This window comes from Camelus dromedarius, unplaced genomic scaffold, assembly GCF_036321535.1.
Source record: "Camelus dromedarius isolate mCamDro1 unplaced genomic scaffold, mCamDro1.pat HAP1_SCAFFOLD_31, whole genome shotgun sequence".
NCBI lineage: Eukaryota > Metazoa > Chordata > Mammalia > Artiodactyla > Camelidae > Camelus > Camelus dromedarius.
Window position 1 is genome coordinate 102408 of NW_026989830.1, and position 72089 is coordinate 174496.

Below are 72089 nucleotides of genomic sequence, written 5' to 3' on the forward strand. Positions count from 1 at the left end.
ACATATATATTTGTAGGTAGAAGCTCCAACTCGGTTTTACAGTGAAAACTGCAGGAACTTCAAACCGGCACTAGGAAACAGACTGAGAAAGCAGAGAAAAAGTGTCTCCTGCAACCCGTTCCCTTGGTGCTAGATGAACGAACGTCTCTCCACTTGCTCAGTTCTGAGAGATAAGTGTGTGTGAAAGCCGTCCTTCACCTAGCTTGTTGGGAACACAAAGTTTCTTTTCAGTTGCAAACTCCATTCCATACATATATATGGGGAGGTACAAGCTCCAACTCGGTTTTACAGTGAAAACTGCAGGAACTTCAAACCGGCACTAGGAAACAGACTGAGAAAGCAGAGAAAAAGTGTCTCCTGCAACCCGTTCCCTTGGTGCTAGATGAACGAACGTCTCTCCACTTGCTCAGTTCTGAGAGATAAGTGTGTGTGAAAGCCGTCCTTCACCTAGCTTGTTGGGAACACAAAGTTTCTTTTCAGTTGCAAACTCCATTCCATACATATATATGGGGAGGTAGAAGCTCCAACTCTGTTTTACAGTGAAAACTGCAGGAACTTCTAACCGGCACTAGGAAACAGACTGAGAAAGCAGAGATAAAGTTTCTCCTGCAACCCGTTCCCTTGGTGCTAGATGAACGAACGTCTCTCCACTTGCTCAGTTCTGAGAGATAAGTGTGTGTGAAAGCCGTCCTTCACCTAGCTTGTTGGGAACACAAAGTTTCTTTTCAGTTGCAAACTCCATTCCATACATATATATGGGGAGGTACAAGCTCCAACTCGGTTTTACAGTGAAAACTGCAGGAACTTCAAACCGGCACTAGGAAACAGACTGAGAAAGCTGAGAAAAAGTGTCTCCTGCAACCCGTTCCCTTGGTGCTAGATGAACGAACGTCTCTCCACTTGCTCAGTTCTGAGAGATAAGTGTGTGTGAAAGCCGTCCTTCACCTAGCTTTTTGGGAACACAAAGTTTCTTTTCAGTTGCAAACTCCATTCCATACATATATATGGGGAGGTACTAGCTCCAACTCGGTTTGACAGTGAAAACTGCAGGAACTTCAAACCGGCACTAGGAAACAGACTGAGAAAGCAGAGAAAAAGTGTCTCCTGCAACCCGTTCCCTTGGTGCTAGATGAACGAACGTCTCTCCACTTGCTCAGTTCTGAGAGATAAGTGTGTGTGAAAGCCGCCCTTCACCTAGCTTTTTGGGAACACAAAGTTTCTTTTCAGTTGCAAACTCCATTCCATACATATATATTTGGAGGTAGAAGCTCCAACTCGGTTTTACAGTGAAAACTGCAGGAACTTCAAACCGGCACTAGGAAACAGACTGAGAAAGAAGAGAAAAAGTGTCTCCTGCAACCCGTTCCCTTGGTGCTAAATGAACGAACGTCTCACCACTTGCTAAGTTCTGAGAGATAAGTGTGTGTGAAAGCCGTCCTTCACCTAGCTTTTTGGGAACACAAAGTTTCTTTTCAGTTGCAAACTCCATTCCATACATATATATTTCGAGGTAGAAGCTCCAACTCGGTTTTACAGTGAAAACTGCAGGAACTTCAAAACGGCACTAGGAAACAGACTGAGAAAGCAGTGAAAAAGTGTCTCCTGCAACCCGTTCCCTTGGTGCTAGATGAACGAACGTCTCTCCACTTGCTCAGTTCTGAGAGATAAGTGTGTGTGAAAGCCGTCCTTCACCTAGCTTGTTGGGAACACAAAGTTTCTTTTCAGTTGCAAACTCCATTCCATACATATATATGGGGAGGTAAAAGCCCCAACTCGGTTTTACAGTGAAAACTGCAGGAACTTCAAACCGGCACTAGGAAACAGACTGAGAAAGCAGAGAAAAAGTGTCTCCTGCAACCCGTTCCCTTGGTGCTAGATGAACGAACGTCTCTCCACTTGCTCAGTTCTGAGAGATAAGTGTGTGTGAAAGCCGTCCTTCACCTAGCTTGTTGGGAACACAAAGTTTCTTTTCAGTTGCAAACTCCATTCCATACATATATATGGGGAGGTAGAAGCTCCAACTCGGTTTTACAGTGAAAACTGCAGGAACTTCAAAACGGCACTAGGAAACAGACTGAGAAAGCAGTGAAAAAGTGTCTCCTGCAACCCGTTCCCTTGGTGCTAGATGAACGAACGTCTCTCCACTTGCTCAGTTCTGAGAGATAAGTGTGTGTGAAAGCCGTCCTTTACCTAGCTTGTTGGGAACACAAAGTTTCTTTTCAGTTGCAAACTCCATTCCATACATATATATGGGGAGGTAAAAGCCCCAACTCGGTTTTACAGTGAAAACTGCAGGAACTTCAAACCGGCACTAGGAAACAGACTGAGAAAGCAGAGAAAAAGTGTCTCCTGCAACCCGTTCCCTTGGTGCTAGATGAACGAACGTCTCTCCACTTGCTCAGTTCTGAGAGATAAGTGTGTGTGAAAGCCGTCCTTCACCTAGCTTGTTGGGAACACAAAGTTTCTTTTCAGTTGCAAACTCCATTCCATACATATATATGGGGAGGTAGAAGCTCCAACTCGGTTTTACAGTGAAAACTGCAGGAACTTCAAACCGGCACTAGGAAACAGACTGAGAAAGCACAGAAAAAGTTTCTCTTGCAACCCGTTCCCTTGGTGCTAGATGAACGAACGTCTCTCCACTTGCTCAGTTCTGAGAGATAAGTGTGTGTGAAAGCCGTCCTTCACCTAGCTTGTTGGGAACACAAAGTTTCTTTTCAGTTGCAAACTCCATTCCATACATATATATGGGGAGGTACAAGCTCCAACTCGGTTTTACAGTGAAAACTGCAGGAACTTCAAACCGGCACTAGGAAACAGACTGAGAAAGCAGAGAAATAGTGTCTCCTGCAACCCGTTACCTTGGTGCTAGATGAACGAACTTCTCTCCACTTGCTCAGTTCTGAGAGATAAGTGTGTGTGAAAGCCGTCCTTCACCTAGCTTGTTGGGAACACAAAGTTTCTTTTCAGTTGCAAACTCCATTCCATACATATATATTTGGAGGTAGAAGCTCCAACTCGGTTTTACAGTGAAAACTGCAGGAACTTCAAACCGGCACTAGGAAACAGACTGAGAAAGCAGAGAAAAAGTGTCTCCTGCAACCCGTTCCCTTGGTGCTAGATGAACGAACGTCTCTCCACTTGCTCAGTTCTGAGAGATAATTGTGTGTGAAAGCCGTCCTTCACCTAGCTTTTTGGGAACACAAAGTTTCTTTTCAGTTGCAAACTCCATTCCATACATATATATTTGGAGGTAGAAGCTCCAAATCGGTTTTACAGTGAAAACTGCAGGAACTTCAAACCGGCACTAGGAAACAGACTGAGAAAGCAGAGAAAAAGTGTCTCCTGCAACCCGTTCCCTTGGTGCTAGATGAACGAACGTCTCTCCACTTGCTCAGTTCTGAGAGATAAGTGTGTGTGAAAGCCGTCCTTCACCTAGCTTGTTGGGAACACAAAGTTTCTTTTCAGTTGCAAACTCCATTCCATACATATATATTTGGAGGTAGAAGCTCCAACTCGGTTTTACAGTGAAAACTGCAGGAACTTCAAACCGGCACTAGGAAACAGACTGAGAAAGCAGAGAAATAGTGTCTCCTGCAACCCGTTCCCTTGGTGCTAGATGAACGAACTTCTCTCCACTTGCTCAGTTCTGAGAGATAAGTGTGTGTGAAAGCCGTCCTTCACCTAGCTTGTTGGGAACACAAAGTTTCTTTTCAGTTGCAAACTCCATTCCATACATATATATTTGGAGGTAGAAGCTCCAACTCGGTTTTACAGTGAAAACTGCAGGAACTTCAAACCGGCACTAGGAAACAGACTGAGAAAGCAGAGAAAAAGTGTCTCCTGCAACCCGTTCCCTTGGTGCTAGATGAACGAACGTCTCTCCTCTTGCTCAGTTCTGAGAGATAATTGTGTGTGAAAGCCGTCCTTCACCTAGCTTTTTGGGAACACAAAGTTTCTTTTCAGTTGCAAACTCCATTCCATACATATATATTTGGAGGTAGAAGCTCCAAATCGGTTTTACAGTGAAAACTGCAGGAACTTCAAACCGGCACTAGGAAACAGACTGAGAAAGCAGAGAAAAAGTGTCTCCTGCAACCCGTTCCCTTGGTGCTAGATGAACGAACGTCTCTCCACTTGCTCAGTTCTGAGAGATAAGTGTGTGTGAAAGCCGTCCTTCACCTAGCTTGTTGGGAACACAAAGTTTCTTTTCAGTTGCAAACTCCATTCCATACATATATATTTGGAGGTAGAAGCTCCAAATCGGTTTTACAGTGAAAACTGCAGGAACTTCAAACCGGCACTAGGAAACAGACTGAGAAAGCAGAGAAAAAGTGTCTCCTGCAACCCGTTCCCTTGGTGCTAGATGAACGAACGTCTCTCCACTTGCTCAGTTCTGAGAGATAAGTGTGTGTGAAAGCCGTCCTTCACCTAGCTTGTTGGGAACACAAAGTTTCTTTTCAGTTGCAAACTCCATTCCATACATATATATTTGGAGGTAGAAGCTCCAAATCGGTTTTACAGTGAAAACTGCAGGAACTTCAAACCGGCACTAGGAAACAGACTGAGAAAGCAGAGAAATAGTGTCTCCTGCAACCCGTTCCCTTGGTGCTAGATGAACGAACGTCTCTCCACTTGCTCAGTTCTGAGAGATAATTGTGTGTGAAAGCCGTCCTTCACCTAGCTTGTTGGGAACACAAAGTTTCTTTTCAGTTGCAAACTCCATTCCATACATATATATGGGGAGGTACAAGCTCCAACTCGGTTTTACAGTGAAAACTGCAGGAACTTCAAACCGGCACTAGGAAACAGACTGAGAAAGCAGAGAAAAAGTGTCTCCTGCAACCCGTTCCCTTGGTGCTAGATGAACGAACGTCTCTCCACTTGCTCAGTTCTGAGAGATAAGTGTGTGTGAAAGCCGTCCTTCACCTAGCTTGTTGGGAACACAAAGTTTCTTTTCAGTTGCAAACTCCATTCCATACATATATATGGGGAGGTAGAAGCTCCAACTCGGTTTTACAGTGAAAACTGCAGGAACTTCAAACCGGCACTAGGAAACAGACTGAGAAAGCAGAGAAAAAGTTTCTCCTGCAACCCGTTCCCTTGGTGCTAGATGAACGAACGTCTCTCCACTTGCTCAGTTCTGAGAGATAAGTGTGTGTGAAAGCCGTCCTTCACCTAGCTTGTTGGGAACACAAAGTTTCTTTTCAGTTGCAAACTCCATTCCATACATATATATGGGGAGGTACAAGCTCCAACTCGGTTTTACAGTGAAAACTGCAGGAACTTCAAACCGGCACTAGGAAACAGACTGAGAAAGCTGAGAAAAAGTGTCTCCTGCAACCCGTTCCCTTGGTGCTAGATGAACGAACGTCTCTCCACTTGCTCAGTTCTGAGAGATAAGTGTGTGTGAAAGCCGTCCTTCACCTAGCTTTTTGGGAACACAAAGTTTCTTTTCAGTTGCAAACTCCATTCCATACATATATATGGGGAGGTACTAGCTCCAACTCGGTTTGACAGTGAAAACTGCAGGAACTTCAAACCGGCACTAGGAAACAGACTGAGAAAGTAGAGAAAAAGTGTCTCCTGCAACCCGTTCCCTTGGTGCTAGATGAACGAACGTCTCTCCACTTGCTCAGTTCTGAGAGATAAGTGTGTGTGAAAGCCGCCCTTCACCTAGCTTTTTGGGAACACAAAGTTTCTTTTCAGTTGCAAACTCCATTCCATACATATATATTTGGAGGTAGAAGCTCCAACTCGGTTTTACAGTGAAAACTGCAGGAACTTCAAACCGGCACTAGGAAACAGACTGAGAAAGCAGAGAAAAAGTTTCTCCTGCAACCCGTTCCCTTGGTGCTAGATGAACGAACGTCTCTCCACTTGCTCAGTTCTGAGAGATAAGTGTGTGTGAAAGCCGTCCTTCACCTAGCTTGTTGGGAACACAAAGTTTCTTTTCAGTTGCAAACTCCATTCCATACATATATATGGGGAGGTACAAGCTCCAACTCGGTTTTACAGTGAAAACTGCAGGAACTTCAAACCGGCACTAGGAAACAGACTGAGAAAGCAGAGAAATAGTGTCTCCTGCAACCCGTTCCCTTGGTGCTAGATGAACGAACTTCTCTCCACTTGCTCAGTTCTGAGAGATAAGTGTGTGTGAAAGCCGTCCTTCACCTAGCTTGTTGGGAACACAAAGTTTCTTTTCAGTTGCAAACTCCATTCCATACATATATATGGGGAGGTACAAGCTCCAACTCGGTTTTACAGTGAAAACTGCAGGAACTTCAAACCGGCACTAGGAAACAGACTGAGAAAGCAGAGAAAAAGTGTCTCCTGCAACCCGTTCCCTTGGTGCTAGATGAACGAACGTCTCTCCACTTGCTCAGTTCTGAGAGATAAGTGTGTGTGAAAGCCGCCCTTCACCTAGCTTTTTGGGAACACAAAGTTTCTTTTCAGTTGCAAACTCCATTCCATACATATATATTTGGAGGTAGAAGCTCCAACTCGGTTTTACAGTGAAAACTGCAGGAACTTCAAACCGGCACTAGGAAACAGACTGAGAAAGCAGAGAAATAGTGTCTCCTGCAACCCGTTCCCTTGGTGCTAGATGAACGAACTTCTCTCCACTTGCTCAGTTCTGAGAGATAAGTGTGTGTGAAAGCCGTCCTTCAACTAGCTTGTTGGGAACACAAAGTTTCTTTTCAGTTGCAAACTCCATTCCATACATATATATGGGGAGGTACAAGCTCCAACTCGGTTTTACAGTGAAAACTGCAGGAACTTCAAACCGGCACTAGGAAACAGACTGAGAAAGCAGAGAAAAAGTGTCTCCTGCAACCCGTTCCCTTGGTGCTAGATGAACGAACGTCTCTCCACTTGCTCAGTTCTGAGAGATAAGTGTGTGTGAAAGCCGTCCTTCACCTAGCTTGTTGGGAACACAAAGTTTCTTTTCAGTTGCAAACTCCATTCCATACATATATATGGGGAGGTACAAGCTCCAACTCGGTTTTACAGTGAAAACTGCAGGAACTTCAAACCGGCACTAGGAAACAGACTGAGAAAGCAGAGAAAAAGTTTCTCCTGCAACCCGTTCCCTTGGTGCTAGATGAACGAACGTCTCTCCACTTGCTCAGTTCTGAGAGATAAGTGTGTGTGAAAGCCGTCCTTCACCTAGCTTGTTGGGAACACAAAGTTTCTTTTCAGTTGCAAACTCCATTCCATACATATATATGGGGAGGTACAAGCTCCAACTCGGTTTTACAGTGAAAACTGCAGGAACTTCAAACCGGCACTAGGAAACAGACTGAGAAAGCTGAGAAAAAGTGTCTCCTGCAACCCGTTCCCTTGGTGCTAGATGAACGAACGTCTCTCCACTTGCTCAGTTCTGAGAGATAAGTGTGTGTGAAAGCCGTCCTTCACCTAGCTTTTTGGGAACACAAAGTTTCTTTTCAGTTGCAAACTCCATTCCATACATATATATGGGGAGGTACTAGCTCCAACTCGGTTTGACAGTGAAAACTGCAGGAACTTCAAACCGGCACTAGGAAACAGACTGAGAAAGCAGAGAAAAAGTGTCTCCTGCAACCCGTTCCCTTGGTGCTAGATGAACGAACGTCTCTCCACTTGCTCAGTTCTGAGAGATAAGTGTGTGTGAAAGCCGCCCTTCACCTAACTTTTTGGGAACACAAAGTTTCTTTTCAGTTGCAAACTCCATTCCATACATATATATTTGGAGGTAGAAGCTCCAACTCGGTTTTACAGTGAAAACTGCAGGAACTTCAAACCGGCACTAGGAAACAGACTGAGAAAGCAGAGAAAAAGTGTCTCCTGCAACCCGTTCCCTTGGTGCTAAATGAACGAACGTCTCACCACTTGCTAAGTTCTGAGAGATAAGTGTGTGTGAAAGCCGTCCTTCACCTAGCTTTTTGGGAACACAAAGTTTCTTTTCAGTTGCAAACTCCATTCCATACATATATATTTGGAGGTAGAAGCTCCAACACGGTTTTACAGTGAAAACTGCAGGAACTTCAAACCGGCACTAGGAAACAGACTGAGAAAGCAGAGAAAAAGTTTCTCCTGCAACCCGTTCCCTTGGTGCTAGATGAACGAACGTCTCTCCACTTGCTCAGTTCTGAGAGATAAGTGTGTGTGAAAGCCGTCCTTCACCTAGCTTTTTGGGAACACAAAGTTTCTTTTCAGTTGCAAACTCCATTCCATACATATATATTTGGAGGTAGAAGCTCCAACTCGGTTTTACAGTGAAAACTGCAGGAACTTCAAACCGGCACTAGGAAACAGACTGAGAAAGCTGAGAAAAAGTGTCACCTGCAACCCGTTGCCTTGGTGCTAGATGAACGAACGTCTCTCCACTTGCTCAGTTCTGAGAGATAAGTGTGTGTGAAAGCCGTCCTTCACCTAGCTTGTTGGGAACACAAAGTTTCTTTTCAGTTGCAAACTCCATTCCATACATATATATGGGGAGGTAGAAGCTCCAACTCGGTTTTACAGTGAAAACTGCAGGAACTTCAAACCGGCACTAGGAAACAGACTGAGAAAGCAGAGAAAAAGTTTCTCCTGCAACCCGTTCCCTTGGTGCTAGATGAACGAACGTCTCTCCACTTGCTCAGTTCTGAGAGATAAGTGTGTGTGAAAGCCGTCCTTCACATAGCTTGTTGGGAACACAAAGTTTCTTTTCAGTTGCAAACTCCATTCCATACATATATATGGGGAGGTACAAGCTCCAACTCGGTTTTACAGTGAAAACTGCAGGAACTTCAAACCGGCACTAGGAAACAGACTGAGAAAGCAGAGAAATAGTGTCTCCTGCAACCCGTTCCCTTGGTGCTAGATGAACGAACTTCTCTCCACTTGCTCAGTTCTGAGAGATAAGTGTGTGTGAAAGCCGTCCTTCACCTAGCTTGTTGGGAACACAAAGTTTCTTTTCAGTTGCAAACTCCATTCCATACATATATATGGGGAGGTACAAGCTCCAACTCGGTTTTACAGTGAAAACTGCAGGAACTTCAAACCGGCACTAGGAAACAGACTGAGAAAGCTGAGAAAAAGTGTCTCCTGCAACCCGTTCCCTTGGTGCTAGATGAACGAACGTCTCTCCACTTGCTCAGTTCTGAGAGATAAGTGTGTGTGAAAGCCGTCCTTCACCTAGCTTTTTGGGAACACAAAGTTTCTTTTCAGTTGCAAACTCCATTCCATACATATATATGGGGAGGTACTAGCTCCAACTCGGTTTGACAGTGAAAACTGCAGGAACTTCAAACCGGCACTAGGAAACAGACTGAGAAAGCAGAGAAAAAGTGTCTCCTGCAACCCGTTCCCTTGGTGCTAGATGAACGAACGTCTCTCCACTTGCTCAGTTCTGAGAGATAAGTGTGTGTGAAAGCCGCCCTTCACCTAACTTTTTGGGAACACAAAGTTTCTTTTCAGTTGCAAACTCCATTCCATACATATATATTTGGAGGTAGAAGCTCCAACTCGGTTTTACAGTGAAAACTGCAGGAACTTCAAACCGGCACTAGGAAACAGACTGAGAAAGCAGAGAAAAAGTGTCTCCTGCAACCCGTTCCCTTGGTGCTAAATGAACGAACGTCTCACCACTTGCTAAGTTCTGAGAGATAAGTGTGTGTGAAAGCCGTCCTTCACCTAGCTTTTTGGGAACACAAAGTTTCTTTTCAGTTGCAAACTCCATTCCATACATATATATTTGGAGGTAGAAGCTCCAACTCGGTTTTACAGTGAAAACTGCAGGAACTTCAAACCGGCACTAGGAAACAGACTGAGAAAGCAGAGAAAAAGTTTCTCCTGCAACCCGTTCCCTTGGTGCTAGATGAACGAACGTCTCTCCACTTGCTCAGTTCTGAGAGATAAGTGTGTGTGAAAGCCGTCCTTCACCTAGCTTTTTGGGAACACAAAGTTTCTTTTCAGTTGCAAACTCCATTCCATACATATATATTTGGAGGTAGAAGCTCCAACTCGGTTTTACAGTGAAAACTGCAGGAACTTCAAACCGGCACTAGGAAACAGACTGAGAAAGCTGAGAAAAAGTGTCACCTGCAACCCGTTGCCTTGGTGCTAGATGAACGAACGTCTCTCCACTTGCTCAGTTCTGAGAGATAAGTGTGTGTGAAAGCCGTCCTTCACCTAGCTTGTTGGGAACACAAAGTTTCTTTTCAGTTGCAAACTCCATTCCATACATATATATGGGGAGGTAGATGCTCCAACTCGGTTTTACAGTGAAAACTGCAGGAACTTCAAACCGGCACTAGGAAACAGACTGAGAAAGCAGAGAAAAAGTTTCTCCTGCAACCCGTTCCCTTGGTGCTAGATGAACGAACGTCTCTCCACTTGCTCAGTTCTGAGAGATAAGTGTGTGTGAAAGCCGTCCTTCACCTAGCTTGTTGGGAACACAAAGTTTCTTTTCAGTTGCAAACTCCATTCCATACATATATATGGGGAGGTACAAGCTCCAACTCGGTTTTACAGTGAAAACTGCAGGAACTTCAAACCGGCACTAGGAAACAGACTGAGAAAGCAGAGAAATAGTGTCTCCTGCAACCCGTTCCCTTGGTGCTAGATGAACGAACTTCTCTCCACTTGCTCAGTTCTGAGAGATAAGTGTGTGTGAAAGCCGTCCTTCACCTAGCTTGTTGGGAACACAAAGTTTCTTTTCAGTTGCAAACTCCATTCCATACATATATATGGGGAGGTACAAGCTCCAACTCGGTTTTACAGTGAAAACTGCAGGAACTTCAAACCGGCACTAGGAAACAGACTGAGAAAGCAGAGAAAAAGTGTCTCCTGCAACCCGTTCCCTTGGTGCTAGATGAACGAACGTCTCTCCACTTGCTCAGTTCTGAGAGATAAGTGTGTGTGAAAGCCGTCCTTCACCTAGCTTGTTGGGAACACAAAGTTTCTTTTCAGTTGCAAACTCCATTCCATACATATATATGGGGAGGTAGAAGCTCCAACTCGGTTTTACAGTGAAAACTGCAGGAACTTCAAACCGGCACTAGGAAACAGACTGAGAAAACAGAGAAAAAGTTTCTCCTGCAACCCGTTCCCTTGGTGCTAGATGAACGAACGTCTCTCCACTTGCTCAGTTCTGAGAGATAAGTGTGTGTGAAAGCCGTCCTTCACCTAGCTTGTTGGGAACACAAAGTTTCTTTTCAGTTGCAAACTCCATTCCATACATATATATGGGGAGGTACAAGCTCCAACTCGGTTTTACAGTGAAAACTGCAGGAACTTCAAACCGGCACTAGGAAACAGACTGAGAAAGCTGAGAAAAAGTGTCTCCTGCAACCCGTTCCCTTGGTGCTAGATGAACGAACGTCTCTCCACTTGCTCAGTTCTGAGAGATAAGTGTGTGTGAAAGCCGTCCTTCACCTAGCTTTTTGGGAACACAAAGTTTCTTTTCAGTTGCAAACTCCATTCCATACATATATATGGGGAGGTACTAGCTCCAACTCGGTTTGACAGTGAAAACTGCAGGAACTTCAAACCGGCACTAGGAAACAGACTGAGAAAGCAGAGAAAAAGTGTCTCCTGCAACCCGTTCCCTTGGTGCTAGATGAACGAACGTCTCTCCACTTGCTCAGTTCTGAGAGATAAGTGTGTGTGAAAGCCGCCCTTCACCTAGCTGTTTGGGAACACAAAGTTTCTTTTCAGTTGCAAACTCCATTCCATACATATATATTTGGAGGTAGAAGCTCCAACTCGGTTTTACAGTGAAAACTGCAGGAACTTCAAACCGGCACTAGGAAACAGACTGAGAAAGCAGAGAAAAAGTGTCTCCTGCAACCCGTTCCCTTGGTGCTAAATGAACGAACGTCTCTCCACTTGCTAAGTTCTGAGAGATAAGTGTGTGTGAAAGCCGTCCTTCACCTAGCTTTTTGGGAACACAAAGTTTCTTTTCAGTTGCAAACTCCATTCCATACATATATATTTGGAGGTAGAAGCTCCAACTCGGTTTTACAGTGAAAACTGCAGGAACTTCAAAACGGCACTAGGAAACATACTGAGAAAGCAGTGAAAAAGTGTCTCCTGCAACCCGTTCCCTTGGTGCTAGATGAACGAACGTCTCTCCACTTGCTCAGTTCTGAGAGATAAGTGTGTGTGAAAGCCGTCCTTCACCTAGCTTGTTGGGAACACAAAGTTTCTTTTCAGTTGCAAACTCCATTCCATACATATATATGGGGAGGTAAAAGCTCCAACTCGGTTTTACAGTGAAAACTGCAGGAACTTCAAACCGGCACTAGGAAACAGACTGAGAAAGCAGAGAAAAAGTGTCTCCTGCAACCCGTTCCCTTGGTGCTAGATGAACGAACGTCTCTCCACTTGCTCAGTTCTGAGAGATAAGTGTGTGTGAAAGCCGTCCTTCACCTAGCTTGTTGGGAACACAAAGTTTCTTTTCAGTTGCAAACTCCATTCCATACATATATATGGGGAGGTACAAGCTCCAACTCGGTTTTACAGTGAAAACTGCAGGAACTTCAAACCGGCACTAGGAAACAGACTGAGAAAGCTGAGAAAAAGTGTCTCCTGCAACCCGTTCCCTTGGTGCTAGATGAACGAACGTCTCTCCACTTGCTCAGTTCTGAGAGATAATTGTGTGTGAAAGCCGTCCTTCACCTAGCGTTTTGGGAACACAAAGTTTCTTTTCAGTTGCAAACTCCATTCCATACATATATATGGGGAGGTACTAGCTCCAACTCGGTTTGACAGTGAAAACTGCAGGAACTTCAAACCGGCACTAGGAAACAGACTGAGAAAGCAGAGAAAAAGTGTCTCCTGCAACCCGTTCCCTTGGTGCTAGATGAACGAACGTCTCTCCACTTGCTCAGTTCTGAGAGATAAGTGTGTGTGAAAGCCGCCCTTCACCTAGCTTTTTGGGAACACAAAGTTTCTTTTCAGTTGCAAACTCCATTCCATACATATATATTTGGAGGTAGAAGCTCCAACTCGGTTTTACAGTGAAAACTGCAGGAACTTCAAACCGGCACTAGGAAACAGACTGAGAAAGCAGAGAAAAAGTGTCTCCTGCAACCCGTTCCCTTGGTGCTAAATGAACGAACGTCTCACCACTTGCTAAGTTCTGAGAGATAAGTGTGTGTGAAAGCCGTCCTTCACCTAGCTTTTTGGGAACACAAAGTTTCTTTTCAGTTGCAAACTCCATTCCATACATATATATGGGGAGGTAGAAGCTCCAACTCGGTTTTACAGTGAAAACTGCAGGAACTTCAAACCGGCACTAGGAAACAGACTGAGAAAGCAGAGAAAAAGTTTCTCCTGCAACCCGTTCCCTTGGTGCTAGATGAACGAACGTCTCTCCACTTGCTCAGTTCTGAGAGATAAGTGTGTGTGAAAGCCGTCCTTCACCTAGCTTGTTGGGAACACAAAGTTTCTTTTCAGTTGCAAACTCCATTCCATACATATATATGGGGAGGTACAAGCTCCAACTCGGTTTTACAGTGAAAACTGCAGGAACTTCAAACCGGCACTAGGAAACAGACTGAGAAAGCAGAGAAATAGTGTCTCCTGCAACCCGTTCCCTTCGTGCTAGATGAACGATCTTCTCTCCACTTGCTCAGTTCTGAGAGATAAGTGTGTGTGAAAGCCGTCCTTCACCTAGCTTGTTGGGAACACAAAGTTTCTTTTCAGTTGCAAACTCCATTCCATACATATATATGGGGAGGTACAAGCTCCAAATCGGTTTTACAGTGAAAACTGCAGGAACTTCAAACCGGCACTAGGAAACAGACTGAGAAAGCAGAGAAAAAGTGTCTCCTGCAACCCGTTCCCTTGGTGCTAGATGAACGAACGTCTCTCCACTTGCTCAGTTCTGAGAGATAATTGTGTGTGAAAGCCGTCCTTCACCTAGCTTTTTGGGAACACAAAGTTTCTTTTCAGTTGCAAACTCCATTCCATACATATATATTTGGAGGTAGAAGCTCCAAATCGGTTTTACAGTGAAAACTGCAGGAACTTCAAACCGGCACTAGGAAACAGACTGAGAAAGCTGAGAAAAAGTGTCTCCTGCAACCCGTTCCCTTGGTGCTAGATGAACGAACGTCTCTCCACTTGCTCAGTTCTGAGAGATAAGTGTGTGTGAAAGCCGTACTTCACCTAGCTTGTTGGGAACACAAAGTTTCTTTTCAGTTGCAAACTCCATTCCATACATTTATATGGGGAGGTACAAGCTCCAACTCGATTTTACAGTGAAAACTGCAGGAACTTCAAACCGGCACTAGGAAACAGACTGAGAAAGCAGAGAAAAAGTGTCTCCTGCAACCCGTTCCCTTGGTGCTAGATGAACGAACGTCTCTCCACTTGCTCAGTTCTGAGAGATAAGTGTGTGTGAAAGCCGTCCTTCACCTAGCTTGTTGGGAACACAAAGTTTCTTTTCAGTTGCAAACTCCATTCCATACATATATATGGGGAGGTACAAGCTCCAACTCGGTTTTACAGTGAAAACTGCAGGAACTTCAAACCGGCACTAGGAAACAGACTGAGAAAGCATAGAAAAAGTGTCTCCTGCAACCCGTTCCCTTGGTGCTAGATGAACGAACGTCTCTCCACTTGCTCAGTTCTGAGAGATAAGTGTGTGTGAAAGCCGTCCTTCACCTAGCTTTTTGGGAACACAAAGTTTCTTTTCAGTTGCAAACTCCATTCCATACATATATATGGGGAGGTACAAGCTCCAACTCGGTTTTACAGTGAAAACTGCAGGAACTTCAAACCGGCACTAGGAAACAGACTGAGAAAGCAGAGAAAAAGTGTCTCCTGCAACCCGTTCCCTTGGTGCTAAATGAACGAACGTCTCACCACTTGCTAAGTTCTGAGAGATAAGTGTGTGTGAAAGCCGTCCTTCACCTAGCTTTTTGGGAACACAAAGTTTCTTTTCAGTTGCAAACTCCATTCCATACATATATATTTGGAGGTAGAAGCTCCAACTCGGTTTTACAGTGAAAACTGCAGGAACTTCAAAACGGCACTAGGAAACAGACTGAGAAAGCAGTGAAAAAGTGTCTCCTGCAACCTGTTCCCTTGGTGCTAGATGAACGAACGTCTCTCCACTTGCTCAGTTCTGAGAGATAAGTGTGTGTGAAAGCCGTCCTTCACCTAGCTTGTTGGGAACACAAAGTTTCTTTTCAGTTGCAAACTCCATTCCATACATATATATGGGGAGGTAGAAGCTCCAACTCGGTTTTACAGTGAAAACTGCAGGAACTTCAAACCGGCACTAGGAAACAGACTGAGAAAGCAGAGAAAAAGTTTCTCCTGCAACCCGTTCCCTTGGTGCTAGATGAACGAACGTCTCTCCACTTGCTCAGTTCTGAGAGATAAGTGTGTGTGAAAGCCGTCCTTCACCTAGCTTGTTGGGAACACAAAGTTTCTTTTCAGTTGCAAACTCCATTCCATACATATATATGGGGAGGTACAAGCTCCAACTCGGTTTTACAGTGAAAACTGCAGGAACTTCAAACCGGCACTAGGAAACAGACTGAGAAAGCAGAGAAATAGTGTCTCCTGCAACCCGTTCCTTTCGTGCTAGATGAACGAACTTCTCTCCACTTGCTCAGTTCTGAGAGATAAGTGTGTGTGAAAGCCGTCCTTCACCTAGCTTGTTGGGAACACAAAGTTTCTTTTCAGTTGCAAACTCCATTCCATACATATATATGGGGAGGTACAAGCTCCAACTCGGTTTTACAGTGAAAACTGCAGGAACTTCAAACCGGCACTAGGAAACAGACTGAGAAAGCAGAGAAATAGTGTCTCCTGCAACCCGTTCCCTTGGTGCTAGATGAACGAACTTCTCTCCACTTGCTCAGTTCTGAGAGATAAGTGTGTGTGAAAGCCGTCCTTCACCTAGCTTGTTGGGAACACAAAGTTTCTTTTCAGTTGCAAACTCCATTCCATACATATATATGGGGAGGTACAAGCTCCAACTCGGTTTTACAGTGAAAACTGCAGGAACTTCAAACCGGCACTAGGAAACAGACTGAGAAAGCAGAGAAAAAGTGTCTCCTGCAACCCGTTCCCTTGGTGCTAGATGAACGAACGTCTCTCCACTTGCTCAGTTCTGAGAGATAAGTGTGTGTGAAAGCCGTCCTTCACCTAGCTTGTTGGGAACACAAAGTTTCTTTTCAGTTGCAAACTCCATTCCATACATATATATGGGGAGGTAGAAGCTCCAACTCGGTTTTACAGTGAAAACTGCAGGAACTTCAAACCGGCACTAGGAAACAGACTGAGAAAACAGAGAAAAAGTTTCTCCTGCAACCCGTTCCCTTGGTGCTAGATGAACGAACGTCTCTCCACTTGCTCAGTTCTGAGAGATAAGTGTGTGTGAAAGCCGTCCTTCACCTAGCTTGTTGGGAACACAAAGTTTCTTTTCAGTTGCAAACTCCATTCCATACATATATATGGGGAGGTAGAAGCTCCAACTCGGTTTTACAGTGAAAACTGCAGGAACTTCAAACCGGCACTAGGAAACAGACTGAGAAAGCTGAGAAATAGTGTCTCCTGCAACCCGTTCCCTTGGTGCTAGATGAACGAACGTCTCTCCACTTGCTCAGTTCTGAGAGATAAGTGTGTGTGAAAGCCGTCCTTCACCTAGCTTTTTGGGAACACAAAGTTTCTTTTCAGTTGCAAACTCCATTCCATACATATATATGGGGAGGTACTAGCTCCAACTCGGTTTGACAGTGAAAACTGCAGGAACTTCAAACCGGCACTAGGAAACAGACTGAGAAAGCAGAGAAAAAGTGTCTCCTGCAACCCGTTCCCTTGGTGCTAGATGAACGAACGTCTCTCCACTTGCTCAGTTCTGAGAGATAAGTGTGTGTGAAAGCCGCCCTTCACCTAGCTGTTTGGGAACACAAAGTTTCTTTTCAGTTGCAAACTCCATTCCATACATATATATTTGGAGGTAGAAGCTCCAACTCGGTTTTACAGTGAAAACTGCAGGAACTTCAAACCGGCACTAGGAAACAGACTGAGAAAGCAGAGAAAAAGTGTCTCCTGCAACCCGTTCCCTTGGTGCTAAATGAACGAACGTCTCTCCACTTGCTAAGTTCTGAGAGATAAGTGTGTGTGAAAGCCGTCCTTCACCTAGCTTGTTGGGAACACAAAGTTTCTTTTCAGTTGCAAACTCCATTCCATACATATATATGGGGAGGTACAAGCTCCAACACGGTTTTACAGTGAAAACTGCAGGAACTTCAAACCGGCACTAGGAAACAGACTGAGAAAGCAGAGAAAAAGTGTCTCCTGCAACCCGTTCCCTTGGTGCTAAATGAACGAACGTCTCACCACTTGCTAAGTTCTGAGAGATAAGTGTGTGTGAAAGCCGTCCTTCACCTAGCTTTTTGGGAACACAAAGTTTCTTTTCAGTTGCAAACTCCATTCCATACATATATATTTGGAGGTAGAAGCTCCAACTCGGTTTTACAGTGAAAACTGCAGGAACTTCAAAACGGCACTAGGAAACAGACTGAGAAAGCAGTGAAAAAGTGTCTCCTGCAACCTGTTCCCTTGGTGCTAGATGAACGAACGTCTCACCACTTGCTAAGTTCTGAGAGATAAGTGTGTGTGAAAGCCGTCCTTCACCTAGCTTTTTGGGAACACAAAGTTTCTTTTCAGTTGCAAACTCCATTCCATACATATATATTTGGAGGTAGAAGCTCCAACTCGGTTTTACAGTGAAAACTGCAGGAACTTCAAACCGGCACTAGGAAACAGACTGAGAAAGCAGAGAAATAGTGTCCCTGCAACCCGTTCCTTTCGTGCTAGATGAACGAACTTCTCTCCACTTGCTCAGTTCTGAGAGATAAGTGTGTGTGAAAGCCGTCCTTCACCTAGCTTGTTGGGAACACAAAGTTTCTTTTCAGTTGCAAACTCCATTCCATACATATATATGGGGAGGTACAAGCTCCAACTCGGTTTTACAGTGAAAACTGCAGGAACTTCAAACCGGCACTAGGAAACAGACTGAGAAAGCTGAGAAATAGTGTCTCCTGCAACCCGTTCCCTTGGTGCTAGATGAACGAACTTCTCTCCACTTGCTCAGTTCTGAGAGATAAGTGTGTGTGAAAGCCGTCCTTCACCTAGCTTGTTGGGAACACAAAGTTTCTTTTCAGTTGCAAACTCCATTCCATACATATATATGGGGAGGTACAAGCTCCAACTCGGTTTTACAGTGAAAACTGCAGGAACTTCAAACCGGCACTAGGAAACAGACTGAGAAAGCAGAGAAAAAGTGTCTCCTGCAACCCGTTCCCTTGGTGCTAGATGAACGAACGTCTCTCCACTTGCTCAGTTCTGAGAGATAAGTGTGTGTGAAAGCCGTCCTTCACCTAGCTTGTTGGGAACACAAAGTTTCTTTTCAGTTGCAAACTCCATTCCATACATATATATGGGGAGGTAGAAGCTCCAACTCTGTTTTACAGTGAAAACTGCAGGAACTTCAAACCGGCACTAGGAAACAGACTGAGAAAACAGAGAAAAAGTTTCTCCTGCAACCCGTTCCCTTGGTGCTAGATGAACGAACGTCTCTCCACTTGCTCAGTTCTGAGAGATAAGTGTGTGTGAAAGCCGTCCTTCACCTAGCTTGTTGGGAACACAAAGTTTCTTTTCAGTTGCAAACTCCATTCCATACATATATATGGGGAGGTACAAGCTCCAACTCGGTTTTACAGTGAAAACTGCAGGAACTTCAAACCGGCACTAGGAAACAGACTGAGAAAGCTGAGAAAAAGTGTCTCCTGCAACCCGTTCCCTTGGTGCTAGATGAACGAACGTCTCTCCACTTGCTCAGTTCTGAGAGATAAGTGTGTGTGAAAGCCGTCCTTCACCTAGCTTTTTGGGAACACAAAGTTTCTTTTCAGTTGCAAACTCCATTCCATACATATATATGGGGAGGTACTAGCTCCAACTCGGTTTGACAGTGAAAACTGCAGGAACTTCAAACCGGCACTAGGAAACAGACTGAGAAAGCAGAGAAAAAGTGTCTCCTGCAACCCGTTCCCTTGGTGCTAGATGAACGAACGTCTCTCCACTTGCTCAGTTCTGAGAGATAAGTGTGTGTGAAAGCCGCCCTTCACCTAGCTGTTTGGGAACACAAAGTTTCTTTTCAGTTGCAAACTCCATTCCATACATATATATTTGGAGGTAGAAGCTCCAACTCGGTTTTACAGTGAAAACTGCAGGAACTTCAAACCGGCACTAGGAAACAGACTGAGAAAGCAGAGAAAAAGTGTCTCCTGCAACCCGTTCCCTTGGTGCTAAATGAACGAACGTCTCTCCACTTGCTAAGTTCTGAGAGATAAGTGTGTGTGAAAGCCGTCCTTCACCTAGCTTTTTGGGAACACAAAGTTTCTTTTCAGTTGCAAACTCCATTCCATACATATATATTTGGAGGTAGAAGCTCCAACTCGGTTTTACAGTGAAAACTGCAGGAACTTCAAAACGGCACTAGGAAACATACTGAGAAAGCAGTGAAAAAGTGTCTCCTGCAACCCGTTCCCTTGGTGCTAGATGAACGAACGTCTCTCCACTTGCTCAGTTCTGAGAGATAAGTGTGTGTGAAAGCCGTCCTTCACCTAGCTTGTTGGGAACACAAAGTTTCTTTTCAGTTGCAAACTCCATTCCATACATATATATGGGGAGGTAAAAGCTCCAACTCGGTTTTACAGTGAAAACTGCAGGAACTTCAAACCGGCACTAGGAAACAGACTGAGAAAGCAGAGAAAAAGTGTCTCCTGCAACCCGTTCCCTTGGTGCTAGATGAACGAACGTCTCTCCACTTGCTCAGTTCTGAGAGATAAGTGTGTGTGAAAGCCGTCCTTCACCTAGCTTGTTGGGAACACAAAGTTTCTTTTCAGTTGCAAACTCCATTCCATACATATATATGGGGAGGTACAAGCTCCAACTCGGTTTTACAGTGAAAACTGCAGGAACTTCAAACCGGCACTAGGAAACAGACTGAGAAAGCAGAGAAAAAGTGTCTCCTGCAACCCGTTCCCTTGGTGCTAGATGAACGAACGTCTCTCCACTTGCTCAGTTCTGAGAGATAAGTGTGTGTGAAAGCCGTACTTCACCTAGCGTTTTGGGAACACAAAGTTTCTTTTCAGTTGCAAACTCCATTCCATACATATATATGGGGAGGTACTAGCTCCAACTCGGTTTGACAGTGAAAACTGCAGGAACTTCAAACCGGCACTAGGAAACAGACTGAGAAAGCAGAGAAAAAGTGTCTCCTGCAACCCGTTCCCTTGGTGCTAAATGAACGAACGTCTCACCACTTGCTAAGTTCTGAGAGATAAGTGTGTGTGAAAGCCGTCCTTCACCTAGCTTTTTGGGAACACAAAGTTTCTTTTCAGTTGCAAATCCATTCCATACATATATATGGGGAGGTAGAAGCTCCAACTCGGTTTTACAGTGAAAACTGCAGGAACTTCAAACCGGCACTAGGAAACAGACTGAGAAAGCAGAGAAAAAGTTTCTCCTGCAACCCGTTCCCTTGGTGCTAGATGAACGAACGTCTCTCCACTTGCTCAGTTCTGAGAGATAAGTGTGTGTGAAAGCCGTCCTTCACCTAGCTTGTTGGGAACACAAAGTTTCTTTTCAGTTGCAAACTCCATTCCATACATATATATGGGGAGGTACAAGCTCCAACTCGGTTTTACAGTGAAAACTGCAGGAACTTCAAACCGGCACTAGGAAACAGACTGAGAAAGCAGAGAAATAGTGTCTCCTGCAACCCGTTCCCTTCGTGCTAGATGAACGATCTTCTCTCCACTTGCTCAGTTCTGAGAGATAAGTGTGTGTGAAAGCCGTCCTTCACCTAGCTTGTTGGGAACACAAAGTTTCTTTTCAGTTGCAAACTCCATTCCATACATTTATATGGGGAGGTACAAGCTCCAACTCGGTTTTACAGTGAAAACTGCAGGAACTTCAAACCGGCACTAGGAAACAGACTGAGAAAGCAGAGAAAAAGTGTCTCCTGCAACCCGTTCCCTTGGTGCTAGATGAACGAACGTCTCTCCACTTGCTCAGTTCTGAGAGATAAGTGTGTGTGAAAGCCGTCCTTCACCTAGCTTGTTGGGAACACAAAGTTTCTTTTCAGTTGCAAACTCCATTCCATACATATATATGGGGAGGTACAAGCTCCAACTCGGTTTTACAGTGAAAACTGCAGGAACTTCAAACCGGCACTAGGAAACAGACTGAGAAAGCAGAGAAAAAGTGTCTCCTGCAACCCGTTCCCTTGGTGCTAGATGAACGAACGTCTCTCCACTTGCTCAGTTCTGAGAGATAAGTGTGTGTGAAAGCCGTCCTTCACCTAGCTTGTTGGGAACACAAAGTTTCTTTTCAGTTGCAAACTCCATTCCATACATATATATGGGGAGGTACAAGCTCCAACTCGGTTTTACAGTGAAAACTGCAGGAACTTCAAACCGGCACTAGGAAACAGACTGAGAAAGCAGAGAAAAAGTGTCTCCTGCAACCCGTTCCCTTGGTGCTAAATGAACGAACGTCTCACCACTTGCTAAGTTCTGAGAGATAAGTGTGTGTGAAAGCCGTCCTTCACCTAGCTTTTTGGGAACACAAAGTTTCTTTTCAGTTGCAAACTCCATTCCATACATATATATTTGGAGGTAGAAGCTCCAACTCGGTTTTACAGTGAAAACTGCAGGAACTTCAAAACGGCACTAGGAAACAGACTGAGAAAGCAGTGAAAAAGTGTCTCCTGCAACCTGTTCCCTTGGTGCTAGATGAACGAACGTCTCTCCACTTGCTCAGTTCTGAGAGATAAGTGTGTGTGAAAGCCGTCCTTCACCTAGCTTGTTGGGAACACAAAGTTTCTTTTCAGTTGCAAACTCCATTCCATACATATATATGGGGAGGTAGAAGCTCCAACTCGGCTTTACAGTGAAAACTGCAGGAACTTCAAACCGGCACTAGGAAACAGACTGAGAAAGCAGAGAAAAAGTTTCTCCTGCAACCCGTTCCCTTGGTGCTAGATGAACGAACGTCTCTCCACTTGCTCAGTTCTGAGAGATAAGTGTGTGTGAAAGCCGTCCTTCACCTAGCTTGTTGGGAACACAAAGTTTCTTTTCAGTTGCAAACTCCATTCCATACATATATATGGGGAGGTACAAGCTCCAACTCGGTTTTACAGTGAAAACTGCAGGAACTTCAAACCGGCACTAGGAAACAGACTGAGAAAGCAGAGAAATATTGTCTCCTGCAACCCGTTCCTTTCGTGCTAGATGAACGAACTTCTCTCCACTTGCTCAGTTCTGAGAGATAAGTGTGTGTGAAAGCCGTCCTTCACCTAGCTTGTTGGGAACACAAAGTTTCTTTTCAGTTGCAAACTCCATTCCATACATATATATGGGGAGGTACAAGCTCCAACTCGGTTTTACAGTGAAAACTGCAGGAACTTCAAACCGGCACTAGGAAACAGACTGAGAAAGCAGAGAAAAAGTGTCTCCTGCAACCCGTTCCCTTGGTGCTAGATGAACGAACGTCTCTCCACTTGCTCAGTTCTGAGAGATAATTGTGTGTGAAAGCCGTCCTTCACCTAGCTTTTTGGGAACACAAAGTTTCTTTTCAGTTGCAAACTCCATTCCATACATATATATTTGGAGGTAGAAGCTCCAAATCGGTTTTACAGTGAAAACTGCAGGAACTTCAAACCGGCACTAGGAAACAGACTGAGAAAGCAGAGAAAAAGTGTCTCCTGCAACCCGTTCCCTTGGTGCTAGATGAACGAACGTCTCTCCACTTGCTCAGTTCTGAGAGATAAGTGAGTGTGAAAGCCGTACTTCACCTAGCTTGTTGGGAACACAAAGTTTCTTTTCAGTTGCAAACTCCATTCCATACATTTATATGGGGAGGTACAAGCTCCAACTCGGTTTTACAGTGAAAACTGCAGGAACTTCAAACCGGCACTAGGAAACAGACTGAGAAAGCAGAGAAAAAGTGTCTCCTGCAACCCGTTCCCTTGGTGCTAGATGAACGAACGTCTCTCCACTTGCTCAGTTCTGAGAGATAAGTGTGTGTGAAAGCCGTCCTTCACCTAGCTTGTTGGGAACACAAAGTTTCTTTTCAGTTGCAAACTCCATTCCATACATATATATGGGGAGGTACAAGCTCCAACTCGGTTTTACAGTGAAAACTGCAGGAACTTCAAACCGGCACTAGGAAACAGACTGAGAAAGCAGAGAAAAAGTGTCTCCTGCAACCCGTTCCCTTGGTGCTAGATGAACGAACGTCTCTCCACTTGCTCAGTTCTGAGAGATAAGTGTGTGTGAAAGCCGTCCTTCACCTAGCTTGTTGGGAACACAAAGTTTCTTTTCAGTTGCAAACTCCATTCCATACATATATATGGGGAGGTACAAGCTCCAACTCGGTTTTACAGTGAAAACTGCAGGAACTTCAAACCGGCACTAGGAAACAGACTGAGAAAGCTGAGAAAAAGTGTCTCCTGCAACCCGTTCCCTTGGTGCTAGATGAACGAACGTCTCTCCACTTGCTCAGTTCTGAGAGATAAGTGTGTGTGAAAGCCGTCCTTCACCTAGCTTGTTGGGAACACAAAGTTTCTTTTCAGTTGCAAACTCCATTCCATACATATATATGGGGAGGTACAAGCTCCAACTCGGTTTTACAGTGAAAACTGCAGGAACTTCAAACCGGCACTAGGAAACAGACTGAGAAAGCAGAGAAATAGTGTCTCCTGCAACCCGTTCCTTTCGTGCTAGATGAACGAACTTCTCTCCACTTGCTCAGTTCTGAGAGATAAGTGTGTGTGAAAGCCGTCCTTCACCTAGCTTGTTGGGAACACAAAGTTTCTTTTCAGTTGCAAACTCCATTCCATACATATATATGGGGAGGTACAAGCTCCAACTCGGTTTTACAGTGAAAACTGCAGGAACTTCAAACCGGCACTAGGAAACAGACTGAGAAAGCAGAGAAAAAGTGTCTCCTGCAACCCGTTCCCTTGGTGCTAGATGAACGAACGTCTCTCCACTTGCTCAGTTCTGAGAGATAATTGTGTGTGAAAGCCGTCCTTCACCTAGCTTTTTGGGAACACAAAGTTTCTTTTCAGTTGCAAACTCCATTCCATACATATATATTTGGAGGTAGAAGCTCCAAATCGGTTTTACAGTGAAAACTGCAGGAACTTCAAACCGGCACTAGGAAACAGACTGAGAAAGCTGAGAAAAAGTGTCCCCTGCAACCCGTTCCCTTGGTGCTAGATGAACGAACGTCTCTCCACTTGCTCAGTTCTGAGAGATAAGTGTGTGTGAAAGCCGTCCTTCACCTAGCTTGTTGGGAACACAAAGTTTCTTTTCAGTTGCAAACTCCATTCCATACATATATATGGGGAGGTACAAGCTCCAACTCGGTTTTACAGTGAAAACTGCAGGAACTTCAAACCGGCACTAGGAAACAGACTGAGAAAGCAGAGAAATAGTGTCTCCTGCAACCCGTTCCTTTCGTGCTAGATGAACGAACTTCTCTCCACTTGCTCAGTTCTGAGAGATAAGTGTGTGTGAAAGCCGTCCTTCACCTAGCTTGTTGGGAACACAAAGTTTCTTTTCAGTTGCAAACTCCATTCCATACATATATATGGGGAGGTACAAGCTCCAACTCGGTTTTACAGTGAAAACTGCAGGAACTTCAAACCGGCACTAGGAAACAGACTGAGAAAGCAGAGAAAAAGTGTCTCCTGCAACCCGTTCCCTTGGTGCTAGATGAACGAACGTCTCTCCACTTGCTCAGTTCTGAGAGATAATTGTGTGTGAAAGCCGTCCTTCACCTAGCTTTTTGGGAACACAAAGTTTCTTTTCAGTTGCAAACTCCATTCCATACATATATATTTGGAGGTAGAAGCTCCAAATCGGTTTTACAGTGAAAACTGCAGGAACTTCAAACCGGCACTAGGAAACAGACTGAGAAAGCAGAGAAAAAGTGTCTCCTGCAACCCGTTCCCTTGGTGCTAGATGAACGAACGTCTCTCCACTTGCTCAGTTCTGAGAGATAAGTGAGTGTGAAAGCCGTACTTCACCTAGCTTGTTGGGAACACAAAGTTTCTTTTCAGTTGCAAACTCCATTCCATACATTTATATGGGGAGGTACAAGCTCCAACTCGGTTTTACAGTGAAAACTGCAGGAACTTCAAACCGGCACTAGGAAACAGACTGAGAAAGCAGAGAAAAAGTGTCTCCTGCAACCCGTTCCCTTGGTGCTAGATGAACGAACGTCTCTCCACTTGCTCAGTTCTGAGAGATAAGTGTGTGTGAAAGCCGTCCTTCACCTAGCTTGTTGGGAACACAAAGTTTCTTTTCAGTTGCAAACTCCATTCCATACATATATATGGGGAGGTACAAGCTCCAACACGGTTTTACAGTGAAAACTGCAGGAACTTCAAACCGGCACTAGGAAACAGACTGAGAAAGCAGAGAAAAAGTGTCTCCTGCAACCCGTTCCCTTGGTGCTAGATGAACGAACGTCTCTCCACTTGCTCAGTTCTGAGAGATAAGTGTGTGTGAAAGCCGTCCTTCACCTAGCTTTTTGGGAACACAAAGTTTCTTTTCAGTTGCAAACTCCATTCCATACATATATATTTGGAGGTAGAAGCTCCAACTCGGTTTTACAGTGAATACTGCAGGAACTTCAAACCGGCACTAGGAAACAGACTGAGAAAGCAGAGAAAAAGTGTCTCCTGCAACCCGTTCCCTTGGTGCTAGATGAACGAACGTCTCACCACTTGCTAAGTTCTGAGAGATAAGTGTGTGTGAAAGCCGTCCTTCACCTAGCTTTTTGGGAACACAAAGTTTCTTTTCAGTTGCAAACTCCATTCCATACATATATATTTGGAGGTAGAAGCTCCAACTCGGTTTTACAGTGAAAACTGCAGGAACTTCAAACCGGCACTAGGAAACAGACTGAGAAAGCAGTGAAAAAGTGTCTCCTGCAACCCGTTCCCTTGGTGCTAGATGAACGAACGTCTCTCCACTTGCTCAGTTCTGAGAGATAAGTGTGTGTGAAAGCCGCCCTTCACCTAGCTTGTTGGGAACACAAAGATTCTTTTCAGTTGCAAACTCCTTTCCATACATATATATGGGGAGGTAGAAGCTCCAACTCGGTTTTACAGTGAAAACTGCAGGAACTTCAAACCGGCACTAGGAAACAGACTGAGAAAGCAGAGAAAAAGTTTCTCCTGCAACCCGTTCCCTTGGTGCTAGATGAACGAACGTCTCTCCACTTGCTCAGTTCTGAGAGATAAGTGTGTGTGAAAGCCGTCCTTCACCTAGCTTGTTGGGAACACAAAGTTTCTTTTCAGTTGCAAACTCCATTCCATACATATATATGGGGAGGTACAAGCTCCAACTCGGTTTGACAGTGAAAACTGCAGGAACTTCAAACCGGCACTAGGAAACAGACTGAGAAAGCAGAGAAAAAGTGTCTCTTGCAACCCGTTCCCTTGGTGCTAGATGAACGAACGTCTCTCCACTTGCTCAGTTCTGAGAGATAAGTGTGTGTGAAAGCCGTCCTTCACCTAGCTTGTTGGGAACACAAAGTTTCTTTTCAGTTGCAAACTCCATTCCATACATATATATGGGGAGGTACTAGCTCCTACTCGATTTTACAGTGAAAACTGCAGGAACTTCAAACCGGCACTAGGAAACAGACTGAGAAAGCAGAGAAAAAGTGTCTCCTGCAACCCGTTCCCTTGGTGCTAGATGAACGAAAGTCTCTCCACTTGCTCAGTTCTGAGAGATAAGTGAGTGTGAAAGCCGTCCTTCACCTAGCTTGTTGGGAACACAAAGTTTCTTTTCAGTTGCAAACTCCATTCCATACATATATATGGGGAGGTACTAGCTCCTACTCGGTTTTACAGTGAAAACTGCAGGAACTTCAAACCGGCACTAGGAAACAGACTGAGAAAGCAGAGAAAAAGTGTCTCCTGCAAACCTTTCCCTTGGTGCTAGATGAACGAACGTCTCTCCACTTGCTCAGTTCTGAGAGATAAGTGTGTGTGAAAGCCGTCCTTCACCTATCTTGTTGGGAACACAAAGTTTCTTTTAAGTTGCAATCTCCATTCCATACATATATATTTGGAGGTAGAAGCTCCAACTCGGTTTTACAGTGAAAACTGCAGGAACTTCAAACCGGCACTAGGAAACAGACTGAGAAAGCAGAGAAAAAGTGTCTCCTGCAACACGTTCCCTTGGTGCTAGATGAACGAACGTCTCTCCACTTGCTCAGTTCTGAGAGATAAGTGTGTGTGAAAGCCGTCCTTCACCTAGTTTGTTGGGAACACAAAGTTTCTTTTCAGTTGCAAACTCCATTCCATACATATATATGGGGAGGTACTAGCTCCAAATCTGTTTGACAGTGAAAACTGCAGGAACTTCAAACCGGCACTAGGAAACAGACTGAGAAAGCAGAGAAATAGTGTCTCCTGCAACCCGTTCCCTTGGTGCTAGATGAACGAACTTCTCTCCACTTGCTCAGTTCTGAGAGATAAGTGTGTGTGAAAGCCGTCCTTCATCTAGCTTGTTGGGAACACAAAGTTTCTTTTCAGTTGCAAACTCCATTCCATACATATATATGGGGAGGTACAAGCTCCAACTCGGTTTGACAGTGAAAACTGCAGGAACTTCAAACCGGCACTAGGAAACAGACTGAGAAAGCAGAGAAAAAGTGTCTCCTGCAACCCGTTCCCTTGGTGCTAGATGAACGAACGTCTCTCCACTTGCTCAGTTCTGAGAGATAACTGTGTGTGAAAGCCGTCCTTCACCTAGCTTTTTGGGAACACAAAGTTTCTTTTCAGTTGCAAACTCCATTCCATACATATATATTTGGAGGTAGAAGCTCCAAATCGGTTTTACAGTGAAAACTGCAGGAACTTCAAACCGGCACCAGGAAACAGACTGAGAAAGCAGAGAAAAAGTGTCTCCTGCAACCCGTTCCCTTGGTGCTAGATGAACGAACGTCTCTCCACTTGCTCAGTTCTGAGAGATAAGTGTGTGTGAAAGCCGTCCTTCACCTAGCTTGTTGGGAACACAAAGTTTCTTTTCAGTTGCAAACTCCATTCCATACATATATACGGGGAGGTACAAGCTCCAACTCGGTTTTACAGTGAAAACTGCAGGAACTTCAAACCGGCACTAGGAAACAGACTGAGAAAGCAGAGAAAAAGTGTCTCCTGCAACCCGTTCCCTTGGTGCTAGATGAACGAACGTCTCTCCACTTGCTCAGTTCTGAGAGATAAGTGTGTGTGAAAGCCGTCCTTCACCTAGCTTGTTGGGAACACAAAGTTTCTTTTCAGTTGCAAACTCCATTCCATACATATATATGGGGAGGTACTAGCTCCTACTCGGTTTTACAGTGAAAACTGCAGGAACTTCAAACCGGCACTAGGAAACAGACTGAGAAAGCAGAGAAAAAGTGTCTCCTGCAACCCGTTCCCTTGGTGCTAGATGAACGAAAGTCTCTCCACTTGCTCAGTTCTGAGAGATAAGTGAGTGTGAAAGCCGTCCTTCACCTAGCTTGTTGGGTACACAAAGTTTCTTTTCAGTTGCAAACTCCATTCCATACATATATATGGGGAGGTACTAGCTCCTACTCGGTTTTACAGTAAAAACTGCAGGAACTTCAAACCGGCACTAGGAAACAGACTGAGAAAGCAGAGAAAAAGTGTCTCCTGCAACCCGTTCCCTTGGTGCTAGATGAACGAACGTCTCTCCACTTGCTCAGTTCTGAGAGATAAGTGTGTGTGAAAGCCGTCCTTCACCTAGCTTGTTGGGAACTCAAAGTTTCTTTTCAGTTGCAATCTCCATTCCATACATATATATTTGGAGGTAGAAGCTCCAACTCGGTTTTACAGTGAAAACTGCAGGAACTTCAAACCGGCACTAGGAAACAGACTGAGAAAGCAGAGAAAAAGTGTCTCCTGCAACACGTTCCCTTGGTGCTAGATGAACGAACGTCTCTCCACTTGCTCAGTTCTGAGAGATAAGTGTGTGTGAAAGCCGTCCTTCACCTAGCTTGTTGGGAACACAAAGTTTCTTTTCAGTTGCAAACTCCATTCCATACATATATATGGGGAGGTACAAGCTCCAACTCGGTTTTACAGTGAAAACTGCAGGAACTTCAAACCGGCACTAGGAAACAGACTGAGAAAGCAGAGAAAAAGTGTCTCCTGCAACCCGTTCCCTTGGTGCTAGATGAACGAACGTCTCTCCACTTGCTCAGTTCTGAGAGATAAGTGTGTGTGAAAGCCGTCCTTCACCTAGCTTGTTGGGAACACAAAGTTTCTTTTCAGTTGCAAACTCCATTCCATACATATATATTTGGAGGTAGAAGCTCCAACTCGGTTTTACAGTGAAAACTGCAGGAACTTCAAACCGGCACTAGGAAACAGACTGAGAAAACAGAGAAAAAGTGTCTCCTGCAACCAGTTCCCTTGGTGCTAGATGAACGAACGTCTCTCCACTTGCTCAGTTCTGAGAGATAAGTGTGTGTGAAAGCCGTCCTTCACCTAGCTTGTTGGGAACACAAAGTTTCTTTTCCGTTGCAAACTCCATTCCATACATATATATGGGGAGGTAGAAGCTCCGACTCGGTTTTACAGTGAAAACTGCAGGAACTTCAAACCGGCACTAGGAAACAGACTGAGAAAGCAGAGAAAAAGTTTCTCCTGCAACCCGTTCCCTTGGTGCTAGATGAACGAACGTCTCTCCACTTGCTCAGTTCTGAGAGATAAGTGTGTGTGAAAGCCGTCCTTCACCTAGCTTGTTGGGAACACAAAGTTTCTTTTCAGTTGCAAACTCCATTCCATACATATATATGGGGAGGTACAAGCTCCAACTCGGTTTTACAGTGAAAACTGCAGGAACTTCAAACCGGCACTAGGAAACAGACTGAGAAAGCAGAGAAATAGTGTCTCCTGCAACCCGTTCCCTTGGTGCTAGATGAACGAACTTCTCTCCACTTGCTCAGTTCTGAGAGATAAGTGTGTGTGAAAGCCGTCCTTCACCTAGCTTGTTTCGAACACAAAGTTTCTTTTCAGTTGCAAACTCCATTCCATACATATATATGGGGAGGTACAAGCTCCAACTCGGTTTTACAGTGAAAACTGCAGGAACTTCAAACCGGCACTAGGAAACAGACTGAGAAAGCAGAGAAAAAGTGTCTCCTGCAACCCGTTCCCTTGGTGCTAGATGAACGAACGTCTCTCCACTTGCTCAGTTCTGAGAGATAATTCTGTGTGAAAGCCGTCCTTCACCTAGCTTGTTGGGAACACAAAGTTTCTTTTCAGTTGCAAACTCCATTCCATACATATATATGGGGAGGTACAAGCTCCAACTCGGTTTTACAGTGAAAACTGCAGGAACTTCAAACCGGCACTAGGAAACAGACTGAGAAAGCAGAGAAAAAGTGTCTCCTGCAACCCGTTCCCTTGGTGCTAGATGAACGAACGTCTCTCCACTTGCTCAGTTCTGAGAGATAATTGTGTGTGAAAGCCGTCCTTCACCTAGCTTTTTGGGAACACAAAGTTTCTTTTCAGTTGCAAACTCCATTCCATACATATATATTTGGAGGTAGAAGCTCCAACTCGGTTTTACAGTGAAAACTGCAGGAACTTCAAACCGGCACTAGGAAACAGACTGAGAAAGCAGAGAAAAAGTGTCTCCTGCAACCCGTTCCCTTGGTGCTAGATGAACGAACGTCTCTCCACTTGCTCAGTTCTGAGAGATAAGTGTGTGTGAAAGCCGTCCTTCACCTAGCTTGTTGGGAACACAAAGTTTCTTTTCAGTTGCAAACTCCATTCCATACATATATATGGGGAGGTAGAAGCTCCAACTCGGTTTTACAGTGAAAACTGCAGGAACTTCAAACCGGCTCTAGGAAACTGACTGAGAAAGCAGAGAACAAGTTTCTCCTGCAACCCGTTCCCTTGGTGCTAGATGAACGAACGTCTCTCCACTTGCTCAGTTCTGAGAGATAAGTGTGTGTGAAAGCCGTCCTTCACCTAGCTTGTTGGGAACACAAAGTTTCTTTTCAGTTGCAAACTCCATTCCATACATATATATGGGGAGGTACAAGCTCCAACTCGGTTTTACAGTGAAAACTGCAGGAACTTCAAACCGGCACTAGGAAACAGACTGAGAAAGCAGAGAAATAGTGTCACCTGCAACCCGTTCCCTTGGTGCTAGATGAACGAACTTCTCTCCACTTCCTCAGTTCTGAGAGATAAGTGTGTGTGAAAGCCGTCCTTCACCTAGCTTGTTGGGAACACAAAGTTTCTTTTCAGTTGCAAACTCCATTCCATACATATATATGGGGAGGTACAAGCTCCAACTCGGTTTTACAGTGAAAACTGCAGGAACTTCAAACCGGCACTAGGAAACAGACTGAGAAAGCAGAGAAATAGTGTCTCCTGCAACCCGTTCCCTTGGTGCTAGATGAACGAACTTCTCTCCACTTGCTCAGTTCTGAGAGATAAGTGTGTGTGAAAGCCGTCCTTCACCTAGCTTGTTGGGAACACAAAGTTTCTTTTCAGTTGCAAACTCCATTCCATACATATATATGGGGAGGTACAAGCTCCAACTCGGTTTGACAGTGAAAACTGCAGGAACTTCAAACCGGCACTAGGAAACAGACTGAGAAAGCAGAGAAAAAGTGTCTCCTGCAACCCGTTCCCTTGGTGCTAGATGAACGAACGTCTCTCCACTTGCTCAGTTCTGAGAGATAATTGTGTGTGAAAGCCGTCCTTCACCTAGCTTTTTGGGAACACAAAGTTTCTTTTCAGTTGCAAACTCCATTCCATACATATATATTTGGAGGTAGAAGCTCCAAATCGGTTTTACAGTGAAAACTGCAGGAACTTCAAAGCGGCACTAGGAAACAGACTGAGAAAGCAGAGAAAAAGTGTCTCCTGCAACCCGTTCCCTTGGTGCTAGATGAACGAACGTCTCTCCACTTGCTCAGTTCTGAGAGATAAGTGTGTGTGAAAGCCGTCCTTCACCTAGCTTGTTGGGAACACAAAGTTTCTTTTCAGTTGCAAACTCCATTCCATACATATATATGGGGAGGTACAAGCTCCAACTCGGTTTTACAGTGAAAACTGCAGGAACTTCAAACCGGCACTAGGAAACAGACTGAGAAAGCAGAGAAAAAGTGTCTCCTGCAACCCGTTCCCTTGGTGCTAGATGAACGAACGTCTCTCCACTTGCTCAGTTCTGAGAGATAAGTGTGTGTGAAAGCCGTCCTTCACCTAGCTTGTTGGGAACACAAAATTTCTTTTCAGTTGCAAACTCCATTCCATACATATATATGGGGAGGTACAAGCTCCAACTCGGTTTTACAGTGAAAACTGCAGGAACTTCAAACCGGCACTAGGAAACAGACTGAGAAAGCAGAGAAAAAGTGTCTCCTGCAACCCGTTCCCTTGGTGCTAGATGAACGAACGTCTCTCCACTTGCTCAGTTCTGAGAGATAAGTGTGTGTGAAAGCCGTCCTTCACCTAGCTTTTTGGGAACACAAAGTTTCTTTTCAGTTGCAAACTCCATTCCATACATATATATTTGGAGGTAGAAGCTCCAACTCGGTTTTACAGTGAAAACTGCAGGAACTTGAAACCGGCACTAGGAAACAGACTGAGAAAGCAGAGAAAAAGTGTCTCCTGCAACCCGTTCCCTTGGTGCTAGATGAACGAACGTCTCACCACTTGCTAAGTTCTGAGAGATAAGTGTGTGTGAAAGCCGTCCTTCACCTAGCTTTTTGGGAACACAAAGTTTCTTTTCAGTTGCAAACTCCATTCCATACATATATATTTGGAGGTAGAAGCTCCAACTCGGTTTTACAGTGAAAACTGCAGTAACTTAAAACTGGCACTAGGAAACAGACTGAGAAAGCAGTGAAAAAGTGTCTCCTGCAACCTGTTCCCTTGGTGCTAGATGAACGAACGTCTCTCCAATTGCTCAGTTCTGAGAGATAAGTGTGTGTGAAAGCCGCCCTTCACCTAGCTTGTTGGGAACACAAAGTTTCTTTTCAGTTGCAAACTCCATTCCATACATATATATGGGGAGGTAGAAGCTCCAACTCGGTTTTACAGTGAAAACTGCAGGAACTTCAAACCGGCACTAGGAAACAGACTGAGAAAGCAGAGAAAAAGTGTCTCCTGCAACCCGTTCCCTTGGTGCTAGATGAACGAACGTCTCTCCACTTGCTCAGTTCTGAGAGATAAGTGTGTGTGAAAGCCGTCCTTCACCTAGCTTGTTGGGAACACAAAGTTTCTTTTCAGTTGCAAACTCCATTCCATACATATATATGGGGAGGTAAAAGCTCCAACTCGGTTTTACAGTGAAAACTGCAGGAACTTCAAACCGGCACTAGGAAACAGACTGAGAAAGCAGAGAAAAAGTGTCTCCTGCAAACCGTTCCCTTGGTGCTAGATGAACGAACGTCTCTCCACTTGCTCAGTTCTGAGAGATAAGTGTGTGTGAAAGCCGTCCTTCACCTAGCTTGTTGGGAAAACAAAATTTCTTTTCAGTTGCAAACTCCATTCCATACATATATATGGGGAGGTACAAGCTCCAAATCGGTTTTACAGTGAAAACTGCAGGAACTTCAAACCGGCACGAGGAAACAGACTGAGAAAGCTGAGAAAAATTGTCTCCTGCAACCCGTTCCCTTGGTGCTAGATGAACGAACGTCTCTCCACTTGCTCAGTTCTGAGAGATAAGTGTGTGTGAAAGCCGTCCTTCACCTAGCTTTTTGGGAACACAAAGTTACTTTTCAGTTGCAAACTCCATTCCATACATATATATTTGGAGGTAGAAGCTCCAACTCGGTTTTACAGTGAAAACTGCAGGAACTAGAAACCGGCACTAGGAAACAGACTGAGAAAGCAGAGAAAAAGTGTCTCCTGCAACCCGTTCCCTTGGTGCTAGATGAACGAACGTCTCACCACTTGCTAAGTTCTGAGAGATAAGTGTGTGTGAAAGCCGTCCTTCACCTAGCTTTTTGGGAACACAAAGTTTCTTTTCAGTTGCAAACTCCATTCCATACATATATATTTGGAGGTAGAAGCTCCAACTCGGTTTTACAGTGAAAACTGCAGGAACTTCAAACCGGCACTAGGAAACAGACTGAGAAAGCAGTGAAAAAGTGTCTCCTGCAACCTGTTCCCTTGGTGCTAGATGAACGAACGTCTTTCCACTTGCTCAGTTCTGAGAGATAAGTGTGTGTGAAAGCCGCCCTTCACCTAGCTTGTTGGGAACACAAAGTTTCTTTTCAGTTGCAAACTCCATTCCATACATATATATGGGGAGGTAGAAGCTCCAACACGGTTTTACAGTGAAAACTGCAGGAACTTCAAACCGGCACTAAGAAACAGACTGAGAAAGCAGAGAAAAAGTTTCTCCTGCAACCCGTTCCCTTGGTGCTAGATGAACGAACGTCTCTCCACTTGCTCAGTTCTGAGAGATAAGTGTGTGTGAAAGCCGCCCTTCATCTAGCTTGTTGGGAACACAAAGTTTCTTTTCAGTTGCAAACTCCATTCCATACATATATATGGGGAGGTAGGAGCTCCAACTCGGTTTTACAGTGAAAACTGCAGGAACTTCAAACCGGCACTAGGAAACAGACTGAGAATGCAGAGAAAAAGTGTCTCCTGCAACCCGTTCCCTTGGTGCTAGATGAACGAACGTCTCTCCACTTCCTCAGTTCTGAGAGATAAGTGTGTGTGAAAGCCGTCCTTCACCTAGCTTGTTGGGAACACAAAGTTTCTTTTCAGTTGCAAACTCCATTCCATACATATATATGGGGAGGTACAAGCTCCAACTCGGTTTTACAGTGAAAACTGCAAGAACTTCAAACCGGCACTAGGAAACAGACTGAGAAAGCAGAGAAAAAGTGTCTCCTGCAACCCGTTCCCTTGGTGCTAGATGAACGAACGTCTCTCCACTTGCTCAGTTCTGAGAGATAAGTGTGTGTGAAAGCCGTCCTTCACCTAGCTTGTTGGGAACACAAAATTTCTTTTCAGTTGCAAACTCCATTCCATACATATATATGGGGAGGTACAAGCTCCAACTCGGTTTTACAGTGAAAACTGCAGGAACTTCAAACCGGCACGAGGAAACAGACTGAGAAAGCTGAGAAAAAGTGTCTCCTGCAACCCGTTCCCTTGGTGCTAGATGAACGAACGTCTCTCCACTTGCTCAGTTCTGAGAGATAAGTGTGTGTGAAAGCCGTCCTTCACCTAGCTTTTTGGGAACACAAAGTTTCTTTTCAGTTGCAAACTCCATTCCATACATATATATTTGGAGGTAGAAGCTCCAACTCGGTTTTACAGTGAAAACTGCAATAACTAGAAACCGGCACTAGGAAACAGACTGAGAAAGCAGAGAAAAAGTGTCTCCTGCAACCCGTTCCCTTGGTGCTAGATGAACGAACGTCTCACCACTTGCTAAGTTCTGAGAGATAAGTGTGTGTGAAAGCCGTCCTTCACCTAGCTTTTTGGGAACACAAAGTTTCTTTTCAGTTGCAAACTCCATTCCATACATATATATTTGGAGGTAGAAGCTCCAACTCGGTTTTACAGTGAAAACTGCAGGAACTTCAAACCGGCACTAGGAAACAGACTGAGAAAGCAGAGAAAAAGTGTCTCCTGCAACCCGTTCCCTTGGTGCTAGATGAACGAACGTCTCTCCACTTGCTCAGTTCTGAGAGATAATTCTGTGTGAAAGCCGTACTTCACCTAGCTTGTTGGGAACACAAAGTTTCTTTTCAGTTGCAAACTCCATTCCATACATATATATGGGGAGGTACTAGCTCCTACTCGGTTTTACAGTGAAAACTGCAGGAACTTCAAACCGGCACTAGGAAACAGACTGAGAAAGCAGAGAAAAAGTGTCTCCTGCAACCCGTTCCCTTGGTGCTAGATGAACGAACGTCTCTCCACTTGCTCAGTTCTGAGAGATAAGTGTGTGTGAAAGCCGTCCTTCACCTAGCTTGTTGGGAACACAAAGATTCTTTTCAGTTGCAATCTCCATTCCATACATATATATTTGGAGGTAGAAGCTCCAACTCGGTTTTACAGTGAAAACTGCAGGAACTTCAAACCGGCACTAGGAAACAGACTGAGAAAGCAGAGAAAAAGTGTCTCCTGCAACACGTTCCCTTGGTGCTAGATGAACGAACGTCTCTCCACTTGCTCAGTTCTGAGAAATAAGTGTGTGTGAAAGCCGTCCTTCACCTAGCTTGTTGGGAACACAAAGTTTCTTTTCAGTTGCAAACTCCATTCCATACATATATATGGGGAGGTACTAGCTCCAAATCTGTTTGACAGTGAAAACTGCAGGAACTTCAAACTGACACTAGGAAACAGACTGAGAAACAGAGAAAAAGTGTCTCCTGCAACCCGTTCCCTTGGTGCTAGATGAACGAAAGTCTCTCCACTTGCTCTGTTCTGAGAGATAAGTGTGTGTGAAAGCCGTCCTTCACCTAGTTTGTTGGGAACACAAAGTTTCTTTTCAGTTGCAAACCCCATTCCATACATATATATGGGGAGGTAGAAGCTCCAACTCGGTTTGACAGTGAAAACTGCAAGGAACTTCAAACCGGCACTAGGAAACAGACTGAGAAAGCAGAGAAAAAGTGTCTCCTGCAACCCGTTCCCTTGGTTCTAGATGAACGAAAGTCTCTCCACTTGCTCAGTTCTGAGAGAAAAGTGAGTGTGAAAGCCGTCCTTCACCTAGCTTGTTGGGAACACAAAGATTCTTTTCAGTTGCAAACTCCATTCCATACATATATATGGGGAGGTACTAGCTCCAAATCGGTTTGACAGTGAAAACTGCAGGAACTTCAAACCGGCACTAGGAAACAGACTGAGAAAGCAGAGAAAAAGTGTCTCCTGCAACCCGTTCCCTTGGTGCTAGATGAACAAACGTCTCTCCACTTGCTCAGTTCTGAGAGATAATTGTGTGTGAAAGCCGTCCTTCACCTAGCTTGTTGGGAACACAAAGTTTCTTTTCAGTTGCAAACTCCATTCCATACATATATATGGGGAGGTACTAGCTCCTACTCGGTTTTACAGTGAAAACTGCAGGAACTTCAAACCGGCACTAGGAAACAGACTGAGAAAGCAGAGAAAAAGTGTCTCCTGCAACCCGTTCCCTTGGTGCTAGATGAACGAACGTCTCTCCACTTGCTCAGTTCTGAGACATAAGTGTGTGTGAAAGCCGTCCTTCAACTAACTTGTTGGGAACACAAAGTTTCTTTTCAGTTGCAATCTCCATTCCATACATATATATTTGGAGGTAGAAGCTCCAACTCGGTTTTACAGTGAAAACTGCAGGAACTTCAAACCGGCACTAGGAAACAGACTGAGAAAGCAGAGAAAAAGTGTCTCCTGCAACACGTTCCCTTGGTGCTAGATGAACGAACGTCTCTCCACTTGCTCAGTTCTGAGAGATAAGTGTGTGTGAAAGCCGTCCTTCACCTAGCTTGTTGGGAACACAAAGTTTCTTTTCAGTTGCAAACTCCATTCCATACATATATATGGGGAGGTACTAGCTCCAAATCTGTTTGACAGTGAAAACTGCAGGAACTTCAAACTGACACTAGGAAACAGACTGAGAAACAGAGAAAAAGTGTCTCCTGCAACCCGTTCCCTTGGTGCTAGATGAACGAACGTCTCTCCACTTGCTCAGTTCTGAGAGATAAGTGTGTGTGAAAGCCGTCCTTCACCTAGCTTGTTGGGAACACAAAGATTCTTTTCAGTTGCAAACTCCATTCCATACATATATATGGGGAGGTACTAGCTCCAACACGATTTTACAGTGAAAACTGCAGGAACTTCAAACCGGCACTAGGAAACAGACTGAGAAAGCAGAGAAAAAGTGTCTCCTGCAACCCGTTCCCTTGGTGCTAGATGAACGAACGTCTCTCCACTTGCTCAGTTCTGAGAGATAAGTGTGTGTGAAAGCCGTCCTTCACCTAGCTTGTTGGGAACACAAAGTTTCTTTTCAGTTGCAAACTCCATTCCATACATATATATGGGGAGGTACTAGCTCCTACTCGGTTTTACAGTGAAAACTGCAGGAACTTCAAACCGGCACTAGGAAACAGACTGAGAAAGCAGAGAAAAAGTGTCTCCTGCAACCCGTTCCCTTGGTGCTAGATGAACGAACGTCTCTCCACTTGCTCAGTTCTGAGACATAAGTGTGTGTGAAAGCCGTCCTTCACCTAACTTGTTGGGAACACAAAGTTTCTTTTCAGTTGCAATCTCCATTCCATACATATATATTTGGAGGTAGAAGCTCCAACTCGGTTTTACAGTGAAAACTGCAGGAACTTCAAACCGGCACTAGGAAACAGACTGAGAAAGCAGAGAAAAAGTGTCTCCTGCAACACGTTCCCTTGGTGCTAGATGAACGAACGTCTCTCCACTTGCTCAGTTCTGAGAGATAAGTGTGTGTGAAAGCCGTCCTTCACCTAGCTTGTTGGGAACACAAAGTTTCTTTTCAGTTGCAAACTCCATTCCATACATATATATGGGGAGGTACTAGCTCCAAATCTGTTTGACAGTGAAAACTGCAGGAACTTCAAACTGACACTAGGAAACAGACTGAGAAACAGAGAAAAAGTGTCTCCTGCAACCCGTTCCCTTGGTGCTAGATGAACGAACGTCTCTCCACTTGCTCAGTTCTGAGAGATAAGTGTGTGTGAAAGCCGTCCTTCACCTAGCTTGTTGGGAACACAAAGATTCTTTTCAGTTGCAAACTCCATTCCATACATATATATGGGGAGGTACTAGCTCCAACACGATTTTACAGTGAAAACTGCAGGAACTTCAAACCGGCACTAGGAAACAGACTGAGAAAGCAGAGAAAAAGTGTCTCCTGCAACCCGTTCCCTTGGTGCTAGATGAACGAACGTCTCTCCACTTGCTCAGTTCTGAGAGATAAGTGTGTGTGAAAGCCGTCCTTCACCTAGCTTGTTGGGAACACAAAGTTTCTTTTCAGTTGCAAACTCCATTCCATACATATATATGGGGAGGTACTAGCTCCTACTCGGTTTTACAGTGAAAACTGCAGGAACTTCAAACCGGCACTAGGAAACAGACTGAGAAAGCAGAGAAAAAGTGTCTCCTGCAACCCGTTCCCTTGGTGCTAGATGAACGAACGTCTCTCCACTTGCTCAGTTCTGAGACATAAGTGTGTGTGAAAGCCGTCCTTCACCTAACTTGTTGGGAACACAAAGTTTCTTTTCAGTTGCAATCTCCATTCCATACATATATATTTGGAGGTAGAAGCTCCAACTCAGTTTTACAGTGAAAACTGCAGGAACTTCAAACCGGCACTAGGAAACAGACTGAGAAAGCAGAGAAAAAGTGTCTCCTGCAACACGTTCCCTTGGTGCTAGATGAACGAACATCTCTCCACTTGCTCAGTTCTGAGAGATAAGTGTGTGTGAAAGCCGTCCTTCACCTAGCTTGTTGGGAACACAAAGTTTCTTTTCAGTTGCAAACTCCATTCCATACATATATATGGGGAGGTACTAGCTCCAAATCTGTTTGACAGTGAAAACTGCAGGAACTTCAAACTGACACTAGGAAACAGACTGAGAAACAGAGAAAAAGTGTCTCCTGCAACCCGTTCCCTTGGTGCTAGATGAACGAACGTCTCTCCACTTGCTCAGTTCTTAGAGATAAGTGTGTGTGAAAGCCGTCCTTCACCTAGCTTGTTGGGAACACAAAGATTCTTTTCAGTTGCAAACTCCATTCCATATATATATTTGGGGAGGTACTAGCTCCAACACGATTTTACAGTGAAAACTGCAGGAACTTCAAACCGGCACTAGGAAACAGACTGAGAAAGCAGAGAAAAAGTGTCTCCTGCAACCCGTTCCCTTGGTGCTAGATGAACGAAAGTCTCTCCACTTGCTCAGTTCTGAGAGATAAGTGTGTGTGAAAGCCGTCCTTCACCTAGCTTGTTGGGAACACAAAGTTTCTTTTCAGTTACAAACTCCATTCCATACATATATATATAGGGAGGTACTAGCTCCAACTCGGTTTTACAGTGAAAACTGCAGGAACTTCAAACCGGCACTAGGAAACAGACTGAGAAAGCTGAGAAAAAGTGTCTCCTGCAACCCGTTCCCTTGGTGCTAGATGAACGAACGTCTTTCTACTTGCTCAGTTCTGAGAGATAAGTGTGTGTGAAAGCCGCTCTTCACCTATCTTGTTGGGAACACAAAGATTCTTTTCAGTTGCAAACTTCATTCCATACAAATATATAGGGAGGTACTAGCTCCAACTCGGTTTTACAGTGAAAACTGCAGGAACTTCAAACCGGCACTAGGAAACATACTGAGAAAGCAGAGAAAATGTGGCTCCTGCAACCCGTTCCCTTGGTGCTAGATGAACGAACGTCTCTCCACTTGCTCAGTTCTGAGAGATAAGTGTGTGTGAAAGCCGTCCTTCACCTAGCTTGTTGTGAACACAAAGTTTCTTTTCAGTTGCAAACACCATTCCATACATATATATGGGGAGATACAAGCTCCAACTCGGTTTGACAGTGAAAACTGCAGGAACTTCAAACCGGCACTAGGAAACAGACTGAGAAAGCAGAGAAAAAGTGTCTCCTGCAACCCGTTCCCTTGGTGCTAGATGAACGAACGTCTCTCCACTTGCTCAATTCTGAGAGAGAAGTGTGTGTGAAAGCCGTCCTTCACCTAGCTTGTTGGGAACACAAAGTTTCTTTTCAGTTGCAAACTACATTCCATACATATACATGGGGAGGTACAAGCTCCAACTCGGTTTGACAGTGAAAACTGCAGGAACTTCAAACCGGCACTAGGAAACAGACTGAGAAAGCAGAGAAAAAGTGTCTCCTGCAACCCGTTCCCTTGGTGCTAGATGAACGAACGTCTCTCCACTTGCTCAGTTCTGAGAGATAAGTGTGTGTGAAAGCCGTCCTTCACCTATCTTTTTGGGAACACAAAGTTTCTTTTCAGTTGCTAACTCCATTCCATACATATATATGGGGAGGTACAAGCTCCAACTCGGTTTGACAGTGAAAACTGCAGGAACTTCAAACCGGCACTAGGAAACAAACTGAGAAAGCAGAGAAAAAGTGTCTCCTGCAACCCGTTCCCTTGGTGCTAGATGAAAGAACGTCTCTCCACTTGCTCAGTTCTGAGAGATAAGTGTGTGTGAAAGTCGTCCTTCACCTAGCTTTTTGGGAACACAAAGTTTCTTTTCAGTTGCAAACTCCATTCCATACATATATATTTGGAGGTAGAAGCTCCAACTCGGTTTTACAGTGAAAACTGCAGGATCTTCATACCGGCACTAGGAAACAGACTGAGAAAGCAGAGAAAAAGTGTCTCCTGCAACCCGTTCCCTTGGTGCTAGATGAACGAACGTCTCTCCACTTGCTCAGTTCTGAGAGATAAGTGTGTGTGAAAGTCGTCCTTCACCTAGCTTTTTGGGAACACAAAGTTTCTTTTCAGTTGCAAACTCCATTCCATACATTTATATTTGGAGGTAGAAGCTCCAACTCGGTTTTACAGTGAAAACTGCAGGAACTTCATACCGGCACTAGGAAACAGACTGAGAAAGCAGAGAAAAAGTGTCTCCTGCAACCCGTTCCCTTGGTGCTAGATGAACGAACGTCTCTCCACTTGCTCAGTTCTGAGAGATAAGTGTGTGTGAAAGCCGTCCTTCACCTAGCTTGTTGGGAACACAAAGTTTCTTTTCAGTTGCAAACTCCATTCCATACATATACATGGGGAGGTACTAGCTCCAACTCGGTTTTACAGTGAAAACTGCAGGAACTTCAAACTGGCACTAGGAAACAGACTGAGAAAGCAGAGAAAAAGTGTCTCCTGCAACCCGTTCCCTTGGTGCTAGATGAACGAAAGTCTCTCCACTTGCTCAGTTCTGAGAGATAAGTGTGTGTGAAAGTCGTCCTTCACCTAGCTTTTTGGGAACACAAAGTTTCTTTTCAGTTGCAAACTCCATTCCATACATATATATTTGGAGGTAGAAGCTCCGACTCGGTTTTACAGTGAAAACTGCAGGAACTTCAAACCGGCACTAGGAAACAGACTGAGAAAGAAGAGAAAAAGTGTCTCCTGCAACCCGTTCCCTTGGTGCTAGATGAACGAACGTCTCTCCACTTGCTCAGTTCTGAGAGATAAGTGTGTGTGAAAGCCGTCCTTCACCTAGCTTGTTGGGAACACAAAGTTTCTTTTCAGTTGCAAACTCCATTCCATACATATACATGGGGAGGTACTAGCTCCAACTCGGTTTTACAGTGAAAACTGCAGGAACTTCAAACTGGCACTAGGAAACAGACTGAGAAAGCAGAGAAAAAGTGTCTCCTGCAACCCGTTCCCTTGGTGCTAGATGAACGAACGTCTCTCCAATTGCTCAGTTCTGAGAGATAAGTGTGTGTGAAAGCCGTCCTTCACCTAGCTTGTTGGGAACACAAAGATTCTTTTCAGTTGCAAACTCCATTCCATACATATATATGGGGAGGTACAAGCTCCAACTCGGTTTGACAGTGAAAACTGCAGGAACTTCAAACCGGCACTAGGAAACAAACTGAGAAAGCAGAGAAAAAGTGTCTCCTGCAACCCGTTCCCTTGGTGCTAGATGAACGAACGTCTCTCCACTTGCTCAGTTCTGAGAGATAAGTGTGTGTGAAAGCCGTCCTTCACCTAGCTTTTTGGGAACACAAAGTTTCTTTTCAGTTGCAAACTCCATTCAATGCATATATATTTAGAGGTAGAAGCTCCAACTCGGTTTTACAGTGAAAACTGCAGGAACTTCAAACCGGCACTATTAAACAGACTGAGAAAGCAGAGAAAAAGTGTCTCCTGCAACCCGTTCCCTTGGTGCTAGATGAACGAACGTCTCTCCACTTGCTCAGTTCTGAGAGATAAGTGTGTGTGAATGTCGTCCTTCACCTAGCTTGTTGGGAACACAAAGTTTCTTTTCAGTTGCAAACTCCATTCCATACATATATATTTGGAGGTAGAAGCTCCAACTCGGTTTGACAGTGAAAACTGCAGGAACTTCAAACCGGCACTAGGAAACAGACTGAGAAAGCAGAGAAAAAGTGTCTCCTGCAACCCGTTCCCTTGGTGCTAGATGAACGAACGTCTCTCCACTTGCTCAGTTCTGAGAGATAAGTGTGTGTGAAAGCCGTCCTTCACCTAGCTTTTTGGGAACACAAAGTTTCTTTTCAGTTGCAAACTCCATTCCATACATATATATGGGGTGGTACTAGCTCCAAATCGGTTTTACAGTGAAAACTGCAGGAACTTCAAACCGGCACTAGGAAACAGACTGAGAAAGCAGAGAAAAAGTGTCTCCTGCAACCCGTTCCCTTGGTGCTAGATGAACGAACGTCTCTCCACTTGCTCAGTTCTGAGAGATAAGTGTGTGTGAAAGCCGCCCTTCACCTAGCTTGTTGGGAACACAAAGTTTCTTTTCAGTTGCAAACTCCATTCCATACATATATATTTGGAGGTAGAAGCTCCAACTCGGTTTGACAGTGAAAACTGCAGGAACTTCAAACCGGCACTAGGAAAGAGTCTGAGAAAGCAGAGAAAAAGTGTCTCCTGCAACCCGTTCCCTTGGTGCTAGATGAACGAACGTCTCTCCACTTGCTCAGTTCTGAGAGATAAGTGTGTGTGAAAGCCGCCCTTCACCTAGCTTTTTGGGAACACAAAGTTTCTTTTCAGTTGCAAACTCCATTCCATACATATATATGGGGAGGTACAAGCTCCAACTCGGTTTGACAGTGAAAACTGCAGGAACTTCAAACCGGCACTAGGAAACAGACTGAGAAAGCAGAGAAAAAGTGTCTCCTGCAACCCGTTCCCTTGGTGCTAGATGAACGAACGTCTCTCCACTTGCTCAGTTCTGAGAGATGTGTGTGTGAAAGCCGTCCTTCACCTAGCTTGTTGGGAACACAAAGTTTCTTTTCAGTTGCAAACTCCATTCCATACATATATATTTGGAGGTAGAAGCTCCAACTCGGTTTGACAGTGAAAACTGCAGGAACTTCAAACCGGCACTAGGAAACAGACTGAGAAAGCAGAGAAAAAGTGTCTCCTGCAACCCGTTCCCTTGGTGCTAGATGAACGAACGTCTCTCCACTTGCTCAGTTCTGAGAGATAAGTGTGTGTGAAAGCCGTCCTTCACCTAGCTTGTTGGGAACACAAAGTTTCTTTTCATTTGCAAACTCCATTCCATACATATATATTTGGAGGTAGAAGCTCCAACTCGGTTTTACACTGAAAACTGCAGGAACTTCAAACCGGCACTAGGAAACAGACTGAGAAAGCAGAGAAAAAGTGTCTCCTGCAACCCGTTCCCTTGGTGCTAGATGAACGAACGTCTCTCCACTTGCTCAGTTCTGAGAGATAAGTGTGTGTGAAAGCCGTCCTTCACCTAGCTTGTTGGGAACACAAAGTTTCTTTTCAGTTGCAAACTCCATTCCATACATATATATGGGGAGGTACTAGCTCCAACTCGGTTTTACAGTGAAAACTGCAGGAACTTCAAACCGGCACTAGGAAACAGACTGAGAAAGCAGAGAAAAAGTGTCTCTTGCAACCCGTTCCCTTGGTGCTAGATGAACGAACGTCTCTCCACTTGCTCAGTTCTGAGAGATAAGTGTGTGTGAAAGCCGTCCTTCACCTATCTTGTTGGGAACACAAAGTTTCTTTTCAGTTGCAAACTCCATTCCATACATATATATGGGGAGGTACTAGCTCCAACTCGGTTTTACAGTGAAAACTGCAGGAACTTCAAAACGGCACTAGGAAACAGACTGAGAAAGCAGAGAAAAAGTGTCTCCTGCAACCCGTTCCATTGGTGCTAGATGAACGAACGTCTCTCCACTTGCTCAGTTCTGAGAGATAAGTGTGTGTGAAAGCCGTCCTTCACCTAGCTTGTTGGGAACACAAAGTTTCTTTTCAGCTGCAAACTCCATTCCATACATATATATTTGGAGGTAGAAGCTCCATCTCGGTTTGAAAGTGAAAACTGCAGGAACTTCAAACCGGCACTAGGAAACAGACTGAGAAAGCAGAGAAAAAGTGTCCCCTGCAACCCGTTCCCTTGGTGCTAGATGAACGAACGTCTCTCCACTTGCTCAGTTCTGAGAGATAAGTGTGTGTGAAAGCCGTCCTTCACCTAGCTTGTTGGGAACACAAAGTTTCTTTTCAGTTGCAAACTCCATTCCATACATATATATGGGGAGGTACTAGCTCCAACTCGGTTTTACAGTGAAAACTGCAGGAACTTCAAACCGGCACTAGGAAACAGACTGAGAAAGCAGAGAAAAAGTGTCTCCTGCAACCCGTTCCCTTGGTGCTAGATGAACGAACGTCTCTCCACTTGCTAAGTTCTGAGAGATAAGTGTGTGTGAAAGCCGTCCTTCACCTAGCTTGTTGGGAACACAAAGTTTCTTTTCAGTTGCAATCTCCATTCCATACATATATATGGGGAGGTACAAGCTCCAACTCGGTTTGACAGTGAAAACTGCAGGAACTTCAAACCGGCACTAGGAAACAGACTGAGAAAGCAGAGAAAAAGTGTCTCCTGCAACCCGTTCCCTTGGTGCTAGATGAACGAACGTCTCTCCACTTGCTCAGTTCTGAGAGATAAGTGTGTGTGAAAGCCGTCCTTCACCTAGCTTGTTGGGAACACAAAGATTCTTTTCACTTGCAAACTCCATTCCATACATATATATGGGGAGGTACTAGCTCCAACTCGGTTTGACAGTGAAAACTGCAGGAACTTCAAACCGGCACTAGGAAACAGACTGAGAAAGCAGAGAAAAAGTGTCTCCTGCAACCCGTTCCATTGGTGCTAGATGAACGAACGTCTCTCCACTTGCTAAGTTCTGAGAGATAAGTGTGTGTGAAAGCCGTACTTCACCTAGCTTTTTGGGAACACAAAGTTTCTTTTCACATGCAAACTCCATTCCATACATATATAGGGGGAGGTACAAGCTCCAACTCGGTTTGACAGTGAAAACTGCAGGAACTTCAAACCGGCACTAGGAAACAGACTGAGAAAGCAGAGAAAAAGTGTCTCCTGCAACCCGTTCCCTTGGTGCTAGATGAACGAACGTCTCTCCACTTGCTCAGTTCTGAGAGATAAGTGTGTGTGAAAGCCGTCCTTCACCTAGCTTTTTGGGAACACAAAGTTTCTTTTCAGTTGCAAACTCCATTCCATACATATATATTTGGAGGTAGAAGCTCCAACTCGGTTTGACAGTGAAAACTGCAGGAACTTCAAACCGGCACTAGGAAACAGACTGAGAAAGCAGAGAAAAAGTGTCTCCTGCAACCCGTTCCCTTGGTGCTAGATGAACGAACGTCTCTCCACTTGCTCAGTTCTGAGAGATAAGTGTGTGTGAAAGCCGTCCTTCACCTAGCTTGTTGGGAACACAAAGTTTCTTTTCAGTTGCAAACTCCATTCCATACATATATATGGGGTGGTACTAGCTCCAAATCGGTTTTACAGTGAAAACTGCAGGAACTTCAAACCGGCACTAGGAAACAGACTGAGAAAGCAGAGAAAAGTGTCTCCTGCAACCCGTTCCCTTGGTGCTAGATGAACGAACGTCTCTCCACTTGCTCAGTTCTGAGAGATAAGTGTGTGTGAAAGCCGCTCTTCACCTAGCTTGTTGGGAACACAAAGTTTCTTTTCAGTTGCAAACTCCATTCCATACATATATATTTGGAGGTAGAAGCTCCAACTCGGTTTGACAGTGAAAACTGCAGGAACTTCAAACCGGCACTAGGAAAGAGTCTGAGAAAGCAGAGAAAAAGTGTCTCCTGCAACCCGTTCCCTTGGTGCTAGATGAACGAACGTCTCTCCACTTGCTCAGTTCTGAGAGATAAGTGTGTGTGAAAGCCGCCCTTCACCTAGCTTTTTGGGAACACAAAGTTTCTTTTCAGTTGCAAACTCCATTCCATACATATATATGGGGAGGTACAAGCTCCAACTCGGTTTGACAGTGAAAACTGCAGGAACTTCAAACCGGCACTAGGAAACAGACTGAGAAAGCAGAGAAAAAGTGTCTCCTGCAACCCGTTCCCTTGGTGCTAGATGAACGAACGTCTCTCCACTTGCTCAGTTCTGAGAGATAAGTGTGTGTGAAAGCCGTCCTTCAACTAGCTTTTTGGGAACACAAAGTTTCTTTTCAGTTGCAAACTCCATTCCATACATATATATTTGGAGGTAGAAGCTCCAACTCGGTTTGACAGTGAAAACTGCAGGAACTTCAAACCGGCACTAGGAAACAGACTGAGAAAGCAGAGAAAAAGTGTCTCCTGCAACCCGTTCCCTTGGTGCTAGATGAACGAACGTCTCTCCACTTGCTCAGTTCTGAGAGATAAGTGTGTGTGAAAGCCGTCCTTCACCTAGCTTGTTGGGAACACAAAGTTTCTTTTCATTTGCAAACTCCATTCCATACATATATATTTGGAGGTACAAGCTCCAACTCGTTTTGACAGTGAAAACTGCAGGAACTTCAAACCGGCACTAGGAAACAGACTGAGAAAGCAGAGAAAAAGTGTCTCCTGCAACCCATTCCCTTGGTGCTAGATGAACGAACGTCTCTCCACTTGCTCAGTTCTGAGAGATAAGTGTGTGTGAAAGCCGTCCTTCACCTAGCTATTTGGGAACACAAAGTTTCTTTTCAGTTGCAAACTCCATTCCATACATATATATTTGGAGGTAGAAGCTCCAACTCGGTTTGACAGTGAAAACTGCAGGAACTTCCAACCGGCACTAGGAAACAGACTGAGAAAGCAGAGAAAAAGTGTCTCCTGCAACCCGTTCCCTTGGTGCTAGATGAACGAACGTCTCTCCACTTGCTCAGTTCTGAGAGATAAGTGTGTGTGAAAGCCGTCCTTCACCTAGCTTGTTGGGAACACAAAGTTTCTTTTCAGTTGCAAACTCCATTCCATACATATATATGGGGAGGTACTAGCTCCAACTCGGTTTTACAGTGAAAACTGCAGGAACTTCAAACCGGCACTAGGAAACAGACTGAGAAAGCAGAGAAAAAGTGTCTCTTGCAAACCGTTCCCTTGGTGCTAGATGAACGAACGTCTCTCCACTTGCTCAGTTCTGAGAGATAAGTGTGTGTGAAAGCCGTCCTTCACCTAGCTTGTTGGGAACACAAAGTTTCTTTTCAGTTGCAAACTCCATTCCATACATATATATGGGGAGGTACTAGCTCCAACTCGGTTTTACAGTGAAAACTGCAGGAACTTCAAAACGGCACTAGGAAACAGACTGAGAAAGCAGAGAAAAAGTGTCTCCTGCAACCCGTTCCATTGGTGCTAGATGAACGAACGTCTCTCCACTTGCTCAGTTCTGAGAGATAAGTGTGTGTGAAAGCCGTCCTTCACCTAGCTTGTTGGGAACACAAAGTTTCTTTTCACATGCAAACTCCATTCCATACATATATATTTGGAGGTAGAAGCTCCATCTCGGTTTGAAAGTGAAAACTGCAGGAACTTCAAACCGGCACTAGGAAACAGACTGAGAAAGCAGAGAAAAAGTGTCTCCTGCAACCCGTTCCCTTGGTGCTAGATGAACGAACGTCTCTCCACTTGCTCAGTTCTGAGAGATAAGTGTGTGTGAAAGCCGTCCTTCACCTAGCTTGTTGGGAACACAAAGTTTCTTTTCAGTTGCAAACTCCATTCCATACATATATATGGGGAGGTACTAGCTCCAACTCGGTTTTACAGTGAAAACTGCAGGAACTTCAAACCGGCACTAGGAAACAGACTGAGAAAGCAGAGAAAAAGTGTCTCCTGCAACCCGTTCCCTTGGTGCTAGATGAACGAACGTCTCTCCACTTGCTAAGTTCTGAGAGATAAGTGTGTGTGAAAGCCGTCCTTCACCTAGCTTGTTGGGAACACAAAGTTTCTTTTCAGTTGCAAACTCCATTCCATACATATATATGGGTAGGTACAAGCTCCAACTCGGTTTGACAGTGAAAACTGCAGGAACTTCAAACCGGCACTAGGAAACAGACTGAGAAAGCAGAGAAAAAGTGTCTCCTGCAACCCGTTCCCTTGGTGCTAGATGAACGAACGTCTCTCCACTTGCTCAGTTCTGAGAGATAAGTGTGTGTGAAAGCCGTCCTTCACCTAGCTTGTTGGGAACACAAAGATTCTTTTCACTTGCAAACTCCATTCCATACATATATATGGGGAGGTACTAGCTCCAACTCGGTTTGACAGTGAAAACTGCAGGAACTTCAAACCGGCACTAGGAAACAGACTGAGAATGCAGAGAAAAAGTGTCTCCTGCAACCCGTTCCCTTGGTGCTAGATGAACGAAAGTCTCTCCACTTGCTATGTTCTGAGAGATAAGTGTGTGTGAAAGCCGTCCTTCACCTAGCTTTTTGGGAACACAAAGTTTCTTTTCACATGCAAACTCCATTCCATACATATATAGGGGGAGGTACAAGCTCCAACTCGGTTTGACAGTGAAAACTGCAGGAACTTCAAACCGGCACTAGGAAACAGACTGAGAAAGCAGAGAAAAAGTGTCTCCTGCAACCCGTTCCCTTGGTGCTAGATGAACGAACGTCTCTCCACTTGCTCAGTTCTGAGAGATAAGTGTGTGTGAAAGCCGTCCTTCACCTAGCTTTTTGGGAACACAAAGTTTCTTTTCAGTTGCAAACTCCATTCCATACATATATATTTGGAGGTAGAAGCTCCAACTCGGTTTGACAGTGAAAACTGCAGGAACTTCAAACCGGCACTAGGAAACAGACTGAGAAAGCAGAGAAAAAGTGTCTCCTGCAACCCGTTCCCTTGGTGCTAGATGAACGAACGTCTCTCCACTTGCTCAGTTCTGAGAGATAAGTGTGTGTGAAAGCCGTCCTTCACCTAGCTTGTTGGGAACACAAAGTTTCTTTTCAGTTGCAAACTCCATTCCATACATATATATGGGGTGGTACTAGCTCCAAATCGGTTTTACAGTGAAAACTGCAGGAACTTCAAACCGGCACTAGGAAACAGACTGAGAAAGCAGAGAAAAAGTGTCTCCTGCAACCCGTTCCCTTGGTGCTAGATGAACGAACGTCTCTCCACTTGCTCAGTTCTGAGAGATAAGTGTGTGTGAAAGCCGCCCTTCACCTAGCTTGTTGGGAACACAAAGTTTCTTTTCAGTTGCAAACTCCATTCCATACATATATATTTGGAGGTAGAAGCTCCAACTCGGTTTGACAGTGAAAACTGCAGGAACTTCAAACCGGCACTAGGAAAGAGTCTGAGAAAGCAGAGAAAAAGTGTCTCCTGCAACCCGTTCCCTTGGTGCTAGATGAACGAACGTCTCTCCACTTGCTCAGTTCTGAGAGATAAGTGTGTGTGAAAGCCGCCCTTCACCTAGCTTTTTGGGAACACAATGTTTCTTTTCAGTTGCAAACTCCATTCCATACATATATATGGGGAGGTACAAGCTCCAACTCGGTTTGACAGTGAAAACTGCAGGAACTTCAAACCGGCACTAGGAAACAGACTGAGAAAGCAGAGAAAAAGTGTCTCCTGCAACCCGTTCCCTTGGTGCTAGATGAACGAACGTCTCTCCACTTGCTCAGTTCTGAGAGATAAGTGTGTGTGAAAGCCGTCCTTCAACTAGCTTTTTGGGAACACAAAGTTTCTTTTCAGTTGCAAACTCCATTCCATACATATATATTTGGAGGTAGAAGCTCCAACTCGGTTTGACAGTGAAAACTGCAGGAACTTCAAACCGGCACTAGGAAACAGACTGAGAAAGCAGAGAAAAAGTGTCTCCTGCAACCCGTTCCCTTGGTGCTAGATGAACGAACGTCTCTCCACTTTCTCAGTTCTGAGAGATAAGTGTGTGTGAAAGCCGTCCTTCACCTAGCTTGTTGGGAACACAAAGTTTCTTTTCATTTGCAAACTCCATTCCATACATATATATTTGGAGGTACAAGCTCCAACTCGGTTTGACAGTGAAAACTGCAGGAACTTCAAACCGGCACTAGGAAACAGACTGAGAAAGCAGAGAAAAAGTGTCTCCTGCAACCCGTTCCCTTGGTGCTAGATGAACGAACGTCTCTCCACTTGCTCAGTTCTGAGAGATAAGTGTGTGTGAAAGCCGTCCTTCACCTAGCTATTTGGGAACACAAAGTTTCTTTTCAGTTGCAAACTCCATTCCATACATATATATTTGGAGGTAGAAGCTCCAACTAGGTTTGACAGTGAAAACTGCAGGAACTTCAAACCGGCACTAGGAAACAGACTGAGAAAGCAGAGAAAAAGTGTCTCCTGCAACCCGTTCCCTTGGTGCTAGATGAACGAACGTCTCTCCACTTGCTCAGTTCTGAGAGATAAGTGTGTGTGAAAGCCGTCCTTCACCTAGCTTGTTGGGAACACAAAGTTTCTTTTCAGTTGCAAACTCCATTCCATACATATATATTTGGAGGTAGAAGCTCCAACTCGGTTTTACACTGAAAACTGCAGGAACTTCAAACCGGCACTAGGAAACAGACTGAGAAAGCAGAGAAAAAGTGTCTCCTGCAACCCGTTCCCTTGGTGCTAGATGAACGAACGTCTCTCCACTTGCTCAGTTCTGAGAGATAAGTGTGTGTGAAAGCCGTCCTTCACCTAGCTTGTTGGGAACACAAAGTTTCTTTTCAGTTGCAAACTCCATTCCATACATATATATGGGGAGGTACTAGCTCCAACTCGGTTTTACAGTGAAAACTGCAGGAACTTCAAACCGGCACTAGGAAACAGACTGAGAAAGCAGAGAAAAAGTGTCTCTTGCAACCCGTTCCCTTGGTGCTAGATGAACGAACGTCTCTCCACTTGCTCAGTTCTGAGAGATAAGTGTGTGTGAAAGCCGTCCTTCACCTAGCTTGTTGGGAACACAAAGTTTCTTTTCAGTTGCAAACTCCATTCCATACATATATATTTGGAGGTAGAAGCTCCATCTCGGTTTGAAAGTGAAAACTGCAGGAACTTCACACCGGCACTAGGAAACAGACTGAGAAAGCAGAGAAAAAGTGTCTCCTGCAACACGTTCCGTTGGTGCTAGATGAACGAACGTCTCTCCACTTGCTCAGTTCTGAGAGATAAGTGTGTGTGAAAGCCGTCCTTCACCTAGCTTGTTGGGAACACAAAGTTTCTTTTCAGTTGCAAACTCCATTCCATACATATATATGGGGAGGTACTAGCTCCAACTCGGTTTTACAGTGAAAACTGCAGGAAGTTCAAACCGGCACTAGGAAACAGACTGAGAAAGCAGAGAAAAAGTGTCTCCTGCAACCCGTTCAATTGGTGCTAGATGAACGAACGTCTCTCCACTTGCTAAGTTCTGAGAGATAAGTGTGTGTGAAAGCCGTCCTTCACCTAGCTTGTTGGGAACACAAAGTTTCTTTTCAGTTGCAAACTCCATTCCATACATATATATGGGGAGGTACAAGCTCCAACTCGGTTTGACAGTGAAAACTGCAGGAACTTCAAACCGGCACTAGGAAACAGACTGAGAAAGCAGAGAAAAAGTGTCTCCTGCAACCCGTTCCCTTGGTGCTAGATGAACGAACGTCTCTCCACTTGCTCAGTTCTGAGAGATAAGTGTGTGTGAAAGCCGTCCTTCACCTAGCTTGTTGGGAACACAAAGATTCTTTTCACATGCAAACTCCATTCCATACATATATATGGGGAGGTACTAGCTCCAACTCGGTTTGACAGTGAAAACTGCAGGAACTTCAAACCGGCACTAGGAAACAGACTGAGAAAGCAGAGAAAAAGTGTCTCCTGCAACCCGTTCCCTTGGTGCTAGATGAACGAACGTCTCTCCACTTGCTAAGTTCTGAGAGATAAGTGTGTGTGAAAGCCGTCCTTCACCTAGCTTTTTGGGAACACAAAGTTTCTTTTCACATGCAAACTCCATTCCATACATATATAGGGGGAGGTACAAGCTCCAACTCGGTTTGACAGTGAAAACTGCAGGAACTTCAAACCGGCACTAGGAAACAGACTGAGAAAGCAGAGAAAAAGTGTCTCCTGCAACCCGTTCCCTTGGTGCTAGATGAACGAACGTCTCTCCACTTGCTCAGTTCTGAGAGATAAGTGTGTGTGAAAGCCGTCCTTCACCTAGCTTTTTGGGAACACAAAGTTTCTTTTCAGTTGCAAACTCCATTCCATACATATATATTTGGAGGTAGAAGCTCCAACTCGGTTTGACAGTGAAAACTGCAGGAACTTCAAACCGGCACTAGGAAACAGACTGAGAAAGCAGAGAAAAAGTGTCTCCTGCAAACCGTTCCCTTGGTGCTAGATGAACGAACGTCTCTCCACTTGCTCAGTTCTGAGAGATAAGTGTGTGTGAAAGCCGTCCTTCACCTAGCTTGTTGGGAACACAAAGTTTCTTTTCATTTGCAAACTCCATTCCATACATATATATTTGGAGGTAGAAGCTCCAACTCTGTTTTACACTGAAAACTGCAGGAACTTCAAACCGGCACTAGGAAACAGACTGAGAAAGCAGAGAAAAAGTGTCTCCTGCAACCCGTTCCCTTGGTGCTAGATGAACGAACGTCTCTCCACTTGCTCAGTTCTGAGAGATAAGTGTGTGTGAAAGCCGTCCTTCACCTAGCTTGTTGGGAACACAAAGTTTCTTTTCAGTTGCAAACTCCATTCCATACATATATATGGGGAGGTACTAGCTCCAACTCGGTTTGACAGTGAAAACAGCAGGAACTTCAAACCGGCACTAGGAAACAGACTGAGAAAGCAGAGAAAAAGTGTCTCCTGCAACCCGTTCCCTTGGTGCTAGATGAACGAACGTCTCTCCACTTGCTCAGTTCTGAGAGATAAGTGTGTGTGAAAGCCGTCCTTCACCTAGCTTTTTGGGAACACAAAGTTTCTTTTCAGTTGCAAACTCCATTCCATACATATATATTTGGAGGTAGAAGCTCCAACTCGGTTTTACAGTGAAAACTGCAGGAACTTCAAACCGGCACTAGGAAACAGACTGAGAAAGCAGAGAAAAGTGTCTCCTGCAACCCGTTCCCTTTGTGCTAGATGAACGAACGTCTCTCCACTTGCTCAGTTCTGAGAGATAAGTGTGTGTGAAAGCCGTCCTTCACCTAGCTTGTTGGGAACACAAAGTTTCTTTTCAGTTGCAAACTCCATTCCATACATATATATGGGGAGGTACTAGCTCCAACTCGGTTTTACAGTGAAAACTGCAGGAACTTCAAAACGGCACTAGGAAACAGACTGAGAAAGCAGAGAAAAAGTGTCTCCTGCAACCCGTTCCCTTGGTGCTAGATGAACGAACGTCTCTCCACTTGCTCAGTTCTGAGAGATAAGTGTGTGTGAAAGCCGTCCTTCACCTAGCTTGTTGGGAACACAAAGTTTCTTTTCAGTTGCAAACTCCATTCCATACATATATATGGGGAGGTACTAGCTCCAACTCGGTTTTACAGTGAAAATTGCAGGAACTTCAAACCGGCACTAGGAAACAGACTGAGAAAGCAGAGAAAAAGTGTCTCCTGCAACCCGTTCCCTTGGTGCTAGATGAACGAACGTCTCTCCACTTGCTCAGTTCTGAGAGATAAGTGTGTGTGAAAGCCGTCCTTCACCTAGCTTGTTGGGAACACAAAGTTTCTTTTCAGTTGCAAACTCCATTCCATACATATATATGGGGAGGTACTAGCTCCAACTCGGTTTTACAGTGAAAATTGCAGGAACTTCAAACAGGCACTAGGAAACAGACTGAGAAAGCAGAGAAAAAGTGTCTCCTGCAACCCGTTCCCTTGGTGCTAGATGAACGAACGTCTCTCCACTTGCTCAGTTCTGAGAGATAAGTGTGTGTGAAAGCCGTCCTTCACCTAGCTTGTTGGGAACACAAAGTTTCTTTTCAGTTGCAAACTCCATTCCATACATATATATGGGGAGGTACTAGCTCCAACTCGGTTTGACAGTGAAAACAGCAGGAACTTCAAACCGGCACTAGGAAACAGACTGAGAAAGCAGAGAAAAAGTGTCTCCTGCAACCCGTTCCCTTGGTGCTAGATGAACGAACGTCTCTCCACTTGCTCAGTTCTGAGAGATAAGTGTGTGTGAAAGCCGTCCTTCACCTAGCTTTTTGGGAACACAAAGTTTCTTTTCAGTTGCAAACTCCATTCCATACATATATATTTGGAGGTAGAAGCTCCAACTCGGTTTTACAGTGAAAACTGCAGGAACTTCAAACCGGCACTAGGAAACAGACTGAGAAAGCAGAGAAAAGTGTCTCCTGCAACCCGTTCCCTTTGTGCTAGATGAACGAACGTCTCTCCACTTGCTCAGTTCTGAGTGATAAGTGTTTGTGAAAGCCGTCCTTCACCTAGCTTGTTGGGAACACAAAGTTTCTTTTCAGTTGCAAACTCCATTCCATAAATATATATGGGGAGGTACTAGCTCCAACTCGGTTTTACAGTGAAAACTGCAGGAACTTCAAACCGGCACTAGGAAACAGACTGAGAAAGCAGAGAAAAAGTGTCTCCTGCAACCCGTTCCCTTGGTGCTAGATGAACGAACGTCTCTCCACTTGCTCAGTTCTGAGAGATAAGTGTGTGTGAAAGCCGTCCTTCACCTAGCTTGTTGGGAACACAAAGTTTCTTTTCAGTTGCAAACTCCATTCCATACATATATATGGGGAGGTACTAGCTCCAACTCGGTTTTACAGTGAAAATTGCAGGAACTTCAAACCGGCACTAGGAAACAGACTGAGAAAGCAGAGAAAAAGTGTCTCCTGCAACCCGTTCCCTTGGTGCTAGATGAACGAACGTCTCTCCACTTGCTCAGTTCTGAGAGATAAGTGTGTGTGAAAGCCGTCCTTCACATAGATTTTTGGGAACACAAAGTTTCTTTTCAGTTGCAAACTCCATTCCATACATATATATTTCGAGGTAGAAGATCCAACACGGTTTTACAGAGAAAACTGCAGGAACTTCAAACTGGCACTAGGAAACAGATTGAGAAAGCAGAGAAAAAGTGTCTCCTGCAACCCGATCCCTTGGTGCTAGATGAACGAACGTCTCTCCACTTGCTCAGTTCTGAGAGATAAGTGTGTGTGAAAGCCGTCCTTCACCTAGCTTTTTGGGAACACAAAGTTTCTTTTCAGTTGCAAACTCCATTCCATACATATATATTTGGAGGTAGAAGCTCCAACTCGGTTTGACAGTGAAAACTGCAGGAACTTCAAACCGGCACTAGGAAACAGACTGAGAATGCAGAGAAAAAGTGTCTCCTGCAACCCGTTCCCTTGGTGCTAGATGAACGAACGTCTCTCCACTTGCTCAGTTCTGAGAGATAAGTGTGTGTGAAAGCCGTCCTTCACCTAGCTTGTTGGGAACACAAAGTTTCTTTTCAGTTGCAAACTCCATTCCATACATATATATGGGGTGGTACTATCTCCAAATCGGTTTTACAGTGAAAACTGCAGGAACTTCCAACCGGCACTAGGAAACAGACTGAGAAAGCAGAGAAAAAGTGTCTCCTGCAACCCGTTCCCTTGGTGCTAGATGAACGAACGTCTCTCCACTTGCTCAGTTCTGAGAGATAAGTGTGTGTGAAAGCCGCCCTTCACCTAGCTTGTTGGGAACACAAAGTTTCTTTTCAGTTGCAAACTCCATTCAATACATATATATTTGGAGGTAGAAGCTCCAACTCGGTTTGACAGTGAAAACTGCAGGAATTTCAAACCGGGACTAGGAAAGAGTCTGAGAAAGCAGAGAAAAAGTGTCTCCTGCAACCCGTTCCCTTGGTGCTAGATGAACGAACGTCTCTCCACTTGCTCAGTTCTGAGAGATAAGTGTGTGTGAAAGCCGCCCTTCACCTAGCTTTTTGGGAACACAAAGTTTCTTTTCAGTTGCAAACTCCATTCCATACATATATATGGGGAGGTAGAAGCTCCAACTCGGTTTTACAGTGAAAACTGCAGGAACTTCAAACCGGCACTAGGAAACAGACTGAGAAAGCAGAGAAAAAGTGTCTCCTGCAACCCGTTCCCTTGGTGCTAGATGAACGAACGTCTCTCCACTTGCTCAGTTCTGAGAGATAAGTGTGTGTGAAAGCCGTCCTTCACCTAGCTTGTTGGGAACACAAAGTTTCTTTTCAGTTGCAAACTCCATTCCATACATATATATGGGGAGGTACTAGCTCCAACTCGGTTTGACAGTGAAAACTGCAGGAACTTCAAACCGGCACTAGGAAACAGACTGAGAAAGCAGAGAAAAAGTGTCTCCTGCAACCCGTTCCCTTGGTGCTAGATGAACGAACGTCTCTCCACTTGCTCAGTTCTGAGAGATAAGTGTGTGTGAAAGCCGTCCTTCACCTAGCTTGTTGGGAACACAAAGTTTCTTTTCATTTGCAAACTCCATTCCATACATATATATTTGGAGGTACAAGCTCCAACTCGGTTTGACAGTGAAAACTGCAGGAACTTCAAACCGGCACTAGGAAACAGACTGAGAAAGCAGAGAAAAAGTGTCTCCTGCAACCCGTTCCCTTGGTGCTAGATGAACGAAAGTCTCTCCACTTGCTCAGTTCTGAGAGATAAGTGTGTGTGAAAGCCGTCCTTCACCTAGCTTTTTGGGAACACAAAGTTTCTTTTCAGTTGCAAACTCCATTCCATACATATATATTTGGAGGTAGAAGCTCCAACTCGGTTTGACAGTGAAAACTGCAGGAACTTCAAACCGGCACTAGGAAACAGACTGAGAAAGCAGAGAAAAAGTGTCTCCTGCAACCCGTTCCCTTGGTGCTAGATGAACGAACGTCTCTCCACTTGCTCAGTTCTGAGAGATAAGTGTGTGTGAAAGCCGTCCTTCACCTAGCTTGTTGGGAACACAAAGTTTCTTTTCATTTGCAAACTCCATTCCATACATATATATTTGGAGGTAGAAGCTCCAACTCGGTTTTACACTGAAAACTGCAGGAACTTCAAACCGGCACTAGGAAACAGACTGAGAAAGCAGAGAAAAAGTGTCTCCTGCAACCCATTCCCTTGGTGCTAGATGAACGAACGTCTCTCCACTTGCTCAGTTCTGAGAGATAAGTGTGTGTGAAAGCCGTCCTTCACCTAGCTTGTTGGGAACACAAAGTTTCTTTTCAGTTGCAAACTCCATTCCATACATATATATGGGGAGGTACTAGCTCCAACTCGGTTTTACAGTGAAAACTGCAGGAACTTCAAACCGGCACTAGGAAACAGACTGAGAAAGCAGAGAAAAAGTGTCTCTTGCAACCCGTTCCCTTGGTGCTAGATGAACGAACGTCTCTCCACTTGCTCAGTTCTGAGAGATAAGTGTGTGTGAAAGCCGTCCTTCACCTAGCTTGTTGGGAACACAAAGTTTCTTTTCAGTTGCAAACTCCATTCCATACATATATATGGGGAGGTACTATCTCCAACTCGGTTTTACAGTGAAAACTGCAGGAACTTCAAACCGGCACTAGGAAACAGACTGAGAAACAGAGAAAAAGTGTCTCCTGCAACCCGTTCCCTTGGTGCTAGATGAACGAACGTCTCTCCACTTGCTCAGTTCTGAGAGATAAGTGTGTGTGAAAGCCGTCCTTCACCTAGCTTGTTGGGAACACAAAGTTTCTTTTCAGTTGCAAACTCCATTCCATACATATATATTTGGAGGTAGAAGCTCCATCTCGGTTTGAAAGTGAAAACTGCAGGAACTTCAAACCGGCACTAGGAAACAGACTGAGAAAGCAGAGAAAAAGTGTCTCCTGCAACACGTTCCGTTGGTGCTAGATGAACGAACGTCTCTCCACTTGCTCAGTTCTGAGAGATAAGTGTGTGTGAAAGCCGTCCTTCACCTAGCTTGTTGGGAACACAAAGTTTCTTTTCAGTTGCAAACTCCATTCCATACATATATATGGGGAGGTACTAGCTCCAACTCGGTTTGACAGTGAAAACTGCAGGAACTTCAAACCGGCACTAGGAAACAGACTGAGAAAGCAGAGAAAAAGTGTCTCCTGCAACCCGTTCCCTTGGTGCTAGATGAACGAACGTCTCTCCACTTGCTCAGTTCTGAGAGATAAGTGTGTGTGAAAGCCGTCCTTCACCTAGCTTGTTGGGAACACAAAGATTCTTTTCACTTGCAAACTCCATTCCATACATATATATGGGGAGGTACTAGCTCCAACTCGGTTTTACAGTGAAAACTGCAGGAACTTCAAACCGGCACTAGGAAACAGACTGAGAAAGCAGAGAAAAAGTGTCTCCTGCAACCCGTTCCCTTGGTGCTAGATGAACGAACGTCTCTCCACTTGCTAAGTTCTGAGAGATAAGTGTGTGTGAAAGCCGTCCTTCACCTAGCTTTTTGGGAACACAAAGTTTCTTTTCACATGCAAACTCCATTCCATACATATATAGGGGGAGGTACAAGCTCCAACTCGGTTTGACAGTGAAAACTGCAGGAACTTCAAACCGGCACTAGGAAACAGACTGTGAAAGCAGAGAAAAAGTGTCTCCTGCAACCCGTTCCCTTGGTGCTAGATGAACGAACGTCTCTCCACTTGCTCAGTTCTGAGAGATAAGTGTGTGTGAAAGCCGTCCTTCACCTAGCTTTTTGGGAACACAAAGTTTCTTTTCAGTTGCAAACTCCATTCCATACATATATATTTGGAGGTAGAAGCTCCAACTCGGTTTGACAGTGAAAACTGCAGGAACTTCAAACCGGCACTAGGAAACAGACTGAGAAAGCAGAGAAAAAGTGTCTCCTGCAACCCGTTCCCTTGGTGCTAGATGAACGAACGTCTCTCCACTTGCTCAGTTCTGAGAGATAATTGTGTGTGAAAGCCGTCCTTCACCTAGCTTGTTGGGAACACAAAGTTTCTTTTCATTTGCAAACTCCATTCCATACATATATATTTGGAGGTAGAAGCTCCAACTCTGTTTTACACTGAAAACTGCAGGAACTTCAAAACGGCACTAGGAAACAGACTGAGAAAGCAGAGAAAAAGTGTCTCCTGCAACCCGTTCCCTTGGTGCTAGATGAACGAACGTCTCTCCACTTGCTCAGTTCTGAGAGATAAGTGTGTGTGAAAGCCGTCCTTCACCTAGCTTGTTGGGAACACAAAGTTTCTTTTCAGTTGCAAACTCCATTCCATACATATATATGGGGAGGTACTAGCTCCAACTCGGTTTGACAGTGAAAACAGCAGGAACTTCAAACCGGCACTAGGAAACAGACTGAGAAAGCAGAGAAAAAGTGTCTCCTGCAACCCGTTCCCTTGGTGCTAGATGAACGAACGTCTCTCCACTTGCTCAGTTCTGAGAGATAAGTGTGTGTGAAAGCCGTCCTTCACCTAGCTTTTTGGGAACACAAAGTTTCTTTTCAGTTGCAAACTCCATTCCATACATATATATTTGGAGGTAGAAGCTCCAACTCGGTTTTACAGTGAAAACTGCAGGAACTTCAAACCGGCACTAGGAAACAGACTGAGAAAGCAGAGAAAAAGTGTCTCCTGCAACCCGTTCCCTTGGTGCTAGATGAACGAACGTCTCTCCACTTGCTCAGTTCTGAGAGATAAGTGTGTGTGAAAGCCGTCCTTCACCTAGCTTGTTGGGAACACAAAGTTTCTTTTCAGTTGCAAACTCCATTCCATACATATATATGGGGAGGTACTAGCTCCAACTCGGTTTGACAGTGAAAACTGCAGGAACTTCAAACCGGCACTAGGAAACAGACTGAGAAAGCAGAGAAAAAGTGTCTCCTGCAACCCGTTCCCTTGGTGCTAGATGAACGAACGTCTCTCCACTTGCTCAGTTCTGAGAGATAAGTGTGTGTGAAAGCCGTCCTTCACCTAGCTTGTTGGGAACACAAAGTTTCTTTTCAGTTGCAAACTCCATTCCATACATATATATGGGGAGGTACTAGCTCCAACTCGGTTTTACAGTGAAAACTGCAGGAACTTCAAAACGGCACTAGGAAACAGACTGAGAAAGCAGAGAAAAAGTGTCTCCTGCAACCCGTTCCCTTGGTGCTAGATGAACGAACGTCTCTCCACTTGCTCAGTTCTGAGAGATAAGTGTGTGTGAAAGCCGTCCTTCACCTAGCTTGTTGGGAACACAAAGTTTCTTTTCAGTTGCAAACTCCATTCCATACATATATATGGGGAGGTACTAGCTCCAACTCGGTTTGACAGTGAAAACTGCAGGAACTTCAAACCGGCACTAGGAAACAGACTGAGAAAGCAGAGAAAAAGTGTCTCCTGCAACCCGTTCCCTTGGTGCTAGATGAACGAACGTCTCTCCACTTGCTCAGTTCTGAGAGATAAGTGTGTGTGAAAGCCGTCCTTCACCTAGCTTGTTGGGAACACAAAGTTTCTTTTCAGTTGCAAACTCCATTCCATACATATATATGGGGAGGTACTAGCTCCAACTCGGTTTTACAGTGAAAACTGCAGGAACTTCAAAACGGCACTAGGAAACAGACTGAGAAAGCAGAGAAAAAGTGTCTCCTGCAACCCGTTCCCTTGGTGCTAGATGAACGAACGTCTCTCCACTTGCTCAGTTCTGAGAGATAAGTGTGTGTGAAAGCCGTCCTTCACCTAGCTTGTTGGGAACACAAAGTTTCTTTTCAGTTGCAAACTCCATTCCATACATATATATGGGGAGGTACTAGCTCCAACTCGGTTTTACAGTGAAAATTGCAGGAACTTCAAACCGGCACTAGGAAACAGACTGAGAAAGCAGAGAAAAAGTGTCTCCTGCAACCCGTTCCCTTGGTGCTAGATGAACGAACGTCTCTCCACTTGCTCAGTTCTGAGAGATAAGTGTGTGTGAAAGCCGTCCTTCACATAGATTTTTGGGAACACAAAGTTTCTTTTCAGTTGCAAACTCCATTCCATACATATATATTTCGAGGTAGAAGATCCAACTCGGTTTTACAGAGAAAACTGCAGGAACTTCAAACTGGCACTAGGAAACAGACTGAGAAAGCAGAGAAAAAGTGTCTCCTGCAACCCGATCCCTTGATGCTAGATGAACGAACGTCTCTCCACTTGCTCAGTTCTGAGAGATAAGTGTGTGTGAAAGCCGTCCTTCACCTAGCTTTTTGGGAACACAAAGTTTCTTTTCAGTTGCAAACTCCATTCCATACATATATATTTGGAGGTAGAAGCTCCAACTCGGTTTGACAGTGAAAACTGCAGGAACTTCAAACCGGCACTAGGAAACAGACTGAGAATGCAGAGAAAAAGTGTCTCCTGCAACCCGTTCCCTTGGTGCTAGATGAACGAACGTCTCTCCACTTGCTCAGTTCTGAGAGATAAGTGTGTGTGAAAGCCGTCCTTCACCTAGCTTGCTGGGAACACAAAGTTTCTTTTCAGTTGCAAACTCCATTCCATGCATATATATGGGGAGGTAGTAGCTCCAACTCGGTTTTACAGTGAAAACTGCAGGAACTTCAAACCGGCACTAGGAAACAGACTGAGAAAGCAGAGAAAAAGTGTCTCCTGCAACCCGTTCCCTTGGTGCTAGATGAACGAACGTCTCTCCACTTGCTAAGTTCTGAGAGATAAGTGTGTGTGAAAGCCGTCCTTCACCTAGCTTGTTGGGAACACAAAGTTTCTTTTCAGTTGCAAACTCCATTCCATACATATATATGGGGAGGTACAAGCTCCAACTCGGTTTGACAGTGAAAACTGCAGGAACTTCAAACCGGCACTAGGAAACAGACTGAGAAAGCAGAGAAAAAGTGTCTCCTGCAACCCGTTACCTTGGTGCTAGATGAACGAACGTCTCTCCACTTGCTCAGTTCTGAGAGATAAGTGTGTGTGAAAGCCGTCCTTCACCTAGCTTGTTGGGAACACAAAGATTCTTTTCACTTGCAAACTCCATTCCATACATATATATGGGGAGGTACTAGCTCCAACTCGGTTTTTCAGTGAAAACTGCAGGAACTTCAAACCGGCACTAGGAAAAAGACTGAGAAAGCAGAGAAAAAGTGTCTCCTGCAACCCGTTCCCTTGGTGCTAGATGAACGAACGTCTCTCCACTTGCTCAGTTCTGAGAGATAAGTGTGTGTGAAAGCCGTCCTTCACCTAGCTTTTTGGGAACACAAAGTTTCTTTTCACATGCAAACTCCATTCCATACATATATAGGGGGAGGTACAAGCTCCAACTCGGTTTGACAGTGAAAACTGCAGGAACTTCAAACCGGCACTAGGAAACAGACTGAGAAAGCAGAGAAATAGTGTCTACTGCAACCCGTTCCCTTGATGCTAGATGAACGAACGTCTCTCCACTTGCTCAGTTCTGAGAGATAAGTGTGTGTGAAAGCCGTCCTTCACCTAGCTTTTTGGGAACACAAAGTTTCTTTTCAGTTGCAAACTCCATTCCATACATATATATTTGGAGGTAGAAGCTCCAACTCGGTTTGACAGTGAAAACTGCAGGAACTTCAAACCGGCACTAGGAAACAGACTGAGAAAGCAGAGAAAAAGTGTCTCCTGCAACCCGTTCCCTTGGTGCTAGATGAACGAACGTCTCTCCACTTGCTCAGTTCTGAGAGATAAGTGTGTGTGAAAGCCGTCCTTCACCTAGCTTGTTGGGAACACAAAGTTTCTTTTCATTTGCAAACTCCATTCCATACATATATATTTGGAGGTAGAAGCTCCAACTCGGTTTTACACTGAAAACTGCAGGAACTTCAAACCGGCACTAGGAAACAGACTGAGAAAGCAGAGAAAAAGTGTCTCCTGCAACCCGTTCCCTTGGTGCTAGATGAACGAACGTCTCTCCACTTGCTAGGTTCTGAGAGATAAGTGTGTGTGAAAGCCGTCCTTCACCTAGCTTGTTGGGAACACAAAGTTTCTTTTCAGTTGCAAACTCCATTCCATACATATATATGGGGAGGTACAAGCTCCAACTCGGTTTGACAGTGAAAACAGCAGGAACTTCAAACCGGCACTAGGAAACAGACTGAGAAAGCAGAGAAAAAGTGTCTCCTGCAACCCGTTCCCTTGGTGCTAGATGAACGAACGTCTCTCCACTTGCTCAGTTCTGAGAGATAAGTGTGTGTGAAAGCCGTCCTTCACCTAGCTTGTTGGGAACACAAAGATTCTTTTCACTTGCAAACTCCATTCCATACATATATATGGGGAGGTACTAGCTCCAACTCGGTTTTACAGTGAAAACGGCAGGAACTTCAAACCGGCACTAGGAAACAGACTGAGAAAGCAGAGAAAAAGTGTCTCCTGCAACCCGTTCCCTTGGTGCTAGATGAACGAACGTCTCTCCACTTGCTCAGTTCTGAGAGATAAGTGTGTGTGAAAGCCATCCTTCACCTAGCTTTTTGGGAACACAAAGTTTCTTTTCACATGCAAACTCCATTCCATACATATATAGGGGGAGGTACAAGCTCCAACTCGGTTTGACAGTGAAAACTGCAGGAACTTCAAACCGGCACTAGGAAACAGACTGAGAAAGCAGAGAAAAAGTGTCTCCTGCAACCCGTTCCCTTGGTGCTAGATGAACGAACGTCTCTCCACTTGCTCAGTTCTGAGAGATAAGTGTGTGTGAAAGCCGTCCTTCACCTAGGTTTTTGGGAACACAAAGTTTCTTTTCAGTTGCAAACTCCATTCCATACATATATATTTGGAGGTAGAAGCTCCAACTCGGTTTGACAGTGAAAACTGCAGGAACTTCAAACCGGCACTAGGAAACAGACTGAGAAAGCAGAGAAAAAGTGTCTCCTGCAACCCGTTCCCTTGGTGCTAGATGAACGAACGTCTCTCCACTTGCTCAGTTCTGAGAGATAAGTGTGTGTGAAAGCCGTCCTTCACCTAGCTTGTTGGGAACACAAAGTTTCTTTTCATTTGCAAACTCCATTCCATACATATATATTTGGAGGTAAAAGCTCCAGCTCTGTTTTACACTGAAAACTGCAGGAACTTCAAACCGGCACTAGGAAACAGACTGAGAAAGCAGAGAAAAAGTGTCTCCTGCAACCCGTTCCCTTGGTGCTAGATGAACGAACGTCTCTCCACTTGCTCAGTTCTGAGAGATAAGTGTGTGTGAAAGCCGTCCTTCACCTAGCTTGTTGGGAACACAAAGTTTCTTTTCAGTTGCAAACTCCATTCCATACATATATATGGGGAGGTACTAGCTCCAACTCGGTTTGACAGTGAAAACAGCAGGAACTTCAAACCGGCACTAGGAAACAGACTGAGAAAGCAGAGAAAAAGTGTCTCCTGCAACCCGTTCCCTTGGTGCTAGATGAACGAACGTCTCTCCACTTGCTCAGTTCTGAGAGATAAGTGTGTGTGAAAGCCGTCCTTCACCTAGCTTTTTGGGAACACAAAGTTTCTTTTCAGTTGCAAACTCCATTCCATACATATATATTTGGAGGTAGAAGCTCCAACTCGGTTTTACAGTGAAAACTGCAGGAACTTCAAACCGGCACTAGGAAACAGACTGAGAAAGCAGAGAAAAAGTGTCTCCTGCAACCCGTTCCCTTGGTGCTAGATGAACGAACGTCTCTCCACTTGCTCAGTTCTGAGAGATAAGTGTGTGTGAAAGCCGTCCTTCACCTAGCTTGTTGGGAACACAAAGTTTCTTTTCAGTTGCAAACTCCATTCCATACATATATATGGGGAGGTACTAGCTCCAACTCGGTTTGACAGTGAAAACTGCAGGAACTTCAAACCGGCACTAGGAAACAGACTGAGGAAGCAGAGAAAAAGTGTCTCCTGCAACCCGTTCCCTTGGTGCTAGATGAACGAACGTCTCTCCACTTGCTCAGTTCTGAGAGATAAGTGTGTGTGAAAGCCGTCCTTCACCTAGCTTTTTGGGAACACAAAGTTTCTTTTCAGTTGCAAACTCCATTCCATACATATATATGGGGAGGTACTAGCTCCAACTCGGTTTTACAGTGAAAACTGCAGGAACTTCAAAACGGCACTAGGAAACAGACTGAGAAAGCAGAGAAAAAGTGTCTCCTGCAACCCGTTCCCTTGGTGCTAGATGAACGAACGTCTCTCCACTTGCTCAGTTCTGAGAGATAAGTGTGTGTGAAAGCCGTCCTTCACCTAGCTTGTTGGGAACACAAAGTTTCTTTTCAGTTGCAAACTCCATTCCATACATATATATGGGGAGGTACTAGCTCCAACTCGGTTTTACAGTGAAAATTGCAGGAACTTCAAACCGGCACTAGGAAAGAGACTGAGAAAGCAGAGAAAAAGTGTCTCCTGCAACCCGTTCCCTTGGTGCTAGATGAACGAACGTCTCTCCACTTGCTCAGTTCTGAGAGATAATTGTGTGTGAAAGCCGTCCTTCACATAGATTTTTGGGAACACAAAGTTTCTTTTCAGTTGCAAACTCCATTCCATACATATATATTTCGAGGTAGAAGATCCAACTCGGTTTTACAGAGAAAACTGCAGGAACTTCAAACTGGCACTAGGAAACAGACTGAGAAAGCAGAGAAAAAGTGTCTCCTGCAACCCGATCCATTGGTGCTAGATGAACGAACGTCTCTCCACTTGCTCAGTTCTGAGAGATAAGTGTGTGTGAAAGCCGTCCTTCACCTAGCTTTTTGGGAACACAAAGTTTCTTTTCAGTTGCAAACTCCATTCCATACATATATATTTGGAGGTAGAAGCTCCAAATCTGTTTGACAGTGAAAACTGCAGGAACTTCAAACCGGCACTAGGAAACAGACTGAGAATGCAGAGAAAAAGTGTCTCCTGCAACCCGTTCCCTTGGTGCTAGATGAACGAACGTCTCTCCACTTGCTCAGTTCTGAGAGATAAGTGTGTGTGAAAGCCGTCCTTCACCTAGCTTGCTGGGAACACTAAGTTTCTTTTCAGTTGCAAACTCCATTCCATACATATATATGGGGAGGTAGTAGCTCCAACTCGGTTTTACAGTGAAAACTGCAGGAACTTCAAACCGGCACTAGGAAACAGACTGAGAAAGCAGAGAAAAAGTGTCTCCTGCAACCCGTTCCCTTGGTGCTAGATGAACGAACGTCTCTCCACTTGCTAAGTTCTGAGAAATAAGTGTGTGTGAAAGCCGTCCTTCACCTAGCTTGTTGGGAACACAAAGTTTCTTTTCAGTTGCAAACTCCATTCCATACATATATATGGGGAGGTACAAGCTCCAACTCGGTTTGACAGTGAAAACTGCAGGAACTTCAAACCGGCACTAGGAAACAGACTGAGAAAGCAGAGAAAAAGTGTCTCCTGCAACCCGTTCCCTTGGTGCTAGATGAACGAACGTCTCTCCACTTGCTCAGTTCTGAGAGATAAGTGTGTGTGAAAGCCGTCCTTCACCTAGCTTTTTGGGAACACAAAGTTTCTTTTCAGTTGCAAACTCCATTCCATACATATATATGGGGAGGTACTAGCTCCAACTCGGTTTGACAGTGAAAACTGCAGGAACTTCAAACCGGCACTAGGAAACAGACTGAGAAAGCAGAGAAAAAGTGTCTCCTGCAACCCGTTCCCTTGGTGCTAGATGAACGAACGTCTCTCCACTTGCTCAGTTCTGAGAGATAAGTGTGTGTGAAAGCCGTCCTTCACCTAGCTTGTTGGGAACACAAAGTTTCTTTTCAGTTGCAAACTCCATTCCATACATATATATGGGGAGGTACTAGCTCCAACTCGGTTTTACAGTGAAAATTGCAGGAACTTCAAACCGGCACTAGGAAACAGACTGAGAAAGCAGAGAAAAAGTGTCTCCTGCAACCCGTTCCCTTGGTGCTAGATGAACGAACGTCTCTCCACTTGCTCAGTTCTGAGAGATAAGTGTGTGTGAAAGCCGTCCTTCACATAGATTTTTGGGAACACAAAGTTTCTTTTCAGTTGCAAACTCCATTCCATACATATATATTTCGAGGTAGAAGATCCAACTCGGTTTTACAGAGAAAACTGCAGGAACTTCAAACTGGCACTAGGAAACAGACTGAGAAAGCAGAGAAAAAGTGTCTCCTGCAACCCGATCCATTGGTGCTAGATGAACGAACGTCTCTCCACTTGCTCAGTTCTGAGAGATAAGTGTGTGTGAAAGCCGTCCTTCACCTAGCTTTTTGGGAACACAAAGTTTCTTTTCAGTTGCAAACTCCATTCCATACATATATATTTGGAGGTAGAAGCTCCAACTCGGTTTGACAGTGAAAACTGCAGGAACTTCAAACCGGCACTAGGAAACAGACTGAGAATGCAGAGAAAAAGTGTCTCCTGCAACCCGTTCCCTTGGTGCTAGATGAACGAACGTCTCTCCACTTGCTCAGTTCTGAGAGATAAGTGTGTGTGAAAGCCGTCCTTCACCTAGCTTGCTGGGAACACAAAGTTTCTTTTCAGTTGCAAACTCCATTCCATACATATATATGGGGAGGTAGTAGCTCCAACTCGGTTTTACAGTGAAAACTGCAGGAACTTCAAACCGGCACTAGGAAACAGACTGAGAAAGCAGAGAAAAAGTGTCTCCTGCAACCCGTTCCCTTGGTGCTAGATGAACGAACGTCTCTCCACTTGCTAAGTTCTGAGAAATAAGTGTGTGTGAAAGCCGTCCTACACCTAGCTTGTTGGGAACACAAAGTTTCTTTTCAGTTGCAAACTCCATTCCATACATATATATGGGGAGGTACAAGCTCCAACTCGGTTTGACAGTGAAAACTGCAGGAACTTCAAACCGGCACTAGGAAACAGACTGAGAAAGCAGAGAAAAAGTGTCTCCTGCAACCCGTTCCCTTGGTGCTAGATGAAAGAACTTCTCTCCACTTGCTCAGTTCTGAGAGATAAGTGTGTGTGAAACCCGTCCTTCACCTAGCTTGTTGGGAACACAAAGATTCTTTTCACTTGCAAACTCCATTCCATACATATATATGGGGAGGTACTAGCTCCAACTCGGTTTTACAGTGAAAACTGCAGGAACTTCAAACCGGCACTAGGAAACAGACTGAGAAAGCAGAGAAAAAGTGTCTCCTGCAACCCGTTCCCTTGGTGCTAGATGAACGAACGTCTCTCCACTTGCTAAGTTCTGAGAGATAAGTGTGTGTGAAAGCCGTCCTTCACCTAGCTTTTTGGGAACACAAAGTTTCTTTTCACATGCAAACTCCATTCCATACATATATAGGGGGAGGTACAAGCTCCAACTCGGTTTGACAGTGAAAACTGCAGGAACTTCAAACCGGCACTAGGAAACAGACTGAGAAAGCAGAGAAAAAGTGTCTCCTGCAACCCGTTCCCTTGGTGCTAGATGAACGAACGTCTCTCCACTTGCTCAGTTCTGAGAGATAAGTGTGTGTGAAAGCCGTCCTTCACCTAGCTTTTTGGGAACACAAAGTTTCTTTTCAGTTGCAAACTCCATTCCATACATATATATTTGGAGGTAGAAGCTCCAACTCGGTTTGACAGTGAAAACTGCAGGAACTTCAAACCGGCACTAGGAAACAGACTGAGAAAGCAGAGAAAAAGTGTCTCCTGCAACCCGTTCCCTTGGTGCTAGATGAACGAACGTCTCTCCACTTGCTCAGTTCTGAGAGATAAGTGTGTGTGAAAGCCGTCCTTCACCTAGCTTGTTGGGAACACAAAGTTTCTTTTCATTTGCAAACTCCAATCCGTACATATATATTTGGAGGTAGAAGCTCCAACTCTGTTTTACACTGAAAACTGCAGGAACTTCAAACCGGCACTAGGAAACAGACTGAGAAAGCAGAGAAAAAGTGTCTCCTGCAACCCGTTCCCTTGGTGCTAGATGAACGAACGTCTCTCCACTTGCTCAGTTCTGAGAGATAAGTGTGTGTGAAAGCCGTCCTTCACCTAGCTTGTTGGGAACACAAAGTTTCTTTTCAGTTGCAAACTCCATTCCATACATATATATGGGGAGGTACTAGCTCCAACTCGGTTTGACAGTGAAAACAGCAGGAACTTCAAACCGGCACTAGGAAACAGACTGAGAAAGCAGAGAAAAAGTGTCTCCTGCAACCCGTTCCCTTGGTGCTAGATGAACGAACGTCTCTCCACTTGCTCAGTTCTGAGAGATAAGTGTGTGTGAAAGCCGTCCTTCACCTAGCTTTTTGGGAACACAAAGTTTCTTTTCAGTTGCAAACTCCATTCCATACATATATATTTGGAGGTAGAAGCTCCAACGCGGTTTGACAGTGAAAACTGCAGGAACTTCAAACCGGCACTAGGAAACAGACTGAGAAAGCAGAGAAAAAGTGTCTCCTGCAACCCGTTCCCTTGGTGCTAGATGAACGAACGTCTCTCCACTTGCTCAGTTCTGAGAGATAAGTGTGTGTGAAAGCCGTCCTTCACCTAGCTTGTTGGGAACACAAAGTTTCTTTTCAGTTGCAAACTCCATTCCATACATATATATGGGGAGGTACTAGCTCCAACTCGGTTTGACAGTGAAAACTGCAGGAACTTCAAACCGGCACTAGGAAACAGACTGAGAAAGCAGAGAAAAAGTGTCTCCTGCAACCCGTTCCCTTGGTGCTAGATGAACGAACGTCTCTCCACTTGCTCAGTTCTGAGAGATAAGTGTGTGTGAAAGCCGTCCTTCACCTAGCTTGTTGGGAACACAAAGTTTCTTTTCAGTTGCAAACTCCATTCCATACATATATATGGGGAGGTACTAGCTCCAACTCGGTTTTACAGTGAAAACTGCAGGAACTTCAAAACGGCACTAGGAAACAGACTGAGAAAGCAGAGAAAAAGTGTCTCCTGCAACCCGTTCCCTTGGTGCTAGATGAACGAACGTCTCTCCACTTGCTCAGTTCTGAGAGATAAGTGTGTGTGAAAGCCGTCCTTCACCTAGCTTGTTGGGAACACAAAGTTTCTTTTCAGTTGCAAACTCCATTCCATACATATATATGGGGAGGTACTAGCTCCAACTCGGTTTTACAGTGAAAATTGCAGGAACTTCAACCGGCAGTAGGAAACAGACTGAGAAAGCAGAGAAAAAGTGTCTCCTGCAACCCGTTCCCTTGGTGCTAGATGAACGAACGTCTCTCCACTTGCTCAGTTCTGAGAGATAAGTGTGTGTGAAAGCCGTCCTTCACATAGATTTTTGGGAACACAAAGTTTCTTTTCAGTTGCAAACTCCATTCCATACATATATATTTCGAGGTAGAAGATCCAACTCGGTTTTACAGAGAAAACTGCAGGAACTTCAAACTGGCACTAGGAAACAGACTGAGAAAGCAGAGAAAAAGTGTCTCCTGCAACCCGATCCCTTGGTGCTAGATGAACGAACGTCTCTCCACTTGCTCAGTTCTGAGAGATAAGTGTGTGTGAAAGCCGTCCTTCAACTAGCTTTTTGGGAACACAAAGTTTCTTTTCAGTTGCAAACTCCATTCCATACATATATATTTGGAGGTAGAAGCTCCAACTCGGTTTGACAGTGAAAACTGCAGGAACTTCAAACCGGCACTAGGAAACAGACTGAGAATGCAGAGAAAAAGTGTCTCCTGCAACCCGTTCCCTTGGTGCTAGATGAAAGAACGTCTCTCCACTTGCTCAGTTCTGAGAGATAAGTGTGTGTGAAAGCCGTCCTTCACCTAGCTTGCTGGGAACACAAAGTTTCTTTTCAGTTGCAAACTCCATTCCATGCATATATATGGGGAGGTAGTAGCTCCAACTCGGTTTTACAGTGAAAAGTGCAGGAACTTCAAACCGGCACTAGGAAACAGACTGAGAAAGCAGAGAAAAAGTGTCTCCTGCAACCCGTTCCCTTGGTGCTAGATGAACGAACGTCTCTCCACTTGCTAAGTTCTGAGAGATAAGTGTGTGTGAAAGCCGTCCTTCACCTAGCTTGTTGGGAACACAAAGTTTCTTTTCAGTTGCAAACTCCATTCCATACATATATATGGGGAGGTACAAGCTCCAACTCGGTTTGACAGTGAAAACTGCAGGAACTTCAAACCGGCACTAGGAAACAGACTGAGAAAGCAGAGAAAAAGTGTCTCCTGCAACCCGTTACCTTGGTGCTAGATGAA